This window comes from Phaenicophaeus curvirostris, chromosome 5 (genome assembly GCF_032191515.1).
Source record: "Phaenicophaeus curvirostris isolate KB17595 chromosome 5, BPBGC_Pcur_1.0, whole genome shotgun sequence".
Lineage (NCBI taxonomy): Eukaryota > Metazoa > Chordata > Aves > Cuculiformes > Cuculidae > Phaenicophaeus > Phaenicophaeus curvirostris.
In genome coordinates this window covers 58,310,282-58,380,548 of record NC_091396.1, presented here as the reverse complement: position 1 = coordinate 58,380,548, position 70,267 = coordinate 58,310,282, and the positions used below count along the sequence as shown (strand labels likewise).

The 70,267-nt window shown below is 46.0% G+C and overlaps 2 protein-coding genes across 7 annotated transcripts in view; one reads left to right on the top strand and one right to left on the bottom strand.

Annotated features, from left to right (window-relative positions):
* EIF5 (eukaryotic translation initiation factor 5) overlaps nt 1-3,991 on the bottom strand; it is a 7,861-nt gene extending 3,870 nt beyond the window's left edge. Inside the window, exons 1-6 of the mRNA XM_069858871.1 lie at nt 3,861-3,991; nt 3,554-3,740; nt 1,096-1,375; nt 745-826; nt 345-517; nt 1-19 (exon numbers count right to left, since the gene is read on the bottom strand). The exon at nt 1-19 is cut by the window's left edge and continues 93 nt beyond it. Coding sequence (XP_069714972.1) covers nt 1-19; nt 345-517; nt 745-826; nt 1,096-1,167 — 346 coding nt within the window. The 5' untranslated portion in view covers nt 1,168-1,375; nt 3,554-3,740; nt 3,861-3,991. The remainder of the gene's footprint in view (nt 20-344; nt 518-744; nt 827-1,095; nt 1,376-3,553; nt 3,741-3,860) is intronic.
* A 21,154-nt stretch (nt 3,992-25,145) lies between these two features.
* LOC138721589 (exocyst complex component 3-like) lies at nt 25,146-56,723 on the top strand. Of its 6 annotated transcripts, XM_069858865.1 has the most exons (13): nt 32,868-32,927; nt 33,669-33,995; nt 35,692-36,286; nt 37,941-38,058; nt 41,963-42,037; nt 44,213-44,313; nt 45,340-45,432; nt 46,667-46,799; nt 48,030-48,140; nt 49,647-49,802; nt 52,801-52,922; nt 53,024-53,617; nt 54,448-54,518. In XM_069858865.1, the coding sequence occupies exons 2-12, from the start codon at nt 33,710-33,712 to the stop codon at nt 53,205-53,207; spliced, it is 1,974 nt and encodes a 657-aa protein (XP_069714966.1). In that variant the 5' UTR covers nt 32,868-32,927; nt 33,669-33,709; the 3' UTR covers nt 53,208-53,617; nt 54,448-54,518. The 6 variants fall into 6 exon arrangements, with proteins under 6 accessions (XP_069714970.1, XP_069714971.1, XP_069714966.1 ...); XM_069858869.1 differs by lacking the exons at nt 32,868-32,927; nt 33,669-33,995 and adding an exon at nt 25,146-25,251; XM_069858870.1 differs by lacking the exon at nt 33,669-33,995 and having other exon boundaries at nt 32,817-32,927.
* The last annotated feature ends 13,544 nt before the right edge of the window (nt 56,724-70,267 follow it).

Sequence of the window (70,267 nt, the reverse complement as noted above, 5' to 3'; positions counted from 1 at the left end):
GTTTCTTAGGATTGACATGCTGCAAAGAAGAACAAACCCCAGTTAGCAAACCACTTAGAACAATTATGCATTAAAGCCTAAACCTGATGTTTACACTACCACCTCCACATGATTAAGCCAGAGACTGAAATGCTTCGCATCTCTCCCAACATAGAGCAAATGTAGAAGAAGCATTTTAGCTCAGGAGTTTTGAGATGTTACCAACGTAAAACCTCCCCAAAGGGTGTGCATGTACTGGATTTCCTCTCCACAGATAGTCAAACAGCTATTAACTTCACTCTGCTTCCACAAACAGAATGAAATGTTTCTGTAGTGCTACCATGAATACAGAAGAGAGCACTTACCAGATCAGTTTCAGGATTCTCACACTCAGGACAGAGAACAAATTTTTTAATGAATCCATCCAACATGTCTTGCAGCTTATTCGCCTCATGAGATCCATTGACAATGTAACGGTCATTCTTAACATCAAACTGGGTCTGTGCTCCCAGCTCACAACCAAAAAATTTGGTAGGATCTGCAAAGAAAGCGTAGTAACTACCACTGCACTTGTATCTTCACTGTGATTTTTAACGGCAATTAAATATGCTACTGCTTCTTTCTGTTCGTTATTTCATCCTGAGATAATCACATTTCTTTCTTACAGATCTTGAAAGAATGACTATAATGCTTTATCAGCTACTTAACACTCCCACTTCAAACATAAAAGCATAAAAAAATGCTGTATCACTCCAGACTACTTACACGTTGGAGGCCGATTAAGCGCCTTTGCAACGTCAACCATGTTGACTATAACCGTCTTTATTCCATTTCCTTTGCCCTCCACCTAAAGAAAAAGTGTTTTAAGATTAAGTGACTGCAACAGCCAAACCCAGGGTGTATTCCCCATTTCACTACATCAAAGTCTGCTTTGAAGCGTATCTTCTTAGATGAGCTAATGTGCACTTAGCCTGGACAGAAAGGAGAAGACATCCTCCCTGCCTTGCCCTCAGACTGCCTAAAAATTATTATTATTTCACATCTCTCTACCTCCCCTATCAAGAGAACGAGTGGTGTGAAACACTACCTACTTACCACTAATGTCTAGTAAGTTACCTTGGCAATCAGACGGGGCATTTTGTAGCGATAGAACTGATCTGAAACACTGCGGTTGACGTTGACAGACATTTTGCCTTATTAGTAGCTTTATCAATAAGATGAAGAGATCTTTGATTGCAGTTTTTTGGTATCTTCTGTCTGGAGAAGACGGGATGACATAAACGACTGCAAGAGTTCTCGGTCTCTGACATGAAAATATTTTCGCCACTGAGGCTGTAAGGTTCTTGCTTGTACGCTATGTTTCCCCAATACAGGTACCAGTGGCTGCGCAACAGCTCTGCAGGTGTTAATAAACAGAAAAAAAAATTATTTTAATGTGCACTTATCAGATTTTGCTACAGAGCTATACAAGGGACTATATTTAATGTCAGAAGAAGAAAATACGTTCTTTATGCTATGGCTTTCTTCAACTTGTGAACTGAAAACAAAACCTTGAACTATACTGCTAAGTATAAGTACCTTCTTCTCTACTACACCACAGAGCTTTCCACCCTCTTCTTTCTTACTATCCAAAAAAGCACTGAAAAGCTTAAGACTATTTTCTGTACAATTAGCTCCTGAAGGAGTGCTGTGACCAGTAGGGAAGGGAAAGGAACACTACTTGATTTATTATGGAGACCAATGCTCTTGCACAGAGGGTCATGTGATAAGTTTCAAGCTGCAGGAAACAGGAGAAAGATCTGGAAAACTGTTTCAAATTCCACATCATAGCATGAACCTATCACATAAAGCACTGTTCAGAATGCTGAGAAATATCAGTAAGGTTAAGCAGCAGCAATCTGTAGCCCAACATAACTTTTACATGGCTTACCAGGTTTTTGGACCGGAGTGGAAAAGAGCTGAAAATTAGGTAATTCTCCCTCTCACTTATGGATTCTCACAGCAGCTTCTGTTGAGTTCTGACTTAACAATAAGCCTGATAAAAGTCTGACACAAGTTGCTTCACTGAAGAAAGCCTAGCAATGCAGAGGTACAGAGCAATGCAGCAGCTTTTCCAGTTGTTTTTTTTTCTTAGGCAAAGGGGGGAAGGAGAGGAAGGGGAAGGAGGATGAATCCTATTATTAAAGTTGCCTTAAGCAGTATTTACTTATTTAAATTAACATGCGTCTCTATAATCAGATCTAAGAGTATTTAAGCCACAACCGGCTGACTATACCGGCAACCCTGACTATTCTACGAAACTATTCTGACACGTCATCACATTGTCATCATTAATGACAGAAGCACTGACCCATTAAAATAGCTTTCTTAGTATTTACACATAAGAGCACATCTACTGGTGCCACACCATTTGAGACCCTCCAATCAGGTTTACAGAGTCTTTACACAAGAAGCAAGCAGATCTGTATGCGCCTTGTGTTGCACGTTAACCCAGATGCAGTTTCGCCTTTTCTCAGTGTACTTTTTTGGGATGAGGTTGCGTAATTTACTGACTTTACCAGCACACTCAGCAAAAACTGCACCGTGGAATTTCTTCTAAGAACGGGGCTTCCTTCCTCAAGATGCCTAAAAAGAGCCACCATGTGACCTGACCACATGCTTGCAGAAGCACGGAGAAAAGCAGGTATTTTGCTGACCAAACGTGCGGTTTCCCCACCTTCCAGATTACAGCTTTTGTCTGCTGCAGACTGAAGCTCCCTCTCCTGGTCCCTAGGACACCTCATCCCAAGCACAACCCCCTCGATATGCTACGCACACACGCGGGGGGCGGGTGTGAAAAAGAAAAGAAAAAAAAGCGAGAAGGCAGATTGCCGTCTCCGCCTCAAGGCCCCCATTTCCCCGCCCCGCTCAGGCCGGCGATGAGTCATAAATGCAGCAATTAAGCGCTGCGTCAGCCCTGGAAGAGCCGAGGAAAAGCCACCCCTCTCCCTCCCACCCCTCACGCATGCGCACTGCAGCCGCGGGAGAGTTGGGGGGGGGGGGGGGAAGGGGGGGCGCGCGCGCTCCTCCGCTCCACCCCCGCGGCGGGCTGGTAACTGCGCCACAGCGCGCGCCACAGCCGCCTCCCCCACCTCCCCCCCACCCCCCTCCGCGCGCGCGCGCTCTCCGCACGGGGAGGCGCGGCCCCCGCCGCCGCCATCTTGTCTCGTCGCATGGCGGTGCCCGGGAAAGGGGGTGAAACACCACCCCAGGAGCACAACAACAAAAAAAAGAAAACCCCAAAAAGCCACAAACGGCTGCAAATAAAGCGCTGGGGTGGGGAGGGTGGGCGCTTTCTGATCTAGGGTTGTTTTTACCCCTTGTTTCTCTTCCCACTCCCGTCAAAGCACGGACACGAAACCCGCTCGCCACCATCACAACCCGACGCCGCCCGCCCGCTCCCCTCTCTTTCCAAGAATCGCGTTTTGCGTTGTAAAAGACCTTAAAGATCATCCAGTTCCAACCCTCCGTGCCACAGGCACCGGACCCGAACCCTTCCCCGCCGCCCCCACCCGCCCCAGCCCAGCGCCAATACCGTTTTCGTCCAATAAAGACATAAACCCAACACTGCTCGCCCCGGGCTGCGACGAAGCCGAGTGTGCGACGAGAACAGGGCCGTGGGGGCGCGGGTATCCGGGCGGAGGAGGCGGGGGACGCCGCAGCCTCCGGGTCCCGGCGTCCTGGCTCGGACGGTGTCAGCAGGCACGGCGGTGCCGGGGAACCTGCGGGCGAGAGGCGGCCGAAGGCATCGTTAGAAGAGGAGGGAGAGGCGGCTGACGGCGAGCGGCCCGGGGCAGAAGGGGCGGCTGACGGGACCCCGGCAACAGCCACCCCGTACTCACCTCTAGAATGTTCTCGCGCTGACTGAACAACGCCAGAGCCGGGATCAATCAGCCAGCGGCGAGCCCCGCCCCCCCGGCGCCGCCATTGGCTCGCAGCTCGCCTCACCGACACACGATTGGCTAAAGCCGGGAGGCGCCCTCTTCCATTGGTCGCTGCCTCTGTCAATCAAAACTAATCCCCGCCCCTTCCCCCGCCTCCACTCGCCCCCCCCGGCCAGCGCTTGCAAAGGACATCGCGTCTACAGCCCCGAGTCTCGCGAGAGCTCGTGGGGCCGCGGGGAGGGGGCTCGGCGTTTCCCCTCCCCCCAGCCCCGCTCCGGCCTGGGTAGGGAGGGTCGGGGTCGGTACCTGGCCCAGCGCTTGACACAGAACCGTAGGATGGGGTGCAGGGCACCGTAACCCCCATCCAGTTTCCCCCCTGCCACGGGCAGGGGCACCTCCCGCTGGATCAGGGTGCTCAAAGCCGCATCCGACGAGTCCTTCAGCTCCTCCAGGGATGGGGCAGACACAGCTTCCCTGGGCAACCTGTGCCAGTGCCTCGCCGTCCTCGTAGTGAGGAATTTCTTCCTGATGTCTAGTCCATATCTTCCCTTTGCAATTTAAAGCCATTCTTCCACCTCCTCTCACTCCATGACTTTGTACAAAGTCCCTTCCCAGCTTTCCTGTAGCCCCTTCAGGTTGTGGAAGGTCGCTATAAAATCTCGGAGCTTTCTCCAGGCTGAACAACCCTGGTTCGCTCAGCCTGTCCTCGTATGGGAGGTGCTCCAGCCCTCTGATCATCTTTGTAGCCTCCTCTGGACCCGTTCCAACAGCTCCATATCCTTATGCTGGGGATTCCAGAACTGGACACAGGACTCCAGGTCTCACAAGAGCGGAGCAGAGGGGCAGAATCCCCTCCCTCGACCTGCTGGCCACGCTGCTTTTGATGCAGCCCAGGACACGATTGGCCTTCTGGGCTGCGAGCACACACTGCCGACTCATGTTCAGCTTCTCATCGACCAGAAACCCCAAGTCCTTCTCTGCAGGGCAGCTCTCAATCACGTCACCCCCCATCCTGTGCTGAGAACGGGGATTGCCCTGACCCAGGTGACCTTGCACTTGGCCTTGTTGAACCTCATGAGGTTCTCACAGCCCCACTTCTCCAGCCTGTCCAGGTCCCTCAGGATGACATCCCATCCTTCCGGTGTGGCAACTGCACCACTCAGCTGGGTGTCATCTGCAAACTTGATGAGGGTACACTCGATCTCACGGTCTATATAGTTGATGAAAATATTAAACAGCACTGGTCCCAGTATGGACATCACAGCAACTATAATCTAAATAATTTAAAGCAATTATATTGCTGAATAAGTTGTGTTTTTCCTGTACAGCCTGCTTTCATGGTGCAGGAAAGAGCCTATTATTTAACGTAGGTGTCAGACTTCACTTTGCATAGCTCTGAGTGCTTCATCCTTACAAAGGCTGATGCAATTGTCACGTGCATATACTCTCTATTCTTAATGAAAAATGTTACCAGACTTCCTTAGCTGAACTGGGACCCTGGATAAAGTACATGAGTTGGGGTTGTTCAGGCTGGAGAAGAGAAGGCTCTGGGAAGACCTTAGAGCAGACTTCTAGTACTTAAGTAGGGGCTATAGGAAAGCTGGGGACGCGCTCTTTATCAGGGAGTGTAAGTACAGGACAAGGGGTAATGATTGTAGCCTGAAGGTGGGTAGATTTAGATTAGATATTAGGAAGAATTTTTTTCCTGTGAGGGTGGTGAGGCACTGGCCCAGGTTGCCCAGAGAAGTGGTGGCAGCCCCATTCCAGGTGTTCAACACCAGGTTGGATGAAACTTTGGGCAACCTGATCCAGTGGAAGGTGTCCCTGCCCATGGCAGGTGGGTTGGAAATGGAAAGGATTTAAGGTGCCTTCCAACCCAAGCCATTGCATGATTCTATGATTTACATTCACTGAAAAAACATAAAGCTTTGGTCTTTACTTCCCTGTGATCTGCTCTTTCCCATCTTCTTCCATCTTTGCTCTTTCAGTATCACAGGAATTGCATGCTTTTGACATTTTAGAATGTGAATAACATTCAAGTGGGAAAGAACTTTTTCGACTTTATCAACTGAGTGATGAACCAACTCTCTTACCCTTATAAATAGTCCCCAGCAGAACAGTTTCTGTCACTGTGTCTTTCTGAATAACGTAGATCGTCTTGATGGCTCTGTGGGTGTACAGAGGAAAAGACGAAATAAGGTAAAACTAGTGGTGACATTAAATGTCTTCTACTCTAAATCTCTTCCTGCCTGAAGTTTGTTTTGAAATGTAGGTTTCCCAGCTGACTTTGATAACATGTTGTTGTGGTCAAAGGGAACACTCCACTCCTGTTGAACCTTCCAGTACATCTTGAACTCTTTTTTGTGTGATATGCAAAAGAACTGCATTAAAATATGAAGGTGACTGATATATGAGCTTTTAGAAATCATAAAAGCTGGGCTATCATTACAAACACTTCCAGTGGCACACATTAATAAAAATCTTGTTCCCTTAGCTGGAGAGATAAATGTGCATATCTCAGTGCTGTCTAACAAGACCCTTTTACGTGATGCCTACTGCCCTAGTTATACTTCTTTTTTTGGGCCATGGAATAGCAAGCCATTGTAGCCAGGACACCATCCTGTAACTCATCATGTGAGTCTATCTTGGACTTCACTATCTGTATTTGAAAAAATCAAATTTTTTTCAGGACATGTTAAGTATCTCCTTGATAAATACATAGGAATGCTTTTTAAAAGAGGAGAAAGTTTAGGGCAAAATAAGGAAGCATCTCCAAAATATGTGAGGCTTGGCAGTTACCATGAGGGGAAAAAATCATAAAAATGTGGGAGGCAAGAAAAGCACAGCAGGAATTCCTTTGCTGTGAACATACACAGCATGTATAACTTGCTAAATGCCTCCTGTCTGTGGCTTTAGTTCCATGCTACAACACCTATGAGGTTAATAAATTATGAGTGTTAACTCATACTATTGCCAACACCAATTTATTGAGCAACAAAAGGGAAATGAGTCACTGGATTTGGTGCTTTTTGACATAAAGAATAACTCTGAACAGTTATGGTTAGTAGCACAAAGAAGGATTTTCAATAAATTTTATAGTATATAAATTGACATAATGAAGTTAAAGAGTTACACTTCAAGATAGCATTCCTTCTGCAAAAAGCAAGTCCCATTCTGATGAAGTCGTATGATATTCTCCTGTGTCATACAAAACAGACTAAAATTGTGGTTTGTTGTCATCTTGGTGCCTAGTTGTTAATTTATTCTTTTTTTTTCTCACCAGAACAGTTCATTAATATTAAATGTTAGATCCCAAATATTTTTACTGAACTTTAATATATATATTTTGTTCATTTTAGTATTTTGTGGCTTGGGCAAGACAGAAAAATATTTTCTCTCCTCGTTCTTTAAAATGTTGTGGTTTCATGAATCCTGAAGTTCATAGTTCACATTGCCTGTGTGACCTTCAAAATACAGACTACTCGTGTGCTTTACATTTCACTGGTAGAAACTAAACAGGTTTTATATATACTTTTGTAGTTAAGACATTTTGAATGGCATTAGTAAGTCAGGTTTTGGAAGTGGTTTTATGTCTGAGAACAAGAAATTTTCCACAGTGGACCTTAGGGTGCATTTCTTTATCACAGGAATGCTGTATTATCACTGAGTTCAGCCTTGAACAATTCAAGTTTGTTCTATGCTGCCTTAGTCAGTTTTTATTAAAAATAACAAAGCCAATGTCTGTGATAAGGCAGCAAAATCAGAAGTCTATTGAAAATCTTAATATAGGTCTATATTTAAAATGTAAATAGTCAAAAATGGGTGTTGTAGTCATGTATGTTTATATTCTCTGATGGACAACCTTGTATTCTGTCTGTGATTTATTCTTCACCACGTTTGTTGTCTGCCAGTGATGTGGTTGGCTATAAACATAACCCTGTTTCAATACCCTGTTGGTAACCTTGGCCTTGAATAATGTTTTTTTTCTGTAAGCTATACGTGTTATCTCCCAGTGGCTGGTTCAGAGCTGTTTTTTTGTCCAGGCAGGAACCCTTAGCAGCTGAGTAAGTGATTCCTTGTCATGCCATCTTTGTGGCTTTGCTGTAATTTCAGAAGATGGAAAGAGGGCCAAGATTATGTATAGTTGCACTGAACCCTGAACAGCAATAGCCTTTCTTCTTTTTATCTTGGAAATGTGTAGAGGAAGTTTAATTATTTACATGCCAGGTTTGAATATGCAGCCTTTGGGGAAGCCTGAGTCCAAAATCCATCGAGATTGACACTAGATAATAATCAGTAGCGAGGGCAGAGGTTAATTCTGGTTTTACTGTTCAGGAGCTTCACATTCATTGCTGTCCAGTGAAATGCCTTCCTCTGCATGCTCTGTAACATCATAATTCCTGTTAGCTGTTATTAGTAGTACAGAAATTAGTAAACAGAGCAAAAAGGAGAGCAAGTGTATGATCTTGGATACACAGATAACCGTTGTTTATGGTAGTTATTTTTGTTGCTTCTATTACTATGCAGAAACATTAAAATCTCCCAGGTAGTGCTTGGGTCTGAGTGCCCTGAAAGGGTTCAGTGTTCAGCTGACAGCATGAGGCAGGCTCTGGCCCAAACCTGTTATAGTCTCAATAGACACCTCGAGGCTCTCTCCTGCCCCATGGGAAAAAGATGCTTTTTCTCTGTCTCGGGTTTTTTTTTTAATCAGGATGCAATGTAGAGGGTGAATACAGGCTGGCTGGGTAGGGGAGCAATGCTAATAGGATGCTGGGTCTGACTCTGCAGCTAGCGCAGCTCAATAGGAGACCCACACGCTAGGTTTTCTGCTGAGATGGGTCACTGCCCTCTTGTACCAACACTGTATCCAGCACCAAGTACATTCACCATGTTGCATTAAACAGAGTAGGGGGTGGCTTCCCAGAGCATCGTCAAATCTGGTGGGTCTGTTGTCACTTTGGCTCCCATGAATAAAGCTAAGGTGGGCAGAAAGTATCCTGCCTCTGTTTGGATATATGTTTGCTGGAAGACCCATTCCAAAACAATAGTAGTAATGTAGATTTTCTTAGACCAACTGGTATATCTGGAAGAACTAGCAAGCTTCCTGAACATCCGAGTAGTGGATGTGGGCTGAGAGAAGGCCTAAAGGCTGTCATGCCTCTCTGAATTTTAAGCAGTGTCTACCGAGTGTGGACTCGATGATCCTGTGGGTCTTTTCCGACCTAGTGATTCTGTGATTCAGCAATGGATTAGAAAAGTGGGTAGTTGGGCTATCAGGTTGCACATACTCAATAGCCATTTAAGTAGTCCCACTGTGGTAGCCCCATGGATTTTCATTGTGGTATTTCTTTATTTTTTAACATGAACACATTGATTTGCTTCACATGTGTTTTTCTGTGCTGGTGATTTTTCAATAGTGTACCCTTGCCTTTGGCATTCCACTAGGCTGGTTCTTTGTCTGTGGGGGGGTGTCTGTTGGGAATTTTACAGACAGCAGTTGTTTGGTTGAAAGGACAAAATAAAACATCCTTTTGAGCAAATAAAACCAGGCTGTCTGTGTTTGAAGAGGCAAATAAACAAAGGCAAAGTCACAGAAGCAAATGAAGTGTGCAAATTGGGTGGAAATTCAATCAGGAGGTGAATTCAGCCCAGCACAGCTCAGAGGTCTATGAAAGAGGGGTGCCTCCAGCTTGGAGAGCTCTCTGTACTCTGTGTGTCTCAGCAATATATGAAAGTGTTGGTGATAGGAATCGGAAAAGCCAGGTTTCCTTGGTTTGTCCAGGTAGCAGCTTTGGCTAGGGGCCTAACTGGCAAGCACTAGCATTATCCAGCAGTTACTTGCTTGTGGTTAGCAAATCTGCCTGCTACATTTACATGGTTGCTGAAAGAAGTGGATGTGGAAGATAAGGAGTCCTTGAGGAATATAGCTTCCAGCTGAGAACATGCTGTCAAAGCTGCCTGCCTGTGCATTATGCCCATTAGCAACCACTGCATTTACATTTCCCTGCTGCCTGTTATAGCCACATTTCAGACATCAAAATCTGTCTGCTTGTGCATTAAGTTAAATGTCTCTTCCAGTATCGTTTTAGTGATTTATGCTTTCATTTCCATTTCATTAAAGAAATTGCTCAGGTCCTGCGCAGCTGTTGTGCTTTGCCAACACCTCCACATGCACATCCTTTCTCATCCTTTTTCTTTGGCCTCTGACGGTCTGGCAGCCAGTGCTGTGATTATCAGTATTGATTTCCCAGCAGATGTTAAATCTAAGTAGTAAAAAAACCTGTAATGAGTGCTTAGAGTTAGCTATTAGCTTTCTACTTTTCCTAAGAGGAAGGCATGGTAGCCCCTTCTTTTGAGAACCTCTCTTCAGAACCTCCTTCCAGTCTGAGGAGACGTTGGAGATCTTAAGTTCTGTCAAAGTCCTTCTCCCCTTGGCAGAAACATGGTGCTCCTGAGCTAGTTTCCAGGGGTCTGTACTGCTGGTTACAGCATGTTTCGCTCTTCTGCTCTGCTCATTTGAGCATGGAGGAGTTTCTTTGCTTTAAAATAATGTGAGGGCGTTGCTGGGGGAGCTGGGGTTTAGAGGCAGTGCTGAGAACCAGCTGGAGATAATGTTTGTGCTTCTGCTGGCAGATCTAGTAGGGGAGAAGGTATCCCTGATGTTTGTGCTGAAAGCAAAGGAGGAGTCTGTTCTGAAGGCAAAGAAAATCTTCGTATGCTACAGAACTAAACCTTCAAAGGTGCTGCTTGGCTGGGAGGGCAGGACTGTGCATTTGGAAACAGACAGCTAGATATATAGCAGCAAAAGTTTTGACTCCGAAGTCTGATTTTTAATCCCTTGTAGAGTTGCCTTTCTTGCACTTGGAAAGTATTTTGAAGGGCACTACAGGTTTTGTAGTGGAAAATGTTGAATTTGTAGATTGTAATTCAGAATTTGCTGCTTGCTTGATACGTTTTGCTTTGAGCTTGAGAACAGCTGGTGTGGACTTCTTAAAAAAATACAGGGATTACTTATTGTAATGAAGCAAATAATACATGACTGCGATGCAGTGCCAAAGTCTTTGAATGCTCTGGTGGTTTGTGGCTCAAATATTTATATTAGTGAAGTAAATTATTTGCCAAACTGAAAAAAAAAAAAAGGAGTGGTGCTTAAGAAAAGAAAGGCAGGAACTTTGTTCTATGGGTTGCACATGCCAAGTGTTATGTATGCTTTGGATATTACATACACTAATCACAATATTAAAATAGCTGATAGCACACATGGTTTCCAAGACTAGCGTAATGAATTAAGCCTGGTTTTGACTTGTGAGGATTCTGTGATGGCTACTAAAAGCTGACTTGGAGCACTAATAATGTCTCATTACACCCATCTCCCCTTGCCTCACATACCTGAATGTTAGTGTATTTGGAACTATCCAGAGGGTAGAGGAGCAGGTAGATGGGGCTGAAGAAACAGGCAGGGAGGTGCATACACACATACAGATACACACACCACAATTGTAGAAATTGTGCTTTTTTAAGAAATAAGTCTAAAAATACCCTTGAATGTGAATCTAGGTCAAACATGGTGCTGGCTGTAAAGTCTAGCATGATTTTATTGACCTAATATAGAATTTGCTTTTTGAGAACGACCAGGAGACACACTGAGGGTAGAACTTTCTTACCAAGTATATTACTGCCTTGAAATGTTTTCAAAATCAGTTTTTGAAAGGTCTTAAGGCGCACAGTTGGTACAGGGAATGCTCAGATGCATAATGGAGACTAAACTTTGTCTTGAGGCTCAAGGGTGTTAAGACTCTTTAAGAAAAAAGAACTTGTCTGCTTTGATTGTTTTTAAACTTTTTGTTCAACATACTTTTAGGAAACAAGCTTTCCTGAACAGATACATTTTCACAGATTTGAAGAGGTCTGAAATAAATGCTAATAATCACACACATGATTTGTGTCTACCAAACTCATCTGGGAAACTGTGGTGCCAACAGCTGTATTAGATTAGGTGGTAACTGTGAACATTTGGCACTGTATCTCTTTCAGAACATAATTTTAGGATCCCAAAATGATTGCGTGCATGTAAGTGAGATCACTGGTGTAAAGCATTTTTCAGCCCTCATGAGGCTAATTCATCCTTATTTCACTACATGCCTTTTGTTAAGTTAAGCCATACTTGCACAAGTAATTTTAAGCACAGTAGCATTTTTGTTTCAGTGCCTGATGTAGTCATAGGGCATCTGAAAAAGCTCTAGCTTGTGGTTGTGGAATTCTCCATGGATTTTGTACCTGGTACATCTTCTCTGCACTAAAGGATGTGAAGTAGGACTTCTTAAAGTTGCTCATAAACACTCTGCACTCTAAAAGATGTGATACTCAAGAAGAATATAGTCTGTTTTCACTGTTGTTTTACTGCACCTCGCCCACAGTTTGGTTTTAATTATTATCATGAATGATTTACTGTTCCCTTTCTATCATATTACTTTTTCATTGTTGTCTCCAGCAGGCAAAAAGCATTCAAAGGGTTCTTTAGGGTTTAATGTATTGTTTGTCCTAGATACTGGGCATGACTTATTCAGAAATGTGTAATAAATACACAACTCCTCTCGTTTCTGATTGTTTGTACAGCTGACAGATTAACGGATGACTAGGTGATGGATTTCTCTGTTCTAAATGAAGTTAGGGAAGGTGTGTGGGTGCAGGTGGGATCTCAAAGGTCATATGCAAATAATTGTGAGCTCATTCAAGTCCATGGAGATGCATAATTTTATACCAGTGGATAATGCCCCAGTTTAACTTGGAGAATTTACTTCTGAGACTCTTTCCTAGTAGTGGCTGTATGCCATATAGATATAATACCTCTGTCTTCAAAGATATATGCTTGTAAATGGTTATTTTTAGTTTGTAGATAGCTGGTTCTTTTGGCTAGTATCACCTACTGTGTCTGAATGAAGGAAAGACCTTATTTTCCCTGCTTATTTTCCTTATTTTCACCTTTTTTTTCCTGGTGGTCTGACACAAGGGGTTTTGAGAGTTTGGTCTAACTGCTGCAAGGGTGAGTCTGTGAGTCTGTGTGCTCTGGAGGATGTTTACTAGTACACATTTGATAAAACTTCTTTTCATTTTATGGATAACAAATTGTGAACCTCAGTGCCACTGCTGCTCTCACAGAAACTTGCAGTAAACAGCTGAGTCATATAGATGAAGCCCGAAAATTCTCCCCTTGCAGATGTGAGGGAGACCTATGGCTTGCTCTGCAGAGAGTCCTGAACCACTGCATTCTGCACCCTGCAAAACATTTGGATGGGCAGGAGGGTGAGCAAGTTGGCCCCTGCACTTTGTCTGGCAATGTGCTAATTCTGGTGCGCGGGGAGGCTTGCGTATGCCGTGACATGCGCAGGCAGATCAGTCACAGCTTACTCAGTTCCAGGAGCAGCAGGGAAGCAGGCAAAGTAGCGGTGGGCTGCCAGGTCACAGCCTGCTAGCTGGGTTGCTTGAGAGTCAGCACAAACCTCTTTATCCCCAGCTCTGGGCTAAATTGCTCAGTAATGTCTGCTCTTACCCTAGCAAAGGTCTTAAAGAGGCAGCTCTGTAGCTTAATTTGGTTTGTGGTAGATTTGTCCGATTTTTGCCGGTTTACTTACTGTGCTCCAGGTCTGCGAACAGAGTTGTGTTTGCCATAGTGATTCCAACCTGCATATTTCTGCTGACTGTGTCTTTGGAAGACACGATCAGTATTGGGGAGGTTTGTGGACTGTGCACAGGCTATTGCACAAGAGGCTGTGCAATATATCTTCAAAAAAACCTGCTTACAAGATCAAGTAAATCAAAGGAAAGTTATTAATCATGGGTTTCCCATAGCAGTCTCTTTCATGTAGCTCTGACTAATGGCTACTTCTTAACAAATAAAAAAAAAATCAGATAATAGGAAGTAAAATACTTAAGCTTTTACTCAGGACCAGCTAAGCTTCAGCCATTTACTGTGACCAGTTTTGAAAGCTTGGTGTACATCACTTGCATGGGAGAACTGTTCTAGAGCTGTGGAAAGCCCTATATGTCTTAACTCTGGTCCTGTGTCTTGTGTCTTACCCATTTCCCATTTATACTATCTGTGTTTAAAGCTTTTTACAAGGTCTGTCATTGTGCACAGTCCATGCTAAGGCATTAAAGACAGACAGGATTCTGTTCTTAAATCCTTTTTTTAAAATCTCCTCATAATATGTCCCTAGAAGAAACTCCTGGTTTGTTTATTTTGATTTGTCCTTTGTTTGTGGCTGGACACTGGTCATGGGCCAGGATCTCACTGGCTGAGTACCAACACAGAGCAATTTGAAGCTCCATGTGAGCGACTTCAGTTCATCTTGGCCATATCTCTGCAGCATTTCCTAGAGCTGCACTTCAGTTGGTTGGGGTGCAAACTGAATTCTGGCTCGCCTGGCTGAGCCTGCCAAGAAGAGCATTAGCTAAGCAGAAACAGCTTGTAGCTGAGGGCAAAGGTGAGGATGCATGAAGTATCCGCATCTTGATACAGAAAGGATGCAGCTGCAATCAAAACAGGGAAAGGGGACTGGGCAGACAGACAGCCGCCTGAGGTGACCTGGAGTGCATGCTGCACTGCTTGCTGAGAAAGGCTTCTTTGTCTCCCTGCTTTATGCCTGCCTGTTTTGACTGAGGTGCAGAAACACACCTATGCGGCCTTGATGACTTTTTCTGTGACTTGGTGTTGTTTTGTTGTGCTAAGAAAGGCCTTGAATGTGTTGGACCATTGTGTATATCTCAGCCACAGCCAAGCAGAGGTATTTCTACAGCTGGCTTTGCCGTTCCCTAATGTTCAGGCTAGGGGCTAGCGAGGCTGTCTGAATGCAGGGGCACCTTTCTGACAAGAGAATTCACTGCTGGATTACATCTAGGAGACAGGAGAAAGAGACTAAAGTTCTTCGTCTGTGTTTAGGAAGAAGGAAGGAGCAGAAGTGGGGAGGAGACTGTTAACCATCACCTAGCCCTTTAGCACTGGCTGGTGTGTCTGCCTGATCCCATGTCACACAGCATAGCACTATTTGTATTGCTCTCCTTTTCCATTTAGAGCTTAACCAGTATGACCTACATTTCCAGACCTTATTTTGAACATAGCTAGTGCAAGCCCTGCTCTGGTAACAGCCCTGCTGTATCCATGAGTATCCCTCAAAGAGACAGGACAACATTTCTAATCAGTTTTATGAGGAATGGTCTTATTGGAGTTTTCAGACTTCACCTGGATATGTAAAATCCCTTCTTGTTCTGACAAGGCTTTACCCTGTTGATAAATTCTGTCTATAACATCCTCCCCCCAGCCTGTGGACTACAGGTGACTTGAAAATGAACTTGACTTCCACTTACAACTGATTTTCTTTTCATACTATCTTTGGTATCTGTTTCTGCACTAGCAAAATGGATAGAGTGTGGGTTTTGATCCATAAGATTAAACATTAGAGATACCAGTTCTATGTTTTCCTGAACCTTGGCAGCAATGAAAAGACTGTAACTTGACCTCCATATCTACCAAATGCCTGTTTGGCAAGATAGTTCTTGAGTGGCACACCTTGATACTGGGTTCAGCTCAGTGCTGTTTGATGGGTCTATTTTGTGGAAAGAGGTAGCGTCCTCTTCCTGCAGGGAGTTCAGGTCCAGCCAGGAGACATCCTGGGTGTTAGCATGAGGTAGCACAGTCCTTGAGCAGTCCTGGCTGCTGTTGGTGAGAGGCAATTCTAGCAACAGGGAATGCCTGGAGTGCAATGCTTATTTCTTTCAGTTGTCCCTTACTTTGGTGTCCAGCAGCGACAGCCTCTGAGCCCTTTGGCATGATGATAACTTTGGTCACTTTTGGAAATGTGGGACTATGTGGGCTCAAAACCTCTTCCCTTTCTTGGCAGGGATGAGATAAGCCCTATGTCTGAGCTCCAGTTGTGTGTCTTAATTGAATTGTTCTCATTTCCAATTAACTGTGGAGCTTTAAAAGTTAAACAGAAAGCCTCTTCTCTTCAGACTCTCTCCTTTCTTTGTTGTTCTCACATTCATTCTCATTCCAACTCCCTAAGGGGAAAACCAGCTGCCGTTTGCAGTTCACTGCTGTCTATTCCATTTATTTCTTCAGTCTTGCTCTCGCTCAGAGCATGAACCCAGCCAACTAACTTCTTATCAGTGTGACAGGCTGTGACTGTTGTCCTGGTGACCAGCATAGTTCCACTATCATCACATACAGAAGGCAGTGAAAGAGATGCCTTGACCTGTGGGAGTAGCTGTGCGTGTGCATGATATGCCAGTAAGTCCCTGAGCTACATGAAGAGAAGATTCAAGTCTTGGTGTGTGTATGCGAGAGATGAAACAAAAACAAGATGGAGAAGTATGCAAAGTTAATAACTAGAAAAGTAATGAGAGTGTGTGTGGGAGTTGCAAATGCTCAGTTCTTCTCAGCATCTGATCTGTGTACCAGTCATCTAGTGCATTTGTATTTGAGACATGCTTGCCCGCCAGCCTGCTGTCTCCCTGCCTTGCTGTCTTTTTCTACCCACTCCTTTGTTTCTTCCTTTTCTTAGGTTTATGAACATGGGAAAGAATAGTGTTAGTAACACTTCTGAGTCGTGTTTTCCATCCAGACACAGCATGTTTAGCATTTAGATGTACAACATGTAATAAAGACATTTCTGTACAATATTGACTCCCAAACTGATTTTGTGGTGCCCTGCCATAGATTCTCTTCTAGGTGATAACAGAAAGCCCTACTCTGAACAGTGTACGATCCAAGTGGAAGATAGAGAACAACAGATGGAAAAACATGAGTAAAGAGGCACAAAGAAACAGTGAGATGTCATTACTCAGCACATAAGCATAGCAGCATACCAGCTGCCTAGTGCTTGGGACAGCTTTTGCAGGCTATGCAGTGTGTTCTTGTTCTAGCATTGGCTGGTTCACTTAGATTTTGTCAGCTTTCAGCCACTGAAGACAACGTGGGGTTGGGCAACCTAGATAAAACCAAATCCTGGCTACTACAGGCCAGGCTAGTACATGCCGGGTCCTGCACTTGGGGCATAACAACCCTAAGCAGTGCTATAGACTGGGAGAAGCCTGGCTGAAAGCTGCCAGGAGGAGAAGGACCTGGGAGTGTTGGTCGACAGCCGACTGAACATGAGCCAGCAGTGTGCCCAGGTGGCCAAGAAGGCCAATGGCATCTTGGCTTGTATCAGAAACAGCTTGACCAGCAGGTCCAGGAAGGTTATTCTCCCTCTGTACTCGGCACTGGTGAGACCGCTTCTTGAATCCTGTGTTCAGTTCTGGGCCCCTCACCACAAGAAGGATGTTGAGGCTCTGGAGCGAGTCCAGAGAAGAGCGACAAAGCTGGTGAAGGGGCTGGAGAACAAGTCTCGAGGAGCGACTGAGAGAGCTGGGGTTGTTTAGCCTGGAGAAGAGGAGGCTGAGGGGAGACCTCATTGCTCTCTATAACTACCTGAAGGGAGGTTGTGGAGAGGAGGGAGCTGGCCTCTTCTCCCAAGTGACAGCGGACAGGACAAGATGAATGGCCTCAAGCTCCGCCAGGGGAGGTTCAGGCTGGACATTAGGAAAAAATTCTTCACAGAAAGGGTCATTAGGCAATGGAACGGTCTGCCCAGGGAGGTGGTTGAATCACCTTCCCTGGAGGTGTTTAAGGTACGGGTGGACGAGGTGCTGAGGGACATGGTTTAGTGATTGATAGGAATGGTTGGACTCAATGATCCGGTGGGTCTCTTCCAACCTAGTGATTCTATGATTCTATGTTAGTTATGGGGGTAGAAACATATTTAGGTCTTTCACCAGTGAAATGCTCGTAACAAGCTTGCCTGTTTTTGTGCTGAGTAGGGAGAGCTTTAACCTGCTGGGGTCCAAGTAGGGCACGATCCCTGGGCTGTTACTTATGCAGTAGCATGATGATGTAGCCATGGTTGCTATGGGGAGGAAGGTTCTGGTTAATCTCCAATGCAGTTAAACTTCCATGGCTGATTCAGAGTTGAATATGGTTGGTTTACTGTAAAAGCTGGCCTTTCTGAACACTTAGAATCATAGAATCATAGAATCATAGAATCACCAGGTTGGAAAAGACCCACTGGATCATCGAGTCCAACCATTCCTATCAAATACTAAACCATGTCCCTCAGCACCTCGTCCACCTGTCCCTTAAACCCCTCCAGGGAAGGTGACTCGCATAGCTCATAGACATAACAGAGTCTTGCACTGGACACAAAATTGTGGGAACTTTTGTCTGACCTTAGATCTGTTTTGTTTTGCTTATGTATCTGTGTCCTCAGCATTGCCCTTGCCTTCACTTCCTTATCTGTGACCTCCAGAGGCATTGCAGCAGATAGGATGCTCCACTAGACCTGCCCAGCCTCTGCTCCATCTCTGTATCTCCAATCAGCCTGTGAGGTGGTGAGGGTATTCTGTGGGAAGCATTGGGAAGGGGAGATGATGCAGCATGTCCATCTCCTGGGTAGATCTCTAAGGCGATGCTTTAGGGCAGGCTGTGTTTCAGTGGTGGGCAGCAGGGAGAAGGGATGTGCTTGTGAACAACATGACACAGGCCTGATGCCAGGGCTCCTGGTGGAAGGTGCTGCACCACTCGGCTGAAGGATCAGAGCTCTGCTGACTAGCGAGGACAGGTTTAAGGATGTTGTGGGATGGAGCTCCTGTCATGTAAAATTCAGGGTGCTAGCAGGCCATTTTAAATAAAACATTACCCTCCCTGAAAAAGACACAAAGTCTTCATTTCATGATTGTGGGAAAAAAAAAAGAAAAAAAACCAAAACCAAATGCAAACAAAAGATGTTTAAAGACTAAGGGAATTCAGGATTGTCTTGTGTGAGCCAGTCTGGTGTGATCCCAAATCTGCTCTCACAGTGGCTTTGCACTGGAATGACTCCTGCATGTTGCCCATGAGGAAATGTAGCATTGAGAAGAACATCACTTTGATTAGAGAAAAGGACTTATGCTTTCTGAAGAGCAGAAACAGAGCTGTTGTGTTACCCCTGCAATAGCTTCAGCTTCTGGGGTGGCTCCATGAACCTCAGTGATGCAATGCATGGTGCCTGTGGGTGACAGAGTAGACCTGGACCTCTTATTGCAGGACAGCTGATAACTTGGCTCCCATTACAGTTCTCCTGCTTTTTCTTTGCCTGCCCATCTGTGCGCATTGTCCTTAGTACTTCTGTTTTCGGAAGAGAGTTTCTAGATCAGACTGTTTCCTTGGGCTGCTCATAACTCTCTTTGGTGTTGTGTATATTGAAATTAGTAAGAGATCTGTGAAAGTCCCGTGTACCTTGAGGTAGTAAGGCACAATTATGTGGCCCTTCCTTTGTAATATGAATTCTTCCTCTTATGGGAAGCCTGATAAATGAAGAAGAAGCTATTGTTTGTTGTTGTTACAGAAGGCTCTTGAGATAAATGGGAATCTGGCACCAACAACTGAGTTATTTCAGGGCTAACTGAAATGGCTGGAAAGCAGTTTTTTGCTACTAATGACTGCAGTGAATAATTGCTGCCTTCAGTTCTTTCGAGAGGCAGTATTAGTTTGCTGGTTTTAACAATAGGATTGAGGGCGCATGTGTCAGTGACTGATAAAGTATGTTTTATTTTTATATGAATTGATCAAAAAAAAAGTATAGTTAGAGAAAATTCAGTACAACATCACATATGTTGAAGGTGATAGGTAGCAGGGGTGACCCATGTACAAGTCTTAAGTGGGGGAGGGAAAAAAGGTGGAAAGTTTGAGGTATAAGAAGCTGTCTTCATGACTTTTATCCAAAACCACTGGTTTTCCTGGGAGTAATATTAGAATCATGTGGCATAGTAGTGTCAGATGATGATGCAGCCATGCACGGGTAATCCCCAGCCAGCCGGTATCATCTAGGCCATTCTAGCAAGTTTGCAGGACATGTCCCATCTTCTTAAAACAACCCTGAGCATCTCTGCATGTGATTCTCAGTCATCATGCCTGAAACACAGAGCTGAGATTCCATGCTGTAAGATGACCTAGCCAGATGCCTGCCTTTTCCACCATTCATTTGTGGCATTTCTGTTTGCAGGAAGATCTACAGTTGCCTGCCCTGCATTGGAGGACATGGTTTCTATAGCTTTATCTGCAGTGTATACCTAATAGTCTGTGTGGTCTTTGCTGGAGGAAGAAATGTTATTTGTGGTTTGGGAGCTGGGTTGGATCTGATCCCGTTGTCTTTGTCTCTGTATTGTTTCTTTTGAAGTTCTTGATTTTCCGGAGAGTCACCTAGATGGTATCAGCAGTTAGCTCAGGGAGGCAGGCTGCTTGGGATGGGAGCTCCAGGGCTTGAGTTAAATTAGAAAGGACAGAGGAAAAGAGATCTTCTGAATTTGAGCATATGTGGCATGTTGGTGGATTGCCAAGGAGGCAACTGGGACCCCAAGGGGGCCCCAGTTCCTGGGGCAGCTGTTCCTATGCAGAGGCAGAAAAGGTGTCAGTGAGCAGGAGACCCTTCCAGTCATCTCAACCCCTTCCCTTTCCCCCGTGGCAGGAGCAGCCCATCCCTATGCTTTCAGCCTTTCAGTAGCAGAATCTGATGTTGCTTGCACAGTTCAGAAGCCAAGTACCAGCAGTGTTTCCCGGCTGAGCAGAAGCCCTGGCTGGTGATGGTATCCTAAGGAAGTGGACAAGCATCACTCCCATTCAGGTCCTCACCTCCTGCTGAGGTGACTCGCCCCAGTGTGCAACTTTTGTTGTAGCCATTGCCAGATACACAACTCAACAAGGTATGTGACTCGTCAGCCGTACAATTGACCCTGTGCTCTCACAGACTCTGTACATCTGATCTTTTTCAAGTGAGTGGAAAGTCAGAAGACCCATGGGCCTGGAAACTAGTTTCTGACACTTTCTTGTGGTGGTTAATTTCTGGTAATTTAGGATGTGGCTCATCTGCTCTGAAACACATACATTGACATCCGAGCTGCTCATTCTGAATTTCTTCTATTCCTGATGGGGGGAATTAGGCAGTGCTCGTATGCCGCTTGACTGACCTGTTTTAGGTGTCTGCATTCACTTGAGAGGAAGGGCAGTGCCTATGCCTGTGCCTTTTTTTCTGATTATAAAAGCAGTCTGGATTATCAGCAGAGATGCAGACTTCTTCACACTGGCCATGTAAGGTTGGTAAAAGGATTCACATCCCCAGAAATTCAATTGCCTGTTTACTCATGCAGAGGGCAAAGACTCTGGGTTCCCAGGACAGGCAAGATGAAAACCAAGTAGGTAGAGACCTGGACACAGGAGGTCCTTTCTGTATCCGGGCTCTCTCCCTCTCAACAGGGTCCAGACAGGCTTGGTTGTCTTTTGGATATTGTTTGGGGTTGTGACCACTACTAACCTGATGAATGAAAAGCTGGTATAGGATTTTGTTGCGTCAGGTTGTTTTGTTTGTGCCAGGGAGGTAAGAAAAGGTCTCAAAAATTAAACATGAGCCTCTTCACAAGTTTTCTGTTGCTGAACTTGGCGCTCCTGCTAACTTTTGTCTAGCTGCTGAGATCTTGGGTCTAGCCTTGCAAGAGTTGTTAAGATCTAAGCGCAGTGTTTTCTATTATCTTTCAAAATCTACCTGATTTTTACGTTCCGTAATCCCGTGGCATCTTTTCTGCTCCATATCCTTGTCCCTTGTTACCTGCATCATTGTCCTACCTTTTCATAGCCTCTCTGTGCTCGTCTGGTTTGGTTTGCTCACCGCTTCACGTACTTTGTTCTGTTGACTGCCAAGGCATGTGACCTGCTAGATCTCATCATTTAGTCTGACTTTGCCTTTTAAAAGGAGACCCTGAGATCTCAGTAACCCGCTCAAAGAACTGAAAAAACAAACCAGCCCAAACAAGACAGACAGGAAAATATACAGTGGATCTTTCTGTGCTCTCATAAATAAAAGTCAGACATTCACATGGTTTTCTAAAAATAAGTGTTTTGGTAGGAATAATGCTGACCTAGTTTGCATGTTGCCCACATGCAAAAAATAAGCTGGTGAGGAAAACCCAATTGCCTAACACAGTGTTTGCATTTGCTGAACCAGATCTGAATTAAGAAGTGGTTAATTAGATCTTATGTTCTTCTCTTGGTGGCCTCTCTGGAAGTTTCAGGGAAGAGGAGAAGGCGGAGTGCTCACTGGCAGCAGCCAGTTGCCTTCTGCGTGGGCTGGACATGTGGTTTATGCCTGTGTGCTGCAGTCATGAGGTTCTACATGAGAAGTCCTCTTCTGTAGACTCAGTCTAGCATGTTCGTGTCTGGAGAAAGGGCAGAATGTCTGTGTGATCAGAGCACATGAATTATGTGAATTTGTGTATGTGCATTTAGCTTTCTGCCTTCATCTGTGACACAGAGCCATATCAAAATGTTTTCCTATTGAAAGAGACCTCCCTTGGCTCCCCAGCTCCTGCCTGCCCTGAGGACTCCGTCTGGGTTCTTGTCCTTGTTTCTGCAGTCAGTGCTGAACTACAGCCCTGGGGTGGGAACTGTGTCTTGGAGGGCCTGTGTCCTTCGCCAGCTCCTGCCTGCCTGCTCCTTCTCATCTCTCCCAAGGGGATGCTTCTCAGGTGCTGTCCTGGACCTGGAGCTGCTCCCTGTGGGCAGCTCAGCATCGGTGACAGCAGGGGCAGCAGCCATAAAGGCATCAAGCTGGCATCCCTTGCTGTGATGGACACCCTCAAGGGACCCTGAACCTGGTCTGGTGACTATCATTGGTTAATATGAAAGGTTACTGGGTCCGGCTTATGGAGGAGGCTGCTAGGATCTCACGGAAATGAGGAATGTGTTTGTAGACAAAATGGATTGGTAGCAGAGGCAGGAAGAAAAGGTCTCAGAGGTCTTTACTCCAGGGCTGACCAGCCTTCCTGTCCCTCTGAGCCATAAACCACCATCATTATGTGACTGAGTGCTCAAAGAAGCACTTCCCATATCTTGAAGAACTTGGCAGATGGAGAAGTGTCTTACGTGGTTCACCAGTAGGATATATGACATCTCCTCATCGAGACCTCCCTAGCTTCCCAGAGGTGATGGATGTGTGATGTGTCTGGAGCTGGATCTAATCATGACCTGGCAGTGTAGAGCTCAGTGGACCTCACTGGCTTCATCTCTCTTGGTGTGATGTGGACCAGCAGTCCTTGATCCCTCACAGCCTCGCTGCCAGCAGCTCGGGGGCAAGACCTGCCTCTGAGCTGCTGGAAAGCCACTGGGTGCCTCAGGAGTGGGAAGCTGGGCACCCCGCTGCGCAGTCATGTCCTCCATGGCTTTGGCATATTTCATCCTCTCCATGGAGCTGTGCCTGCCTGGCCTGCCTTGTGTGCTCAAGTGAGCCCTGTGGTCCTTTCCAGACTCTGCAATGAGAGCAGAAGCATGTCAGGGAGTATTTTGTGTGGCTATGGATAAAGCTTTTTAAGACTAATGGATGACATCAATTTCCCTTAAGATTATATCCTCTTTCCGCCCCCCCTCATGGTGATACATGAATTTCTGTTCTCTGAGCAGCCTCGATGCTGGGAAGTGCTCTCATTCAGGCAGAGAATCTAGGTCAGCTCTTCGTAAGAACAGATCAAGACTTCACTGAATGCAGGGGATGGGCCTTCAGCAGGATGGGATGTTTTCCTGGCTTGTTCTGTTCATAATGAGCTCCAAAAGTTTTCAGGCTTTTTGTGGATGGCAGCTGTATCTTCCTGCCAGCAGGATAGATGCAGGCATTACTGACTCAGTGCATCACAGGGGAAAATCAATAATATGAAATATTAATTGTGCTTTTTATTGTTTTGGGTTTTTTTTTTTAAACCTAAGGTGGAGCACTCGGTGATGAAGATCTGTACGGATGTTCAAGAGGATCTGATTCATGAGATAATACATTATGAGGGGGCTTAAATTTTGTCTCTGATTCTGCACCTATAAATAACTGCTCTTACATATGGCACCTAATTATTTAATTGTATATGCAGATTAGGTAGTCATTTACGTGCTGTCATCAATGACAGCAGCTAATAGCACTGGCAGTTATTTCCAGGCACATATGGTAATGTCAAAGGTTTTAAATACCAGTCAGTACCTGCCATACATATCAATATCTCTGTCCATCTCTTCCCTTCAGAAAATGTTAGAATAAATTAATATCACAAGGTACATCTACTGCCTCTCGGAACTGGTTGTACCATGACAGATCTGTTGTGTTGTATATTTTGTGTAAGACTACAGTCCAGGTTGGAATTCCTGATTTCTCTGTGTGTGATGGCCTCCTGAGACTGGGAAGCAAGAGGAAAGAAAATGTTAATATGCTTTTTCTTGGTTGTATTTACACATGCAAGGAGTGAGGTAAGGCAATTGCAGACATTAAGGACTCAAATCCCACTTGTACAGATTGGGATCTGTAGCCATTTTAATACAGAAGATATTTTTCAGTTCTTTGACTCTCCCTTTGCATGTTCCTAAGTGGTTACTCAGGGTCAGGTTAGTAGGAATCAGGGCTAGGAAGTGCCTAGTTCACTTTCTTATCCTCATCAACAAAATTAGTGCAGTCATCTTTTTTCCTTGATGTAAAAAATGAGTATGAAAGCTTATATTTTGCTGCCATTTTGCCCATTTTGCCCATCTAAGGTATATTTAACTGTGAGAAGCCTGGAAACAGCCAAGGAGACATTGGTGAGCATTTCATTTATTGGGCTTGGAAGCTCCCCATTAAAACCTTGTGCATAAAATACCATTAAAAACCCATTCATTCAAACAAATAAGCTCCAAAGCAACCACCTCAAAATCCAACAATTTTGTGCCATGTCAAGATCAGTTATATTAAACTGGTTTGCAGTTTGTGAGATTTTCAGACGTTATTGATTCCAAGGCATTTGTTGTCCTGTAGCCATGGAGCAGACAAGCACCACTCCACACAACAGTTTCCTGCTCACTAAACAGATGTGTATTGCTAAGAAGCTGACTATTCTCCTTGAAACTAAAGGAAGTAGTCATGTGCTTAAACCCTTTGTTGCAATGTGCCCCTAATGCTTTTATTAATTGATTTTCAAGAGTCTAGCCTCTTGACAGCCAGTAAATAACATGTACTGGAGGCTTAAGGTCACAACAGTACAGGTAACACACTTATTCGGAATAGAAAAGAAAATACTTGTTCCTTTTTAACTTGCTTGTTAATTTAGAAACATCCATACAAATTGCCTAGTTCTTGTTCCCTGAGGACCACTTCTTTCTCCTTTTGCAGGGGAAAGCTTGCTGAGAGTGATGAATGCCTGCAGAGTGGTTGCGATGAGGGCGGCAGAGGAACACTGCCAATGTGCTGGCAGTTGGTGCTGTGCAGCTCTCGGGAGTTCGGTTAGTGTCCCTGAATCTTTATATAGTGCTCCCTCTGCTTTGCTGAGAAGTGGGAAGCAACAGAAAGATGAGATACATCCTGATACTGTCAGCAGATGAGTTCGTTACAAACACTCTTGTCTTTCCTTTACCTTTCCTGGATCTGATGCCTCCCCCGCAAGTCTTGCTTTGTCGGTATTTCTTTCATTCCTGTAAGAGAAGAACAGGTCAGAAAACACTGAAGACTCTCAGGAAGCTTCCACGTTGTGTAGCAGTGGTGAATTTTCTACTGCCACTTCTCTGAATGCTTTTCTGGTTTTGGAAGAAAACACAGTGGTGCGGTATAAATGTTTTATCACCCTGTATTTGAAAGGCCTTCTTTATTCACCTTGAACTGATGCTGGTAACAATGTACTGCTTCTCTTTGTGCTCATGCAGAGTTCCTCCCCAGGGTATTTTTCTGTAACAGTTCGAGAGGATGATCATCTCACTCCTCAGACCCTTTTGGGTTGCTCTTGCCGTAGCAAACCCCTCACTTTAACCAGCAAGCTCCAGTGTTCAGAGATTTAAACCATTTAAAGCTTGACCTTTTAACAGTCTGACATGGCATCGTTTGATACCCTGAGCTTTGCCAGGGCTGGTGGCTAAACCGGCTCCCTGCTCGGTGTGGCGTGGGAGTGGAGTTCTTACTCAGACTGATCGGAAGTGACAATGGGAGATGGTAGGTGCATTTCTGCTAGGCAGGTATTTCTGAAAATGTGATTTATTTAGGTGTCTATATGAAAACCGGTCTCTTTTCTCTCACCTCCTCTCCTAAATAACCTGTCTGCAGTGTCAGTGTTCGGCAATGTGGATAACAGCCCTGAGCTGTGTTGTTGATGTACCCCATCCCATATAACAACTTGTTTGGCAATGCAGGTGCATGGGGCATTCCTGCCTTTGTAATCAGAGTTACATGGTTGAGTTTTGGTCTTGTGTTAATATTTAAACATGCCCAGCTCCTATCTGAGAGATCTTGGGATATCCTGGAAGTCAGTATGTAGATGTGATTTTTAGCCTCCAGATGGTGTCTGGCGGATGTGCTTGTGAAGCCATGTCAGTATGGTGGGGGTGAAACACAGAACAGAAATTACACAATCACTGGCCTCTTGTGGCAGCAGGAAAAACACGCAAATGATGCAATGCAGATTTTTGGTCCCAAATATTTGCATATGCTGCGCAGTATAGGGTTGTGGGTACAGATGTGTGTAGGAAGTTTCCTGCAAAGCTGAACCTAAAGTTTTTACTGCTGGAAAGATTCTATGTAGAAATGCACAGAGATATCCTGTCAGTCTAAGCCAAAAGAAAAGACTTGAATAAAAACATTTTAGGCTTGTCTCTGTCCAAATAGAGATGGAATATTCATAATGTAAGCTTTCTGAAAAAAATCCTCCCTCTGGATAAAATCATGGATCAAGTTGAAAAGAAGCATGGTGCTGGTTGAGGTAGCGCATTCTTTACCGCAGTAGCAAATGACATCCATAATTTAATTTTTTTAGAGCTCTTTCCATCCCAAGGATAGCAACCAGCACTTAAGTTGTAGTATTCCTCTGCAGACCTGCCCCTGGAGCCTTCCTTGGATAACTCTTCAGATAATTCTTAGGATTAGAAGCCAGGGATGTGATCAGACTAACAGCCCATAGCACTGCGCTGATTTCTAAGCAGAATCACTTCCCTGAGTTGCCGTGAGGAGACTGTTCAGGACGTGGGCTTTCCAAGCACTGAAGCGACAAGGGTGGACCCTGAGTAATGGGAGATAAGATGTGAAAAACTACTTCTGGGATATTTTTCCTTTGTGTTTTCTTGATCCCTTCTGAGGCAGAGAGACCAGGTCACTTGTCCTTCAAACACCTCCTTGGCACAGTACACTTTGCAGTTTGGCATGGGGTATATGCTGCCTGTATGGTTTGTATAGAGGGGTATATGATGGGAGGACACAGTCAGACAGTATCCCTTCTTCACCTGCTGCTCAGGTGAGACTCCAGAGGCCCTGGGCAAACACAGATTTGGTCAGCCTCCCTAACTTTGTGGCACTGCTCTTTTCTATGCCTGCTGCTTTCCCTGATGGCTTTCCCCTGAAGAAATTGGCAAATAGCCTTCAAACCTTCACAGAAAGTTTACATCCTGCCCAGCTCATTCAGTAGCAAGCAGGTGGGGGCTGTTACCAACACAAGGTGCGTGGGGCAAGGGGATGGGACCTGTCAGCTGCGTTCATGGGTTCCCTCTTCTTGGTGCCAGTGCCACATTGAGGACTGCAGCCCTTGTTCCTCCACACCAGTAATGCCAAACCAGCCACTGGCTCTGTACAGGGCTGGGGAGTGGCACAGAAACTGCCTCCCACTGCTCCTGGTAGCTGCTGTTCCTGCAACTCCCCCCAGCTAAATATAGTCTAACTCCAAACAGGGCCTCAGGGTTGATTAATTATGTGAAAATCATCAATTTTGCTTTGAAATATTTATTATCTCATTTGAGCGACCTGGAGAAACTCTTTTTTAATCAGTCTGTATTGTGTGCTATGTACTCTGGTAGGTAAATTTTCCTCCCTCTTCCACTGATGCTGAAGGAAAACAGAAAGAAGTTGCAGTATCCTCAGTCCTTGCTGGAGGCCCACAGGGTAAAACCAGGGAGCAAAAATTCCCAGCTTGGACCCAGTTTCTTTACTGAAGACTAAGGTGCTACTTCAGGAGCATCGCTTTATTCTTTTCTTACTGCATGGACAGGATGTTTTGAATGCAGAGATTTTTAGGGTCACTTTGGACATCCCTATTTTAAAGTTCATCTTCAAAATTTTGGGGTTATGCGATTTATTTATTTATTACTACTATTCTTGTTGTTGTTGTAAGGGGAAACATCCTCCTTAAAGCAGCGCTTGTTTCATTCTGAGAAAAAAAGCACAGAATGAGGCAAAATCCCTAGGAATTACCTAAAAATATTCCAAAGGAATGGTGAAGTAGGTTACTAATTAAGTGAAAATTGAGGTCAGTTTGGAATGGGGTCCTAACAGTCAGGAGGAAAACAGAGGCAGTGCAAATTGTACATCAAGTTCAAACGTCTTTTGTTTCACTGTTCATGGCAGGGCAAGGAGCAGCATTCAGTTCTTTGGGGAACTTATTCTTAGGACACTAGTGTGGTTTCTGGAACTACTGGGACAATGCTGCCTGTGTGTCTGCCAATCCATCTGTCTGTCCCCTCCTCATACACTAAATTCCTCCTGTTTCAGGCAAATCCAGAGCACAAGAGGAGTTTCAGATTAACTTTTGCAAAATGTGATGAAAGTCAGTGGTTGAATGAAGAAGAGCTAATCAAGTGAATGCACTCGTAAGAGAAAGGCAGAAGGTTCATTCTTTAGCTTTTGCTTCAGCCATGGCCATCAGGCAAGAGCAGTAGCTCCAAATTAACTCCAAACTTACAGCTTTCTTGCCTGTTTGGGGTTACACCGATGTCGGAGAGCCAAGGGGTTGCAGCCTGGGGCAAGGAGGCACTGTAGGGAAGCAGTTTCATTTCATCTGTTGCTACAGCAAAGTTTGCTTGTATTCAATATTTGTGCTGCTCTGTTTACTCTCAGACACACACGGGTTAGCTAGAGACTAAACAGGGGATTTGATGAGCAAGAGAGGCAAGGAAACCACATCTGTGTATCTTCAGCTTGAGCTGCCGGGTGGAGTCTCTGATGCCTGAGCTCATGACGTGTTTTCTTCCTCAGCAGGAGCAGTGAGGGTCTCTCTTCTCTCCTCAGCCATCTATTTTCATGAAATGTGTAAAGGTGTACTATTTTGTGTCAGCCATCCTCTGTCAGTTTGGTTAAAACTGGCTTTAAAATTGGTTAAAACTGACTTAAAACCACTCAAGTGCATTAGGACAGGAGATCAGATGAACAGAGATGCACAAAACCTGTGGCAGTGCTGCCTCATTCCTTTAGGACATAGGTTATCCTTAGGAAATAAGAATAAATACATGCTTTCCACAGAATGATAACTAATTTTGCACAAATAATAAAGTCACCTCTTTCATATGACTATTATGACAATGCTAGCTGCAATATCAAACTGGAGGAGGATATTTTTTGTTTTGTTTTGTTTGTTAGTTTGTTTTTTCTTTTTCTCAAAAATGCCTACCTTGCTTAACAGAGGCTGGCTGTTCTTTGCTGATGAAGTCAAAGGTGGGTGGAGGAACATGTTGTCTGAGTACAGCATAACTTCAGAAAGTGCTTTTCCATGGTTTTATACTTCAGGGAGCCACCAAGTTTCTGTGCTGTGCTCTGCATGTTTAATCATTGTAATTAATATGCCTTTCCATCATCTTTCATGCCTTTGGTTCAAAGTGGTGGAGACTAACAGCATGTTCTGGAAACAAAGAAGTAGGTGAAAAAAACTACAGATCTCTCTCCAGATACTGCAGATCCAGCCTGCCTGTTAGGATTCAAGTGTATTTCATATAACAGATGCTACTGAGCACAAAGTTTCCATTGTATATGTTTGACTGTATTCATGTGGAGTCCCTGCAAAGCAAGCTGGGGCATCACTGCATTGCTGGAATTAGAATATTAATGTAATTGGACTCTTGCAAAGTCATTTCATTTGAAGTGCTAATAGTCTGACTTCATCCGATTAGCATTCCGACCAAACAGCTATTGTTCCAGTCAGGCGCACAATCCACTTATTATGAAGAGATTTTATCTATTTAGGCAAAAGAAATGGGAAGCAGCAAGATAAAAAGTTAAGTCAACAGAGAAACAATATAAAAATTTATCTGAAATATCCGCTTGTTTAGTGAAAGATCCCAAAGACAAAGGGGTTACAGTTTTTCTGAGACAGAAAGACAGTGGTGTCTCAGTGATGTGGGGAGGCTGTGGGCTTTTCCAGGAGCTCCAGGCAACAGGGGAAACTCCTGAACGCTGGGGATATTCCCAGAAGACAAATTGCTCCTCTTTCGCAGTGAGCATAGCAAGGGCCAGGGCAGAAAAGAGAATGACCTCCCCTGGAGAACTCACACTGTAGATAAATAGAGGCATTTAAACACCAGGAAGAAGGAGAGGGCAGGGACGGGCTTCCAAATAGTGGCTTTTGAGGAGGAAGAAGGTCATTTGGTACACCTGACAAAGGAGATTGTTCAGAAGCAGAACTATGCTTGGTGCTGTGTCCTTGTAGTTTCCTACTGCCCTTCTTTCTGCTTGGAAGGATTTCCCTTGTGTCTGCAGCTTGAGAGCACATGCAAGGGGCAAGTGAAATGTTGCATTGTCACAATTCCCCTGCCCAAAATGATGGTTTTGGACAGCAAGCAGTCCGTCTGCATTGTGCTAACACTTGGTGAAAGACCTTTGTTCTAGTTTGATCCTGTCACCTTTCAGCTCCTCTGCTGTAAACGTGTAGTTCCCTTAGGGACTTTGCTTGTCTATTCATAAAACCATTCATGGAAGCACTGCGTTAGAAAATGTTTCTGGAGAGTCAAATCCTGCCAATATTTTAGCTGCAGAACCTTAAGCTGAGCAGTAAAGTAGCATTATAGACAGAGAGGAGAGACCTGTGGACCCTACATGTGCTGTTAACACACACAGACCCAGAAAAGCAAGTGGCTGGTGGTCTCTTGGCAGTTCCTTTGTGGCTGAGAGAGCTGGGGTTGTTTAGCCTGGAGAAGAGGAGGCTGAGGGGAGACCTCATTGCTCTCTACAACTACCTGAAAGGAGGTTGTAGAGAGGAGGGTGCTGGCCTCTTCTCCCAAGTGACAGGAGACAGGACAAGGGGTAATGGCCTCAAGCTCCGCCAGGGGAGGTTCAGGCTGAACATTAGGAAAAAAATTTCACAGAAAGGGTCATTGGGCACTGGCAGAAGCTGCCCAGGGAGGTGGTTGAGTCACCTTCCCTGGAGGTGTTTAAGGGACGCATGGATGAGGCACTGAGGGGCATGGTTTAGTGATTGATAGGAGTGGTTGGACTCGATGATCCTGTGGGTCTCTTCCAACCTGGTGATTCTATGATACTGTCTCCCAGTATGGTACGTTCCCCTTCTGTAACGCCATCCCTCAACCCTTGCCTTTGGAAAGTAGTTGTGGGCAGAGGCATGTGGAGTGAGTGGAGTTGGATGGCTGCTCCTGCTGCAACCAGGAGGCTCAGCATCCACAGTCAGAAAGGCCACCCCCAACTTGCTGTCCCTTTGTAGGGTGCTCACAGCTGCCTGCTCCCCTAGGCAACTGCCTGCTTTGCCTATACACACACATTGCCCCCGATTTGTGAACCAATTACAGGGTGAACAGATGAGATCTGGGTTGTTGGTGCTGCAGGTCTCAGATGGGTTGTTGCCTGAGGGCACTCTTGTCTTGGGAAGCATCTGCCATGGCTTTGATTGAGTAGACTGTGTGGACCATGGAGCAAGAGACGGTCCTAACCTCAGGAAGTCTATCCATCTCTGCTCAGTCATTCCCTGCTTTCCACAGGCTTGTATTGTATTCCCTTGAAAGAAGCTTTCTGGGAAAATACAGCAATTCCCATACATCATGTTGCCCTAGTTTAGGGCACGATCTGCAATTGTACTGTCTTCAAAATCTCTATACTGCAGAGAATCTTGCCTGCAGGACTGGCACTTTGACATCCAATTTCCTTGCACACAGAAGTCTGGGGAAATTATTTTTGTTAGAGCTGGGCTTGTTGGAAGAATGCTGATGAAGTGAAACATAAACACATTGTGCTGGAATTTTCATGGGAAAATGTTGCTGAAGGGTTTTGGCACGCCCGGAATGTGCCTCTTCAGTACTAACCCTCTCACTCCATCTTGTATTCATATATAGTGCAGTTATAATACTCCAAAGGAAACATTTTAACTTTAGCTAATTAAAAATTAAGGCCAAAAGGGAAAGTACAGAAAGCTTCTCCATTTTCAACTTTTTTCCCCAACCTGGGAAAACACTGTATTTTGCAACCTCAGTGTTTCCTACTGGCAACAGCTCAAATGCATGACCACTGCTGGAATTTCTGTTTGCACTTCAAATTTAAATGTATTCATTTCCTCCTCCCTATCATTACTAATGAATCAAATGGCTCTGTGATAACATGCTGGTGGAATTAAGCACTGAGTGAAAGAGCCAGAGCAACATGACAATTACTTGGTTTCCAAGTAGGAAACTAGTGGAATTTCACTGTCACGAAAATGTAAAAAATCTTGGAAGAAACTGCAGACATTAACACAGAAAGAGGAATGCATATATTCTGATTAATCCAGATGCTGTGTGGAAAAATTGCCCCTTAAATTCATATCCCCCCCTCCCCCCAAATAATTCTTGAATAGTAGATGGTTTGGAATAAATATATCTTGTAATGGCTAATACAAGGCACTTTCTACAGCTGATGAGAATCCTCAACTTCTTGATTTCATTTTTATAGTAATGGAAAGTAGAAGTAAAAGCTGGTTTGTAACTATCTAGCAAAGAGAGCATGGTAAGAACAGCATTTCAGCTTATGTCCAAGTGTGGTGCCTTTCTCACAGCAATGCAGGGACTTGTAAAAAACCCATTTTAAACACGAGTTCTTGGAGTTAAATGATATTTTCTGTGTAGGAATTTGTTCTGAGAATTATGGATCAGATCCTTTAGCAGCCTCAGACTTGCCAATACAGTCCTTGCACTGAGTGGACATATATCTTCTTTCCCTTCACTGGGGAGGGTGGCTGGTGAGTAGACCTGTAGGAGTCTATAGACAGACATGCACACATTTATGGTGTTTTGCTGTAACGTTGCACTGCTTATATATGTGTGTGTATAAATATAAAACAATGCATAATAGAGTATATAGTTTCTGGAAAATTGCACAGTCCAGAAGGCCGAGATCACTCTTATCTCCTCTGAATGATGCTGCTAAAACATGAAAACCAACGCCTGTTCTCTGGGGCTTTATTTCCCTCTTGGCTTACACTAGGCTTGCTGGGAGGTGAGGAAAAATTTGGCTCCAAAGCCAGGTGCAATCTCCTTGCCAAAGGAGATCTCAGGGGCAGCCAGGGCACGCGGGATGGGTGGAGAGTGATGATGTGTGCTTCATGAAAACTATTAATGATCAACTTTCTTAAATGGGTAGGATTGTCATCGAAATAATTGGCAGCATACAGGGATGTTTTAGTCATTTAGAAAAAGCTGAAAACCCCACTGGCTTTCCCCCAGTTCTTGTGGTTAGATTGTGTATGAGGTTTTTGACATTATTTTCCTAGAAGAGAGAGAGAAGTTACATAAGAGGGCTGATAGCCTATAAAAATGTCCTCACTCGGCACATGCAGGAGCCAGGTTCATCTTCTTAGAAGGCAGGTGAAGGCTATAGCTGCACAGAAAAAGGAATAAATCTGGGAAGAAATGTCGGCTGTGGGAAACAACCACTAAGATCACCTGGCATAGAAGTGTTTCTAATGCTTTTTTTCTAATAGTATTCCAAGTTGGACAGAAAGCATTGGAATCTACGAGGACCATGAGGAAGACAAAGTATTCCTGGAGAGCCTTTGTGGGAAGAGGCAGCAAGTGGGACAACATGAGCACAGAAAATGCAAGGATGCTGCCCAAGGCCATGCATGAGGAAAGAAAGAAGCAGGAAGCGAAGAGGAGAGGGAAACTGAAAACTGTGGCAGGCAAATTGCTGAAAGCCATGGCTAGTGGGAAAGAAGCAGCAGAAGGGAAGGCTGGCAGTGAGGATGTGGCAGGGAATGTGTTGAAGATGGCAACCAGTAGGAAGGAAGTAAAGGGCGAGACTCCTGCAGGTAACCTTGAAGTTATCTCTGGGTCCAGTCCTGGACCTTCTTTGTCTCTCCCAGCCCCTTCAGGCTCTTGTTTTCATTAACTTCTGGAGTAGGTGCTTTAATTTTTCTTCCTCCTCATTCTTCAGCTGAGTTCTTGTCCTTTCTGAACTGTACACTTGCTCCTCTGGAAACTTCTGTATTTCACTTTCCCTTTGCTTCACAAGGATTTCTCCTTGCTGTTCTTATTTTTACCCCTGCAAAAAATCCTGATGTGTCTTGTGAGAAGCATGATGTGCGTATGACTGGCACCCTGTTGAGTATGAGTGTGCTGTTCCTCCACAGATGGAGAGGGACAGGTAGGCTATGCATGAGCCAATTGTACTAAGTAAACCTTTCCTATGTGCTGCATGTATTGGGGCCAGATGAGCAGAGCTTGCTAGATCCCTCCTGAGCAGCCTGCCAGTTGCTTTCTTGAAGATCCTTGCATCAACTGTTCTCCATTTTGTGTCATGTTCCTCCCTCCAGTCCAGTTTGATTTAATTCCTACTGCACAGATGCGGTGATTTCATAGAGGAAAGTTAGTATATAGGTGAATGAGAAGCTTGTACTCCTTTGTTCTTCACTCGATGCCCAAAGCCGTACCCTGAATTGATTTCAGAGCCCCACTGCTTCTGTACTTGCTTAACTTTCCTTGGTTTCTCATCAAGCTTGATTTTTCCTCTGGGCTCTTCTCCAGCTACGTTTGGGCAAATCTTGTTAACCATTTGTTGCTCAACTTTTTAATCCATAACATGCACAGGGAAAAAGAAAACCCAGCTCTGCGGAGCTTTTGTCAGATTATTTAACTCTTAGTGCTGGGTTGAGTGTGATGGGTAAGATACTTCGAAAGCAAGCAGTGCTGAAAAACTTCTCCCTCCAGATTTTGAAGTTTAATGATTTCATAATTGTCTTTACATGGTATCTGGTGATTAGGGCAATGGCTCACTCACTACAGCTTCTTGCAGACATGGAAATCATGGGGTGTTACGTGAATTCCCTTAGCTGACACACTGCAGATAAGAATCCCATCTTCTGATTTTCACCTTTGGGCAAAGTAGCATAGGTAGCTGTTTGGCCTAATTAAAAAAAAACAACAAAGAGAGGACCCTGGACTGCACTGCACAGCCTCAGTTTAAGACAGGAGCTGTCTGGCAGGAGTGAGACCCTCTGCGTAGCTGTGCCAGACTGTGAATGGGTGGGAGACACCTTACAAGAGAGTTTGCAGCACTTTGGTCCTGCTACGGTTTCTGTAGAGAAGACAGAGGATTCCTTCTAGGCTTGGTTTTCAGCTGTTGACTGTTTCAGATGATGTGCTTTCTCTAATGCTTTTCTTCTGGACAAAAGGTACGTTCCTTGAGGAAAGATTGTCATTAATGAATCTGCATTGCCTGCATGAGGACTTCTACTGGAATGATGACCAAAAGCTGCAGAAGACTAGTTGGCAGGCTTAGTTAGCCTTGAGGAGAAAGAATGAGAGATAGAAAGAGGAAAGAAAGTGGTTGCTCTAAGGAAACTGAAACATGCGTGTGCTAGACCTTAAGTGAGATGATCTTGAATAGATCATGAGGAATTTTAGGATACATATAAACTACTTACTTCAGTATTTTGATATTAAAGTGATGGATCCTGTAGGGGAGTGAATAAACATCAAGTTGTCTTGTTACTCTCTCTGTTGCAGAAGAAATCATCTGCAGATGCATTGAGGAAGGAAAATTTTTTGAAGCTTGTGATCGTATCTATGATCTGGAGCACTCTGGAAGTAGTGGTGTGGGAAAGTCTGAATCACTTTACACGCTACTGGCTGAACGAATGTGGACTGTGGTGGAAGAAGCATTCAGTGGAACTGGTATGATATCCCTGGAGGCATTACAGTCAGTGGGGGAATCACTGAAGTGGGAGAAGCAGAAGGAAGCAGAGTGGCTCAGCAGTGGCCAAGAAATGGAGTCTGTTTCCACCTGGAGTCCAAACTTCTGGAGGAAAGATCTGGAAGAAAAACTAACACACCATATGACAAACCAGATTCCCTTGCTTGGTTCCTCTAGTAACACAGATGAGACTGCACTAAAACAGCATCTGAGTCAACTGGAAACTGTGTTTCTCCCAGACCTGGAGCACAGAAGTGGTGTCTTCAAGGAGGCAGGGCTACTCGTCACTTATGCCCGCTGCTGTCACACTTCTTTGTCTTCTCACCTTTCCACGCTTACTGACAATAACCATTTCAGCTTCAGCCAATGCCTTTTGGTTTATGAATGGGTCCTTAAGATGTACAAAAGGTATGTTTGAAGGAATTCTTTGTTTCTACATTTTTTCTGTCTCTGCTCTTCAGTTCTGAGGACACTCCCTGCTTCCTGTTAACGTAGTGATGCTCAGGACTCTTGCTGAGTTTAGCCTTTCCCGCTGCATCTTTTATCTTCTGTGCTTTCAGAATCAGAGCCTTTTTTTCATGCAGTACTATGCCTCTTTCTAAATCCTTAGTATTGGGCTCAGGGGCTCACCTGAGGTAGACAGATGTTTCTCCACTGGCCTCCTGTGGGCATGCACAGTGTCCTGCTTTCTTAAACAATTTTGTTTCTCACATTAAACCTTTTTTATCAAGGACCATAATACTCTGATTACTTCAGAGTAATTTCCTCTGGCCTTTATGTTAGGATGGTGCTCTGTGGACTTCTGTTGTCTCCTTGGTTCTCTTGCTGCTTTATCTGGCTTGTAGTTTGACCAGCTGTTTCCATATTTCCTGCATCAGTGTTCAGATCACAGGAAAAATATAGCTGATCATTGAATTCCTTCCCACATCTGGGAAAAGGGATGTGGCTTTCCCCATGATCTGAAGAGCAGCACATCTGGGACCTTTTGGCTCAATGTGAATTCAAAGCTTGTGGGTATCATCAAAGCCTGAAGCTTTCTTGTGATTTGTTTTTGTATGACAATGGCAGATGAGGTGTTTGATTCTCCATGTCCATGGTTACTTTGCTACTTGACAGCTCCAATCTACTTGTGTCCTAATAGTTTTCATCCCTTTTGGGTTATTTAATTGCTTCCATCCAAGCTTACTGCTTCTCTGTTCCTTATATTAATTGAACTTATGAACCCTTGATTAGCTCATAACCATTTCATCAGGTGGGCTCTTCCCAGGCAGGGTAGTGGGGACACGCTGTTGCGTGTTGTCCTCAGACACATGGGAAGCACGTGGCCAGGATGCATCCCTTCTATTGCTACTTTTCTAGGTTCTAAATGGTGAAACTTGAGTTTTAGTTAAGACTAATGGATTGATGAAATGTTGAAAACTTGCATGAAATTGGAGGTGAATATGTAATGTAAATATACAATGAAAAGCTCAAAGATAGGAAAATCTCGTTATACAAATACTGAATTCCTTCAAGGAAAAAAAAAAAAGCCAGAACAGTCCATGACTACATCAGTGTCAGAAGGTAGTGAAAAAAGTGGAAATGAGAAGAGATGCCAGTCTTAAGCATTTGGATTTTCTTTTCTGGAAACAGTTACAACTTTAATGAAAGCTCCTGTATTGATGCAGTTGTCCTAGTATATAAGTGCTTTTTATTGTATTCAGAGAGAATATATGACATTTGTAAAATTGTGCATCCCTGGAAGTGTATTTGGGTGACTCTGCTCAAGCCCACGAAGGAATTCAGCAGCAGGACTGAGGGGAGAGTGAAGTGGTGGGCAAAAAGTGTAAATTGGGCAGCAAATACAGGAAGAAGAAAAAGAAACAGCACAAATGAATAGCTGGCAATAGGGCAGGATAAAGATGATCTACCACTTTGTGGCTGCCCTGATGCTGCAAACACTGCTGAGTCCGTGCAGGGCACCCTGTTTGCTTAGTGGCTCTGCAGGGGGTGCCAGGTGGGAGATGGGCTGTGGATCAGCGGGAAGCTGCCCCTCTGGCTGAGCTCTTGTTTCTGTACGCAGTGGCAGCGAGACATGTCTGAGATCCAGCCAGACCCCCCAGCACAACCTTTCCCTTGGTGTACAGTGTCTCGTGTGGATTATTTTGAAGACTGAGGAAAAGTTACTTGCAGTTGCCCGGGTAAGAACTCAGGAGTTTTACCGCAATCTGCCTCTTTTATTCCCATGGTTTTAAAATAAGGAATGCCCTTGTTAACTTAGCCGAGCCAGCTAAGTTAACAGCTGCGTGTGAGCCCCAAGGTCTCTGTCTTGGCTGGGTTTCTTTGCTGAGCCCAAGTGTGAAGATCCATGACTGTCTGCTGCCAAAGGGATGCTGCCCTGTCCTTGCTCCTTAGCAAAGAAATGCTGGGACATTTGCAATTCCCTCTTCATCTGGTTGATCCACCTTCATAGTGCTGCAGTCTACTCTGCTCAGAAGCCAACGTGCCTAGAGGAAAGGAAAAATGTGTGAAATCCACTTCCTTATAGAGGGCTATTTCAAGATTCTGTTCATCTTCTCTCCAGCTGTTAATGAGCCCATGGTGTGCAGTGGTTGGGTTTCTTTATAGTCCCTTTGCCTCAGCTGTGCAGGATATTGAGGCTACAGGATTTGTCGGTATGGGGACCCCTCACAGCCCTCTCCAGCTTGCTGAATTGGTACTGGTGAGGTTATAGCAAAGATTATTTCCAGAGCCCAGCACAAGAAATGGTGCAGCTGGTGCACACCCAGCACTGCTGTCCCGCAGGGACAGAGCAGAGCATCCAGCCTTGCAACCCCACAGGGGCCTCAGCTCCAGGGCTGCAGGTTCTCCTTGTCTCAGCAAAGCTCCCCCTTTGAAGAGTGCTGTCTCGGTGAGTGGGATACAGACGAGGCAGGGAAGATCCATTGCAGAATGGGGAACTCCAAAGGAAACCATGCTATTTGCAAAACTCAGTGGGGCCTTTTAGATTCAGCTAAAGCTGAAATGCAGCAGCAGGAGTTACCTCACTCATCTCTTACGCCTTCCCTTTCCATCAGTCCCTGGGAAGCAGAAGTGGGGAAATGCCATGGCAAACTGCTGAATCACTCCAGGGGAAGTACTCTAAATTGCCCAAGTTTTCCTCAAGATGTAGTCCGTGAAGGAGAACAAGAAGGTTGTCACAAACATGGGAGTAGAGGTGCCAGCTGGTGACAATATGCTTAAAACCTACTGATTTCAGCGTTTAACATTAAGCATCTTTATGGGCTGTTTGTAATCATGACTCTGTGGAAGGCCACATGTTCTTAAGGTCTGGTTTTAGCACATATTTCAGTGAAGGAAATGACTTTACTCAGGGTAGTGCTGGTGAGGTTATCTTAGAGCATGTCACTGAGTCATTGACAAACCCTCACAGATGCTGACTAACGGTGACACAGTGGCAGAGAATTTAACTCTCCTAATTTTTTTTTTTTTTATTCCTTCTAATGTAATGTCTGGAGAAAGCTCTTGTTTATTGATGAACTTTCTGCTTTCCTTATACACCATGCACTGAGCAGGCTGACATAGATCTGGCAGGGGTTATGAGCTCTTGTGCCCCACTGCCCTGAGTTGGCTGCATTTTTTTTGTGCTACCTTGACTCTGGAAGCATCACAGCTGTACATGGTGCTGCACTGTACGCAGTGGGCAGAGCTGGAATTACTGGAGAGGGTGGTACAGCAATGACCAAGCTCACTTCAGACTTGGCCAGCTCAGGACTAGCTCCGGGTTCAAGCTAGGGAGCTTAAGTGGACCTGAGCTGACTCCATATGGAAAAATTATGGACATATCTTTTCTCAGCTCAGAGGAAGAGCTTATAAAACCCGCTTTAACCCTATTACTTTTTCTAGGATACTCCAGGCCTTCATTATTCCAGATATTCAGAAGCTGCTCTTGAACAAATATCCTGTTAGTTATCTACGAGTGATTTTAATACAGAATTGTGACTGTGAATCCCATGGTGTGGGTTTTGCCACTTCAGTAGATGACTAAATTTTTCTAAATGAAAAAATACTGCCAAGAATAAGCCATGGGCTATTTCGCTTGTGAATACCTGGCTTGTCACTGGGAGTGCTGTCCTGCTATCTGTGCAAACTATAAGCTGTGAGAACCGTGACCATACCTGAAGGTGCTGGGAGCACAGATGCCACCTGGGGTTCAAAACCACTTCCAAACACCTCTGTGGGCAACTCAGCCAGCTCTGCACACAGGCAGTGTTCCCTCAGCCCAGGCATGTTCAGGGCAAGGGGGCTTTGCGCCTTTGAGGTTGCAAGGTTGGAAAACTCGAAATGATAATGCCATTGATTGGATTGTTGATTCATCCCCCTTGCCCTTGCTGTACTGGAGAATTTGATATGAGTGCAAGGCAAACCTTCCAGCACGATGCTAGGGTTCATTCTGATACTGAGAGGTAGAAAATGAATTTTCTATCCTCCACTTTTGCAGCCTTAGCTCAAAACAGGCTCTTTGTCCAAAAATGGAGGTGGCAGGACTGGACATGCACAGATGGACAGAAGCTTGAGAATGGTTTAGACTGACCTGCAAAGGATCACTTGAACCTGTGTCTTCTTCCCTCCCTCTATGTTTTCAAGTAGATAAAAATAGAACTGCCAAGTTCATGTGCTTTGGAGAATTTGGGCAGAGGACCTGCTGCTACCCAAAGGAATAAAGCTGTGCAGTTGTTCTGCCCGCCTGCCTGTCAGTGTCAGTGATGCCCTCCTACCCATGTTGAGCCTCTTAGCCAATTTTGACTGTACTCGATAACTATGTAGAGATCTCAAGGGTGTTAAATTCTTGCGTGTTTTGAAACAGCAGTCGGACAGACAAGGGACCCAAGTTATAACTCAGCCCCTTGTATTTTCTGAGAGGAAGTGATTGGATGGGCAGTCAGCACTGTCGGGCTGCCCACCCATGGATATGAAGCTTGTGCTGGTTCAGACACATCATCTGATCTAGAGCAACTAAGACCATGGTTCAACAAGTTATTGCCTTGCAGTTACTAACTAAATGCATGCTTTGTTCCATTGGGCAGCAAGACCTTTGTGTTGGCTTAAGATGACACATTTTACTGTGCAGGCTAGAAGTGTTTCTGCAGCTCGGCTGGGATGTATTATCTCAGCACATCATGTTCACGCAATTGCACACAGTCAGGTGATGGCACTCAGGAGGAAAGGAATTTTTTCTTCGGTTGTTTACAACTTCTTATTTGTATTTGATTAACACTTTTCAATGAGTATAGCCGAGCAGTTGTTTTGAATATACTTTTGATGAAATTCTTCAGTGACAGCCACAAATTTCCAAATTCATCAGCCAGAAAAGGACAAAGATGAAAATGGAACATCAGACTTTACATTCTTTCTGTTTCCTTGGAGGAAGATGCAGAAATGAAAGAATAAATAAGCAAGCCAAGCTTTTTAGTTTAAAGCTTCTATAAAGGTCAGATCATGTTTTAAGCAATGAGCCCTTTCTCTTCAGTGTTTTGCTTTTACAGTCTATTCAAAATAACACAAGTCAGCCAAGTCTTGGGAAACTTCCCATCGTGCAGCCTTGTGGGGTTCATCTCTCCGTGACAGTAGCTCTAAACACTGACCCAGCTCCTCTTTGCACTCACAAGTCCCTGGCTCAAGTGAGGGAATGCTTTTAATTAGCACTGGCTGGTTTATGTGGGTGCCGGCTAGAGCTAGGAACAGTGGAAAATCTCAGATACAGTAGTTGGCAGCACAATGTTGTGCCTAAATGTTGTTTTGCTGTGTAGACACCTTCATTTGAGCCAAGCTAACTAGGGAAGACTGTAGATAACCCGAGCTGACACTGTGATGAAAGGAAGCTGCAAATCATTTAAACTCATGCAAACACTGTAGAACAAAACAGAACAATGTTATTAGGTCAGCTGGAAAATAGCCAGGCTTTGGGTTAAATGAGTGGCCAAAAAATAGAGGCAAAAATTTGTCTAGCCCAAATGCATAAAGAGAGGTTGGGAAACCTGACTCGTTACAAATGCTGCTCATGTATCTCAACTGTTCTTTTTCTCCTTTTCTTTTCGTATTTAGAAGGAAGTAGGGAAAGCTCTGAGAGAAGCCTTTGATATTGGGAAACCCCCTTGTGCAGATACTGCAGTCATTCAGGTAAACCAGAAGGAACTGGAAAATTCTCATATTTTGCAGCAGTTATGTTTTTTTCCATACAAATATGTAGGCATTTGGCAAGACCAAATTTTGAATGTCTTTGGGCTAAGGTCAGTGTGTTACAAGCTTGCAAGTTAGCTGCAATACTTAAACTGCATCTCTTTGCTCCCAAACCTGTTTTACTCTTGTGCGTATGTAAAGAAAACTAAACTAACTAAAGATGAGCCTGAGATTAGCCGATTTGAGCAGAAATTATATTTTCATGTATGCATGCAGATTTTCATGCAATATTTTGGTAAGTCTTGGTGTGTGTTAACTGGTCTTCTCTGTACAAGTTCTGCAGACACTTTTATGAAAGCAGCAAGAGTTGCCAAGCCATGGCAGGTCCATGTACCTGGCAGTGCAAACACAGGCAGCTTGTTCCCTGCTTATGTGCAGGTTGTAGCCGTGACTGCTGCCCTGATGGGTTAGGCAGCACAAGAAATTACGTCAAAGCACAGTCAAGTGCTTGAAGGGCATTGCAGAACCACACTGCCAATTTACGAGCAGTACATACCATGGCCAGAGGGTGCAGGAGGCTTAAAATAAATCCTCGAGTGTTCATGTGGACTCAAGTGATGCTGCAGGTCAGGAGCAGGCTGTGGGCTGATGCAACTGTATCGTGCTTCTCCAGGGCCACCACCCCAGCAGCAGTCCTGTTTCAGGTCATGAGAGAGGGAAGCATCCCCATGGTTCTTTGGGATGGCAGACAACCTCAGGCACCCTGTTGGAGGCTGGCAGAGGGCATTGTGAGTCAGCAACAACTGGCCCTCCCTCTGAGGATACAACTTTATCTGGAAAAACCTGTCTTTTCTCACCCATCTCAGACCCAGGGACCAAGTGCAGAGTCCACAGACAGGAGAGCTCCCTCCTTGCATTGCCCTGTGCCTGTTAGAGCAGTGGAACAATGATGTACTCGGTGATGTACCAGTGCTAGGGTGGCTTTTAGCTACCAAACTGGCTTTCCCCCAGCCCTGCATCTGTCTGAGAGAACAAAGGTTTTATTACAGGGTCCAGGCCAAAGACTGCTTTGAATTTTGTGGTCCACATATCTTGCCATGCTTCAGCATGAGTGGTTTTGCTCTGTTGTGCATGTAACTGACAGTTTTGAGTGCCCTGGGGTAGGTAATGGAAAAGCCTGGAGAAACAGAAAAGCCTTATCAAATTACCACCTCCTCGATTTTCTGATTTTCTCAGGCTGATACTTAAAGACAAGATAGAAAATGAACAAGGTGTCATGGAAACTCATCAGCCATGGTTTCCTGGCACTTTGGGGTAGCATATTTTATCCTTTCCCTTTGGGTGAACTTTTACATCTGTTGTGAGCAGTGGAAAAACCCATTCATGATGTGAGTCAGCCTTTGTCTCTGGCTCATGCTTCCCAGAGCACCAGGAGATCACAGCGGTATGAGTCCATCTGTCTCCTTTTATCCATCTGGCTATCCTCCCCTTCAAGCTTTTGTTTCCACAGAGTAACTAATGGGCAGCAGTAAGTTGCCACTTGCTCAAACCTGCCCAATATGGGATGGATTTTGAGCTATCTGGCACAGCCGACCTCCTGCAGGCTCCCGGGCCACCCAGCTAGGGTCAGTGGGGCAAGACAGGTGCTATGGGGTCTAACACACATTGCCATGTTAGGCATGAGCAGTGGTGGCTTGGAAGAAGACACCTGACTTCTTCAGACATCTCTAGTAGAAACCCTAGCAGAGGCACAGGGCACACAGAGCTGCCTAAACCTTTCTTTAGCATTTGCTCCTAAATTAATCTGTGAGGGTAAATCATGCAGAAATGCAGGTGCTCCCTCAGATGGCAGGTCTTTGCATGAGCTGAGCTGCCAGGCTGGATATGTATCGCTAGCAGAGAGTATCTGTAAGGGCAGGATTTATTCCAAGCATAAGACTTGACTCCAGCCTGTTGACCACAATGAAAGCAGAGGTAGCACAGGTGTAGGATCAGGCATTAAAATCAGGCTCCTAGAAAATACTTTTATTTCCACAAAGTCTCTCAAAACCCAAACTGAAGTTGTTGCCTAGGAGGCAGAGGGATTTGCAGTGGAGTGAGGGATGGTATGTATTCCTGTTCACTACACAGTGAAAAATAGCTTTGGCCCATTTTCTCACACCTTGAAATCCACAGATACTAACAGAGAAGACAGAAGCTGCCTGTCGTGTCAGCGAGAGCTTGAGCGAGAAGGTGGAAGCTGTGTGCCTGGAGGAGTGTCTGAGCTTCTTGGAGAGGTAGGAGGGATGCTGTTTTCCTTTTTGGCACGTCCTCAGTGCTCAGAAGAAAGAAATCCTGATGCAGGGACTGCTGATGCTATGTCAACCTGGATCTGCCATTGCTCCTCTTTTGTTTGATGGTTGTTTCCCATTAAGCTGTTACTGGAGGGACAGGCTTTGCTGCTGTTTATGTGCTCAGCAGTGGTTGTTGGACAAAAGCGGAGGGAACAAAGAGCACTAGACTTGCCTGGACAGGTTAAAGCCTTGGGGTATGTTTGTTCTGGAGAGTCTCAGACCTTAAAAACAACCAGAAAGAGGGGCAACCATGTGGCCGGTGTGTCCGGGCTTGGTGCTCCCTGCTGGTTCCCTGGGAGGGTGAGGAGCTCTGCTTTGTCCTGCTTCTCAGAGGAGGACAAATATCTTCTTCTCATCTTCTGCCCTCTTACCACTTCTTCTGGCTCCCTTTATCTGCTTTTTGTTCTTGGGCATCCACTTCCCTGTGTATCCCCTGCAGCAGAAAATGTGAGTGCTACTGGTTGTAGAGTAACATTTGAGATGAAGTTTGATTTAAGATCCTTGGCCCTTCACATTATAAGAGGAAGGAAATTCCTATAAAACAGAGTTGTCGAGGAGGCATTTGTGGACTGAAGCTGCGATGAAGTGGTTGATAGTCTTTGTGGGTTATTCACACATGCTGAGGCTTTGTTCTGCAGCTTTATTAACAGAGCCCAGTTTCTTTCCAGAAGGAAGCATTGCAGCAACTGCAATGGTAAAGTGAACATCCTGCCTCTTGATCCCTAGCAGTGGCACTCAGGCAACTCGAAGGCTCTCCCTGTGCCATTCCTATGCTCTCCTTCCTCACCAGCTGGGCAGGACAGAGATTGTCTTTGTTCTGCTTTAGATCCCCCCTTGGGGAGTGAAACTCTGCATGATGAAAATACAAATAATCAGAGGATATTTCCCCCATTTGCTGCTGGGCTAACACTGTCAGATGCATTATGGAGCACACCAGCTTAAAAAAAAAGTCTTTCTGTTTTAATCTAGCTATGAAAATGAAGTAAGAAGCTTCTTCCAACTTGATGGCTGCCTGGGGATCTGCAGTGGCTTACGAATCCTGGAGAACTGCTGCATTCTCAGGTTAGAAACAAGACTCTAGAGGCAGGGGAAGTGGAATTAATTTTCTTCTATCTGATCTTCTCACTCAAAAGACTCATGTGGGGGCCCTGCCTGTGACCAGGGCCAGGACTGCTGTGTTGGCAGCCTGGCAATTCTGTTTCTCACCTGCTCCCAGACTCTGTAGGTACAGGGACTGTAGCCTGTGGTCCACCATCTCATTCTTCCTGGTGTCCACTCCCCTGAGCAGGAGGCAGGCAGCAATGCTGTGTTGCATGTGGGGACATTACCCTGGCCAATTCTGCTATGTGTTGTGATGTGGTTCCTCTCCTTGGTCTGATTCACCCTCAGCGGGAAAGCTTCATAACCATTGCACTAAGATGGGTGTGCTAGTGAACTTCAATTTAAACCTAATCTTAATTACTTTGCTGAATGAAACTCAGTCGAACATGCCAAGCTTTCCCTGGTGTTGCTAGGAAGGAGGGAAGCAACAAATTACAGAAGGGTGGGGGAGGCTGTTTGCACCTACAAGCTAATTTCAGAAGTGCTTGCAGCAGTACAGAGAACAAGGTTGCTTCCTTTCTTCCTGCATAACATTATCTGGGGATCTCTGGAGTCAGCAAAATGCCCAGATCCAGCATACGGACAGTGCTTACTTGACATTGCAGCCTTCATTGAGCCTAGGTAGCTGTTTTGTTTGTTGTATTTGCATGTTGCTGATGTTGGATCTTGGACTGAATAGTTACGAGACTCTCTGATGTAATTCTTTACAGTGACACTGAGAATGAAATTATACACTGAGCTTTCACAGAAAGTAAAATGTCCGCTTTCAAGCTGGTTATCATTTCAACTAGGATTTACTGACTTGAAGTCTGTTCTGGTGGAAGATGATTGTTGTTCTTGTATTTGTAGGGTGTCAGAGGCACACAGGATGCTCATCCAGCCTCCACTCATCAAGGCCACTTCACGCCTCCTTATTTTTGAAAATACTAGAATTTTTACTTTTCCAGTGGTGGCTACAAGTGGCATTTGTATGCATTGAGCTTTCATGTCCTTGTGGCAGCGTCTTGAAGGGAGCTAGCCAAAGAAGGGTGCACATATATTGGTCACCGTTCCAGCCCTGGACCTGAGCATATGTCCATTCAATTGCTCAGGCAGTCATGTTGGTTACTGTTGGAAGAGTTTTGATCTGAGAGAATCACCAGGTTTGACCTGATTAATACTTTCCATATCACCTTCTTTTTTTTGTTTTTAACAGAACTGTATGGCATAAGCTAACATACATTTGCAGTGCCAGCACTAGTCAGGACGTTAAGGTAAATGGATTTCTAGACAGGATGGAAGATGAGATTACGGAGCATTTTCTGCAAACAATCACTTCTAAAGTCAAGGTATGGGACACTCACATTAACACTAAATATTTTAAAACTGTAGGGCAGGCACACACTTCACTCTTACATCCTGATTTGAAATGGGTGAAACCATAGTTTAATCTTCAGGCCCAGCACCCTCCTCTGCTTCGTCTGAAGCTGCATACTGACAACTTCATCTTTTCCAGTTTCTGAGATCCCCATTCTACTGTTTGTAGTATTTGCTGTTGTGCTACCAAGGGTTACACCATGCTGCCCCTGGGCACCCAAACTGCAGGGGCTGAACATCACCTGGTACCTACTCATTCTTAGCAGCTGAGCATCTTCCCAGGGCAGAGATAACTCACAGAGCCCCAGGCTATGATGGGTAGTCAGGATGTAGAGAAGGATGACCAGAAATGCATCCCTCCCTTGGGTAAGTTCCCCTTCCCTCACACTTTTTAACATTAAACTGTTATACCAGCCACCCACCTTCATATCCTGAGTTCAATATCCAGATAACGCACGACTGCAGGATCCTAATAGTAGCTGGTGGTGTGTGCTCCATTGTGAAGCTCCCCTGAGCATCTTCGCAGTCATTGCACAGGCTCTCTTGAGTATGCTGAAGGCAGCAGAAGGAAAATGACAAAAGAAACCCTGGCCACAATGTGCAGTTTTGGTCTCCAGAGCTCAGTGCCAGCCTGTCCCATAGGCCCACAAGTCAAGACAGGATTTAGGGTTGGTTCTGACAGGGACTGTGGACACTGCTGGGGAGGAACAGGAGACCTGGGGCTCTGATTTTCAGACCTCCTCTGGCTATGTTGCCACAGGATTTGAATCATGAAATAAACACAATTTATCCCCTGTTGGCCTGCTAATAGATTCTTACACCTTCCCATTGAATAAGAGGCGATGGCCATGCTGAGAGCAGGACACTGGAGCAGAAAAGCACAGAACAGCTGGCTCTTCCTGCACTCACCATCCATAGGGGCAAGTTTTACACAGACCCTGGATAAGAGCTATTGCCACCCATTTTTCATAGTTTTTGGTCTTCCAGATTGGGGCTTAAGAACTTAATACATCTTTCCTGAGTTTCAATTGTTTCTTCTTTCATGTTTTGCTTTTCTTTGAAATGAAGGCACAGGATGATACAGCTCATGAAGGAGACTGTTTCTGACAGCAGAAAGAGCAAAAGTACAATAATTCCTCTCTGTTGTCTGTGCGGGGTCTCTACATGTGCACCCTTTGACTCTGTCTGTCCCTTTTCCTCAGGGATCACTGAAGGAGCACTTCAAAAAGTTTGACAGTGGCTTTGACCACATCCTTGAATCTTTAAAGCAAAGCTTTCTGGCATTTGGGAAGAAAAAATCAGAGACATATAAGGTAAGAAATAAGAAAGAAAGAACAAGATATTACTCAGAAAATCACTAAAACTAGCCCTCTAAACTTCTGGATGGCACAGTATTTGAATGTTAATCCAAACTACTATTTTGTCTGTTGTTAAAAGGGCTTTTAAAGATCTAGTGATCCCACTCCAGTTCCTCTATACAACACAGCTGGATATCTTCTTTACTCTGATAGCAAGTCCCTTTCTGTAATCTCAGCAGAGAAACCAACAAGGGAAGAAATGTGGAAACTGAATGTTTCTCCCAAATACAGAGCAGGAACATTAGGTGATCTCTGATACTAGCATTACCCCAATACCATTATCTTGTAAACCTCAGCTTCTAATGTGCCTCAGCCTTAGCTGTGAGGAATACATCATCCCTTTGATGAAAAGTGGACACGTGGGAAGGTGAAAGCTCCAGATCCTCAAAGAACGCAGTTTCTCAGGCAGAGTTAAAGAGACTAGGGTTAATGAAGAACAACCTTACAAAGTACCTAAGCTTTTCCACCTTTACAGTTGCCTAGACAACTTGTCCAGAGTCTTATGAGAGCTTTGAATCTGGCTCTTAAGCACTGAGGTTGGTACCTGAGGTCTTTTGCACACAGGTTGGATTTGCTGCTGCTACCTGTGCTGCACATGTACCCCTAAGCACTGGACTCTATTTCTCTTACCCTCCCAGGTCTGCAAGTGCTTTGTCAGTGCCGGTTTTAATTAACATTTTGAAATGTGTAAAAACGTAACGGAACAGAAAAAATTAGGAGTTATTCTGCTGTTGCTTAGAGCCTGTCACTGGACATTATGTCACATTAGTGCTGGGGCAAGCAGCAGCTCAGTGGTGGAGTGCTGTGCCAGAGCTGTCTGTGTCTTGCTTTGTCTCTTCTGCACAGGACTGGGGATTTCCTGTACCTTTGGACTGCAGCCTAAACCGGCTCTGATTTCAAATGCTAATGAAAATGTGGTTTCTGTGCAGCAGCCCATTTCCCCTCAGAAATACTCCTTCTCCCTCCCCTTTCAGACACTGTGTGTTTCTCAGCAGGTAGTGGGTGGCTCAGAGCTGCCAGACGACTTCTCTGTGCCCAGCCACGACTGTGTGCCCAAAGGTCTGCCCGGGGATGTGTCTAGTGGTGATGCTCCAGAGAGGCTGGGTCTGGCTTAGTCTGTAAATTCATGCTTTCCCCAACCGATGTGTTTGTTAGCTTGGGGCTAAGCCCAGTGTCGCTGCTGCTCTGAAGTGCAAGCGACCTTTGGCTCCCCTAACTGGTCCCATTGCTTTTGGTTAGATGTTTCCACACTTATCATCAATCTTTTTGTCATCCACATACAGCTTGGAGGATCTCCATGTGTTAGACCAGGCATATGGAAGGGATACTTAAGCAAAGAAATGGGAGAGCCATCTGCATGGAGCCTATATCCAATGTTTACATTGATAAGAGCCCTATAGATATGGTCTGGTCCTTGCTCAGCACAGGGAAGTTAATATGGGTGTCTTTGCTCTGGAACAGGCCCTTGTCAAGGCTGTCAACACCATCGTTGTTACAGAATATCTGCAGGCCCTTCTGACCGCTTCCAGGAAACCATCTTCTGTGCGGAGAAGGAGGATCATCAGTAAGATAGAAGAAGACCATAGGATGCTGCAAACAGTCTTTGAAGTGTGCTTAGTAAGTCTTTCATATGGTTACAGTTTTGCTCTCCATCATCAAGAACAGCACCAGTACAGGAAAAGGCTCTGAAAGCAACAGAAAAGCTTAAGAGGTCTCACCACAGTGGTATCCAGCTTCACAGAAATGACAATCAGATGTGCTGACAGCCCTTCTGATCTGCCAGAAGCTGTTAGTTCGTAGTTTTGAAATGTGTGACTAGAGGAGGCAAGTTTTACATTCCTGCCACTGAAATAAGAATGAGGTATGCTCCTCTGAGCTGGTGAGACAGCTCCAAAGCTGTCAGCTCCCCCAGGCAAGCCTTTGGTACATGGCATGGAGGTGCAGATGATGAAGAGCTGTGTTCCACTCAGTACTTTCCCTTGAGCCTCTAGAGTGATGAACCGAATCAACTGCTCCACATGTTCACCTTCTCTGTGGGTTGCCCTGTATGTCTTCTCCTCCCAGGACATGGGGAATGTGTTGTTACCCCTGTGATCAGCCTCCTCCCTCCCTGGAGGCCCTTCTTCTCCCCTCAGAGCTGGGCTGGTGGCTGCGTGAGCCATTTCCCTGTGCTGCAGCGTCACGGGTGGAAACATGCTCATGCTGTTGTGGTTGGTGACAGTTGCAGGAAGGAATGAGTCTTCCTGCAGGGGTAAACACCTCACAGCATTAGGAGGTTAAGATGCCTTACGAAATGGATAGATTGGGTATAAAAGCAGAGTCACACCTTTGAAGAAAACTTATGGAAAAATGTTAGGTCTGATTTGCAGAAGCAACCTTGGAAGCTTAAAAAAGCTTCTTTGTTCAATTAGCTATCTTGTGTAATTCGCAATGCTGCACACGGAATCTGTGAATGCCACCAGGCTGTCACATGGGTTGCTTGATTACCCAAGGGCAGGAACTTCAATGCCTGCAGCATCCCCTTCTGTGGCTGCTCCAGCTGGAGAATTGCTGCCTTGCAACGTCCCTTGCCACAGCTCATTTGGAAATGTAAGCTGAGAGTGCCCAGGCGTAGTACTTCGCAAGAGGCTGGATGATTACAAAGGTAGTTTGGTAACAGGACTCAGATGTGACAGAGCACATAAAGTCACAGCTTTATTGATTTTAATAATTTCATTAATTTGGAGTTGTTCTCGTGACTTCCAAATTTAAGTGCTAGGGACTAGATATGTATTTTCTCCTATATAAATCCCCCTGCAAGCCATTTGTCAGCAATTCTTGCTTTGTCTAAAGAATCAAATGATATCAAAAGGGTCACCTGGAAGCTCTTCTAAAGACCTTTCAGACCCATTGCATTTGTTAGTTTCATGGTGTAAAATTGGAAGCTGGCAGTGCTTTTAGCTGAAGACCCACATCTCCTGGAGGGATCAGTCACAGCCAAATCAATGCCTTGAGCAACTGAATCATTGGGAATAGCAGGAGGATTCCCTAATCTCAACTCGGAAGCTTACCAGCAATGCTGCACTCAGCATCAGCTTTGGATGTAATGTGCAAGGAAAGCTGGTTTTATAGCGTAAAGGGGACACAGGAAATCTAATTACCTAATAAAACCCTGCACTTAGCTTGGGTGAAAAAATTCTGCTTTTGGTTAGCACTGTTTCCCTTGTGTCCCCAGTCTGTTCACTTATTGATGTGGGAGAACCGAAAACCTCGGGGAAGACATGCGTAAGTGATTTGCAGGGGACGCCAGTCGAATGAGGCACACGGTTATGCATGCAAAATATGTACTCTGCTGCAGACTGAATTTATTATGCAGTTGCTGCACAGGCTGCACCTGCTCCCTACCCTGCTCTGCCCTCTCTCCAGGCTCTTCCTTCCTCTCCATCCTCAAAACACATTAGGATATACCTTGCTTCTCTCCCAAGAGTAGTACGTGTCAAAGGAACTTAAGCACTGCTGACAAGACACCTCTTCTTTTGTCCTTTTGGGTTGCAGACTGTTTACCTCCGACCTTGCCTGTCGATATAGTGCTTAACTAAATCCGACACCTTCAAATCAATTAGCATTTTGTAATAGTGAGCTTGCCAAGTACGAAGCCTTGCAGTATCGGTGTGCTAGGAGCTGAGTACACGCTGTGCACTGTGCAGAGCTAGACATGCTGTGTCTGCAGTGCGGAGGAAGAGAGAGAAGGCTGCTTCAAGTATTACTATTATTTTTAATTTATGTTCAGTGTGGAGGTGAGCTACACAGAGAATGCAGCCTGATGTTTCTAATACCCTGTGGAGATCAGGGGAGCCTGGGCTTCTCCTACCCCAGTTTGGCAGCCTGTTCTCCGGGTTTGCTTTGTCACAGTCTCTGCTGACGTGATGGCATCAATAATTCAGGGAAGCAATTTAATTTCATTACTGCACCGATGAAAAATGTGAGCAAGACCTGAAGCTCTCTTTCGGCAGTTCATCCGCATTCTGCTTCCTCCAGCTTTGCTAAAAATGCTGCGTGTTTCTTAATGGTGTTTTATGCTGTGTGTTCTACCTCAGAGGGAGCTGATGATATGCAGCATCCACCAGCCATGTCATATCCTTTATAGTGTCCAACCCTGCTTCCCATTTTTTTTCTAGAGAATCTGTGTCCCCTCATGCTCTTCCCAAGGTCACTTTGCTGTCCCTGGGCTTGCTCCAGGGCAGCAAAAATGCTGTCACGTTCTGGCCAACAGAGCTTGTTTTCACATACATGCAAAGCTGTGCTTACCTGTGGAAGAAAACGACTTCCCAAAGGGCAAAACAATTTCAAGAGACAGGTGATGTCAGGAAAAATGAGGTACTTTTGCCTGTTTTGCAAAAAGAAATACAGAAGGGTATTCTATGCTGCTGAAAGCAGCCACCCTGGAAGCAGTCTGTGCCACACCCTGGTTTTTTTTCTCCTACCCCAGAGGAAAAACACTCTTCCATGTACACGCACAGACAGTATTGCAAAGACCCTAATGCATGCAGTGAGCTCCCCAGTCTGATATCAGTCCAGCTTTTAATGTTGTATGCAGCTTCCCTTGCCCTGAACACAGTCTTGCTTTTCTCCCCAGGGTCCTGCAGCTGGTCCCCTCAAGGATCCTATAAAAGCAATTTTAGAACTTATTCAAACTTCCAATGCTGAGGGGATGAAAATAGCCCTTCTACCCATTCTCAAAGAGTTTCCTACTCTAAGGTGAGGTCTTTTATTTGTTTTACTTACACAGTTTCTTACATGATTTTTCATCGCCAGAAGACCTATAGCAATATTAATACTGTGATATTTGCTCTTTGCAGCACCCTGGGCCAGGTACAATGCTTGCCTTTGAATGCACTCAGTGCTGCCTGTTCAGAGATGCTGATTAACTTGATCTGTAACTTTGTCAGGTATCAGGCAGTGGAATTGAGATGTCATCCTGTAGAGGTGAAGGGTGAAATGTCTGTCAACAAACCAGAAATGCTGTGGAAAAATACTACCTGAATGGACAATTGATGGGCATGTGTGCCAAGTGTATGTTTCAAGAACATCCTTAACTCAGGCATTTCATAACTTCTAAGTGCTTGGCTTTCGTCTTTAACACTTCACCAGTCCTTTTCTAGGTATAACTATTTCCACAAATCCTAGGTATGTTCAGCAAGAATATACACTTCCATTTCTCACAGGAAGCTGTTAACAGGAATGAAATCCAGCTTTTATTAGGAACATGAGATCTTAGCTAACTGCATTTGTTCCAAAGTCTGTGGTTTATAACATCCATCTTTTATTCTGATGTCTTGTGCTGGTGACTGTATTTTCTAGGCTAACGTGATTACAGTGTAGGATGCTCTGTCACAGGGTGCTATGAGGGCCAAAGGTGTGAAGATCTTCAAATTTGGAGCAGACAATTTGTGGTAGATGATTATTCAGTGCCTATTCAACATGACAGTCATGATATAACTCCCAGCAGAGGAAGCTGCTAAACTGCAGTCTGCCAGGAGCAAAAAAATAACAGGCAAAGAGAGATGATGTTATGCTTCATTTGGTTTCCATATTCTTTTCCTAAGCATTTACTACTTTTGAAGATGCTATTGAGCTAAACCACTGCTTATCTGATATGGTATAGTGATTCTTATTTTCTTACTATATCTATATATATACACACACATACATAACTAGTAATATATATATATAACTATATATTTCTGTAGAGATACATATAGTATAGGAAGTTGGCATAGGAAGTACCCAGAAGAATATTATTTTGATCCAAATCTCAGAGGAGGTCATCCTGGTGTGAGTAGATGCACTGTTCTTGATTTCAGCAGATTCCTGTATGTTTAAAACTGTTCGGCTTGAATACATTTGTCCTGTTTGCTAATCAGACTCGTATCATGTGGCCCTGCTCAGAGAAGCAATGCTATAAGGAGAAAAGATGTCAAAAATGCCTCCAAATGGTCGAATGCAGAGTTTCCCAAAGCCTATTATGATGGATTCAGATATTTTTCTAGAACCCTGAGGTGAAGATTTCCATAGTTTCAGAAGGATGCTGTGTGCACTGAGCTCAGTCATATTTCACACAGCTCTTGTGATACAGCCTCCTCCTTGTTAGGTGGCCAGAGGTTATAAAAAAAAGCAGCCTGGCAGCTTCCAGTGTTTGGTCTGGTCCAGCAAACTGAGTGATAGGAAGCAGGCATTTTTTCTTGACTTGTTCACTGACTTGCCCTCTTATCCTTTTGGAAAGGAAGGAACATCTGAATGCAGTGTTGGACATAAAAGACTCACTCAGCCGAGAAGACAGAGCTGCTCTCTTGAAGGCATTTCACGATAATTGCAGGGAATCAGAAACAGAAGCAAACTTGCTTTTTGCAGATATAGAAGTAAAACCTAGAAAATGTGGGCTCTGTGGCTGCCTCTGTTGTTAGCAAAGGTAGGTGTGTGTGTGTGAGCATGCTTGTGTGTCACACGTGTACCTGCACAGGTGTGGGCAGTCCAGCTTACAGGGAGGCAGACTGACCTCCCAAAGGTCCTCATTGCTGTATATGCCAGTTCTATTTCCCTCACACCACCTGCACGTTTCCATGTCATGAAGCACCGTGTTGTAGGCATTACAGGGCATCAAATGCTTAGATGCACGATTAGGGCTGCAGGAGGAACAAAGGAGAAGACAAGGTCCTTTTCCTCCATCCTTTGCTCCTATCTGTGCGCTCCCACACCAATTTCTCTTTGCAGCATCCCCCCCCTCCCGGTTCTTCCTATGTGAACAGGCAGGGTCTCCAAGGCAAGTGCTGCTGCCTCCTGGCCGGGCATGCTGAGGGATTTCCTCCTTGGTGAGTGTCCTGCTTCCCTGGTGCCAAAGAGAGGGATATGTGAGCCCTATTGCTGCCCTCTCCATGACAGTTGTGTTAATTAAACTGGGCTTGGTCCTTTTCAGGTGACTGAGAGCACCAGAGGCAAGCGTGCCCACTCCATGCTGGCAGCAGCAGCGTGGCAGAAGGGAGGAGGGATAAAAGGCAGAGGGATGATTGTCACTGTAAAGCCTTAAATCCCCTGGGGTGAATTGCCAGGGCTCATTTGGAACACCTGCAATCTTCTTTCTGTTTCCTAAGGGATTCCTTTGCAGTCACAGATTGGGTATTTTTTTAGGGGTAGGTAAGTTGCAGCAGATCTTGAAACTAAGCAGGTCCTCGTGGTTTAAAAATACATCTTCGTGCAGAACATGTAGCTGTTTGCTTCACTTTAAAAAAATCTGCAACTTCTTTTTAGTCCAAATCTGCCCAGCTCCAGCTCAGAGCCAGATATTTTGGTTTTATCTTTTCCAGGCTGGAATTCTCAGCTATCAGAAACAGCCTCCCTCAGCTAATATTTACAGATTGTCACCAGTCACCTTTTGTTTGACGGGCTCACTTGACTGAGTATCTCAGGTCGAGAAGCACAGTCCCTTTCCACCTCCTCCCCTGCTCTCTGGTGTCACTATTTATTTATAGCTCCCCATGTTAGCAGATCAGGTATGAATTACGCAGGGCTCGGACCTGGGGCCTCCAGGCACAAGCAGACAGCGGGCTACCCTGGCAGCAGGGAGTGAAGGCAATTAAAGAAACAATTAATAAGCACACAAGCTTTCCCTTCCTAATGTAAACTGATTCTGATATAATGAACTGGCTATCAGCCACCCTCTTTTATACCCTCCTTTAAAGAAATTACCCATAGTATCACCTTTGCTTTAGAAAAGATATTCAGGAACATGTTTTTAAAACACTGTAAGTCACTTAATCTCCTACTTTCTGAAATCCCCCAGGTAAACAGGATCCCAAATCCCAGAAGACCTAGCTGAGTCCGCAGTACGGTGGAATCATGTGTAGCACAGGTTAGGAGCCTCACCTAAGCTCAGGGCCAGCAGTAACAGTGAAATCAGTTACAAAGTGTGCTCAGAGGAAGGTCACCTTCCTCCTTTCATCCCAGCCCTGCACTTTTGCTGCCATGGTCCAGGATGTGACCTGCAGGTACATTGGGAATTATCCGCTTTCTCCCAGCCAGGAACACAATAGTTGCATGTATTTGTCCCTTCTGTATATGGAAGTGGGATGACTTCGGAAAAGTGTTATCTTTGGTTGTTTCATATTAACGTGAAATAACCTCCCAGAAGAGGATGAGCACATTTGGCTAGAGTGGGCAGGGAGCAGCAGGGATGCTGCCCACGACTCCGGGCCTCTCTATTGTGTTAGCCAGAGTAACCCAGGAACTGGAGATTTTAGGCGGGTAAATGTTGATACAGCTTCATGCAAGAGTCTGTGCATAGGGAGGATGTTTTTGGTATTTGACTTTTGCACGTGTTCTGACAAGTGCTATTTAATTACCCAGCATTTTTCTTGCCTTCCCTCAGGCCTCCTGTGAGAAACATGAGGTCTCACTCCCACGCAGCAGCAACTGCAATCACAGCTCCTTGGAAGCTTCAGGAACCCATGCAGTCAAATGCACAGAGAAGCCTGACAGCTATGGAAGACATAGTTCCTGCACTTTTGGCCCAAATCCTAATCTTCTATGTAATGTCCAGGCAGAAGATGAATGGGATATGGCAGAAAGACATTCATTCAAAATTTCCGAGAGATTGCTGCTTAGCCGAGTCCTGGTAGTTATTCCTGGGATGTAGCATGGTGGTGTGTGGAGGAGGAAGGTTCTCCTTTGCCAAATTTCCATCCCTTGTTTCATGCAATCTCATGAAACCAGGGAGTGCTGCACCACAGTGCAGAGGATGACATGGCATCGCAGCCTCCCCCAGGGATCCAGGACCCTCCGTTAGCGAATCCTATCTAGCCCGCAGTGCCAGCAGTGCCTGTGGGTTTTCTGGCACCTGGATCCGCCCCTCGAAGCCTGACCTGCACCAGGAGGACATGCAGACAAAGCTGCTTCTTCCCTCACTCCCCATACACAAAGACTGGTCTGGTTTGGGGGCAGCCCGCCGTGGTGCTGGCTGTGGGATGGGGAGCTCTTCCCGTAAGAGTTTTACAGCTGGCTCTTGTGTTCATTTTTATACCTTAGTTACTGGAAATTTCCTCTTGGAGAGGGAAAGGAAAACCTCCTGGGAAGCAGGCAGTGAAAGGAGCTGTTTGTCCCAACCTCTGGGAAAGGTCTGTGCCGTTTTCAGATGTAAATAGGCAGTTCCGTCAGGAAAACACTAACTTTTCTTCCCAGTTATCTATGGACTGGTTACAACCTCCAAGCTGGATTTGGTTCAAGGTCCTCCTTTGCTACTGTGTTAATATAGGCCATTACTGCTCCTCTCTGGCTGTGTAAACAAGCAAAAAAGCTCTGCTACCTCAGACACGCTGGTGCTTTTCTGGCTGCCCATTCCCCCTCAACTCTGCTTCCCATACAAGGCAAGGGGCAAATTTATGCACCTAGTTGGTTGCTGCCACGCTGTACAGTGCCGTGCTGCCCCCGGGGATGTGGTTGTCCCAGTTCAGGGCAACTTGTCCACCCAGAGCCCTTCATATGAGCTTGACAGGAGCTGGAGCAGGTTTATAATAGTCATGAGCTTTGCTCCTGGCACAGCTCTGAGTGTGGGGTGAGTGGCAGAGAAGCAGGAAGGAACAGGCTGCTCCATCTCCAAGAAGTTCTCTGTGGGCTCTCAGGGCACCATGAGACCTCGGCATCATTCTGTTTGGTCCCTCACGTCATTAAAGAGCAGCATGAGCATCCCATGCCCTGCCTGCCCTTCCTGACTACACGGCTGCTTCAAAGTACTAGCTCCTGCATACTTTGCACTTTATATCTGTCCATTACAGCTTCGGCTAGACCCTACCTGGAATGTGGGGAGATGGCAGAGCTGCAGCTTGGCCAGGTGGGCATGGGTCAGGCTGTGGGACTGGGTGGGCACCTGCTCCAAAGGGTGCCAGCCCTGCCAGGTGCGCTGGACCACTCCACCTCCCCTCCTGCCTAATTGCATGGTTTTTTCAAGGGCGAGAATGGATGACAGACCCAACTGCGACTGCAGGGTCAGAGTCAGCCTCTGCCAATGGGGATTTCAAGCAGCAAGCCTTCCAGAGAAAATAAATAAAAAGCCCTCTGACATTTCGATCACGGCCAGGCTAAAAATAGTCCCACAACATGTGGACTGCTCCTGCCACATACATCTCGATGTCAATGTACGTCTGCCATTTGACATTCGCAGGCAGACGAGGATCTATTCTGCTTGTAAGCAGCAGCTGGGAGCCGTGGGGGATGCTGAGCTTGCTGCTTCCAATCCTATGGATGAGATGGTTGAGGACAAGCCTTGTGCCATCACGGCTGCCGCTGTGCCTGTCCTCACTGGGCAAGGGAGGGATGGGCAGCACCTTCTGCTCTATGTGTGTGGAGAAACATCACTTTCAGTAAGATTGCTCAACAGCAAGTTTATGCATCCTGTGTGTAGCACCCAGTTGTGGAGAGGGCAAATAAAGACTTGAATTTGTGCATGAGATTTAGCACTGGTGGCACATATGAAGTTTTATGGAGCTGGAGGGCTGAGGGATGTTGGCCGGGGTGGGCATGGGGGTGATGGGAAGATGCAGGTTGGCGTGGAGGCAGGCAGTGTGGGAGGGATGTCCTCAGCCACCTGCAAGCCTCCTGGAGAGAGCAGATGGTGTGTGAGGAGGCTCCCGGTGGCTTCCTAGAAGGGGAGGCAACTGCAGAGGGGATGCTGGGTCACTCACTAGGGCTATCTAGGGTGGTCAGGGAGGTGAGGTGAGGCTGTGGGGAAAGGGGATGATGGATTTCCCTTGTTTGGGGGGATTTTAACCCACCCTGACCTTCCCAAGTGACAGAGCCACCTCCGTTGTAGCCTTTACCCTAGGCTGGGGTTAAAGCGCTCAGGTGGGATTTGTGCTGCTCTTTGTGGAGGGCAAGGAAGCAGTGTCACACTCAGGCTGGGCTGTGCAGGATTGTCTTGTGGCCTTGGGATGTGGGCAGGGGCAGTGGTGCCATTGCCATCAGCCTGCCAGGACCACCACAGAGCTGTACTGAGCATCTCTCACTTGCCCTTGTGTCTAGCAGCTCCACTGCCGTCAGCAGGATAGGATCACTTGGAGCTCAGCACCCAGAGACTCCCTGCACAAAGACACCTTGGCACCAGGATCCTACGGTTGCCACGCTCACCTATCACCCAAAAAATACAGGCAGCAAGGAGTGGTTTGATACTCTGTCTCTTTTGGGAGCAGCTCTCTGTCCAGCTTGTGTCTGGATCTCCACTGGGCTGTTGGGTTGTGTGTTGAGCAATGATTTGTCACCAGTGTCCCCCACTCTGCTTGGGGCTGGGGTTTGTCTGGCTGCTTTGAAGCGCTGTGTGTAGCAGAGCCTCACCAACCACCTCTGTCACTTGAGCTCCTGTCTCTGGGGGGTCACCTTCACTGCTTGATTCTGAAGAGAATGGAAAACAGACACTCCTTAATTATGCTGCAAGGTCTGAGGAAAGACCTGACATTTGCTGAATTGCCACCTGCGCTTCACCAGTTTACTTAGTGGCTTTACCAAGGATGCGTGACAGTGAATGGAAAGCTTGATGGTAAAAACATAGGTCACACTGAGGATTTGGGACATACTGGGCTCTGTTGTATTGCAAATGTGCACAAAGAGAGTCAATCCCTAAACCCAGGAGACCTCAGAGAGGGCTAGCTACTTTCTCGTTGCAAATGATGTAGTAAATTGTGTTTTATTCCCTTTTCTCCCCACTCACAAGAGGAGCCTGTCAATGCTGGAAATGTCATACACTGATCACAAGAATAACTGGAATAACTTGCAGCTGCCTTTGAAGCATTCCTGTCCAGCCTCAGGCTCTGCCAGCACCCATCTGGGGAGCGCTGCCTGACCCATGGCTGGGAATGCGTGTGTGTGTGTGATCGGCAGCACGAGAAAAGCCACCACAGGCAATTCCCCTAGAGGGAAACACCCCATCACATCGCCGAAGGTTTGGTTTTAAGGCTTAAATGTTTGCCTTTACCCCAGCACCCCGTGGTCTGCGCGAGAAGGAGAAGCCACCAGCATCTGCTGAGGTTTCTTTCTCTGCACCAGTGTCTGGGCTGGGTCCTCCCAGTGCCTCCCGGTGGTCCTGGGGACAGCCCAGGCTGGGAAAGGTACAGCCCTGGTGCCATCTAGTGGCACTGGGACACGGGAAGAGCCGAGTCTCTTTCCTATTTATTATTCGTAGTATTATTCTGGGGTATTATAGGAGTATGTGCCTGCGTGGCATGTCATTTGTGTGAGCGGTACATGTGAGACTTGCAGGAAAACAGAGTTGGGAATCCGGGCGTAAATTAGGATGCACAGAGCATGTAGATATATCTTCCAGCCAAATAACTGCCAGTTTGGGGGGCAGACTGCGAAAGACACCCATGAGCAGGATTGTCAGGATGTCTCTTGTGCTTTATAAAAACAGTTGGAGTGCGTGAGTGCATAAAGAAGAGGTCAAGAGATAGTGCTGCAGAACTAGGACCCAAGGAACTGGTTTCTTCCCTCTCAGCAACAGTTTGGGTTCCTGTGGCAGGTCAAAGGCTTTAGGATAAGGTTTTACTTGGTTTTAGGCCGGTGGTTTTCAGCCTATTTCCAGCTGCACCCACCCCAGCCCTCACCCTGCATCAGGGCTGATGCCTATTGACCAGATGGGCTGTTGTAAAAGAGGTGCCAGTCTGCAAGCAGTTAAAATGAAAGAGCTGGATTTGAAACAGCTGCTGGGAAAATCCCTGTGCTTCAAGGCTGGCACAAAGTATTTGCAAGGGCTTTTGCAAGAGCAGACTGTCTGGAGTGGTTTGTTATATCACACATCCTTGCTGGGGTTTGGAAAAAATGTAAAGCGAATCTTGGTTCACTCCTTCTCTGGATTACATCCTCCAAAATTCTCCACACTGATCTTTTGTGTCCAACAAAACAGGCTTGTGCTTTATCAAATGATGTCATTTAATTCCTTTCCAGACTGCCCAGTGCTGGGGAAGATCTGAATCTCCATTCCCATACAGTAGCTGCTGCCATGTAGTCCATGGCCCATTTTGTTTGTGTCTGCTGGGGTCTCATCCAGCATGAACCAAGCCTGGGAGGGAAAGCTAGATCTGGCAAGGGGAACGAGCCCACGCTGAGGTGTTGCAGCCCAGGAAGGAGCTGGCGCAGCCATTGAACACAAGCTCTTCATGAAAAGCTCTCCCAAAGATGGGGAGCTTTTCTGTGCGCAGGCGAAGGGCTGTGCTTTGCCTGGTGTGGAGCACTCCTGTAAGGATCAGCACAGACGAAGACTTGTCATTGCACAAGACTGCATTTTGCAATCCTGCCGCATATGTCGGTGGCCTCGCCCTTACTGCACAGGTGACATCTTACCACGAGTGTCCTGGTGTGGGTGGCAGCACCCGCCTGTCCCTGCAGATACAGCCTGCAGCCATCCCAGGGCACTCTTCTCCCTCTGGGTCAGGGCTGCTCGTTGCACCGATGGCTCGCCCTGCTGCAGCTCCAGACAAAGCTGTTTGGATGGAGCAGCCAGGGGCTGGTTTGGTTTGTCAATGGAGACAGGGCGTGTGGGAGGTGCTGCCTGCCCCAGATGCTGCTGTGGACAGGTGGCAGTGATGGTAAAGCATGCAGAGCAACAGAGAGGACCAATCCCCCACTGCAACGATCACGAACACTCTCCTCTGTACCGTGATGTGCCCGTTTAGAGAGATGGCTCAGGCAGCTGCTGCTGGGGTAGCTGGACATCTCCTGACCTTGCTGCCAGTTTGTACTCCCCAGACATTCACGGGTGATGCAGGGGCCCTGCCAGGGCCAGCTCAGCCAATAACCCGTGCGTGAATGGCCTTGGGGGCCTTGTTGTAAACTGTTTCATGACCCTTTAATGATGAACTGTCTTTTGCATGCTGTTTGGTTGCCTGGGATGTGGTCCTGGGCCAGCTGCCAGGACATGCGGGTGACAGGCTCTGCTGGTTCGCTTCAAGAGCAGCAGCACAAAGGGAATTGCAAAGACAGAGACCACCCCTGTCATAGAATCATAGAATCATCAGGTTGGAAAAGACCCACCGGATCATCGAGTCCAACCATTCCTATCAAACACTAAACCATGTCCTTCAGTGCCTCATCCACCCGTGCCTTAAACACCTCCAGGGAAGGTGAATCAACCACCTCCCTGGGCAGCCTCTGCCAGTGCCCAATGACCCTTTCTGTGAAAAATTTTTTCCTAATGTCCAGCCTAAACCTCCCCTGGCGGAGCTTGAGGCCATTCCCTCTTGTCCTGTCCCCTGTCACTTGGGAGAAGAGGCCAGCACCTTCCTCCAAGGCGTGACCCTTCCCTTTAATGCATTTCTGCTGTTAATAAGAGCCATTTATTGCCTTATCCCTGCGTCATCCTGAAGCAAAGCTGCAGGCCCTTTCGTACGGCTTTTCTCTGCTGGGGGGTATCCCTGCGAAGTCGGGATTTGGCCACCAGATGGGGGTAAAACCCGCAGGAACCCCCGGGCCACGCGTGGGGCTGAGGATGCCGCAGGGCTGGGGATGCTTCTCATCCCCGAGGGATGCTGGGGCTGCCCCCACCTGTGGCCCCTTTCCTCCCTGCCCACCGCTGCTGAAGATAATCATAGAATCACAGAAGGGTTTGGGTTGGAAGGGAGGGACACCTCCCAGGGGATCAGGCTGCTCAAAGCTTCATCCAGCCTGGCCTCGAATTTCTCCAGGGATGGGGCAGCCATTGCTTCTCTGGGCAGCCTGCTCTAAGGCCTCACCACCCTCACAAGAAGAAATTTCTTCTTATTTCTTTATTCCCATCATCCTGTCCCTCCACTGCCTGGTAAAGAGCCCTTCCCCAGCTTTTCTGTAGCCTCCTTGAAGTGGGTACCAAACGTCCTGCCCCACGGCAGTACCTAAGATGGTCACCTGTGCACAGGGGCCACCAGGCACGGTCAGCGGTGTCAGACAAGGAGGGTTTCTCCTTCCAAACACGTGCCCAGTGCCAGACCAACTCTCACCCCACTGCTAACTGTTATCTGGTATTCTTGAGCCCAGTCCCACCATCTTTCATAGAACCGTAGAATCACCAGGTTGGAAGAGACCTACCAGATCGAGTCCAACCATTCCTATCAAACACTAAACCATGTTCCTCAGCGCCTCATCCACCCATCCCTTAAACACCTCCAAGGAAGGTGACTCAACCACCTCCCTGGGCAGCCTCTGTCAGTGCCCAATGACCCTTTCTGTGAAAATTTTTTTCCTAATGTCCAGCCTAAACCTCCCCTGGCAGAGCTTGAGGCCATTCCCTCTTGTCCTGTCCCCTGTCACTTGGGAGAAGAGGCTTCAAACCACAGGACAGCAGAGCTGGAGTCACTTGCAGAGGCAAGTCTGCCTCCTGTTTGGAGCACTATGAGACTGAGACGTGCTTGTGTCCTTGCCAAATACCCATTGCATGCTCTGGCATGGGCTCTCCTGTCCTCCAGCTCTCAGGGAGCTGTGGAGCCTCTCGCTGGCAGGCTTAACTCTCTCCCTCCTGCCAGAGGGGCCACCTTGGATGTTCTTCCTTTTCCCATTGTGCTTACACTTATGCCTCCTGTAAAATCCCCACCAGCTCACTCCTCGCTGGTGAATAAACCACAACAAAACTGCTGCAGCAGGTCCATCCCCATCCTAGCCCTGCTTTGTGGTCAAATCCCATCTGATCCCAGAGGTGCCTGGCTGGAGCCTGTTCCTGGCTGTCCCTTGGCCCTGGCTCAGCCCTGTGCCTGGTACATGGCACTTATTCCTGGTTCTTCAGTCCTGCAGGAGTGTGTACTGCGAGGGCAGAAAAGCTGTAAGAAACAGGGTGCATGAAGTCGAGACCCAGGCCTGTGGTGGCTTCTTTCTAGAGGCTGTCACTGGCTGGTGGGGAGCTGATGGGGAGTTTTCTGCTGTTTTATATCCCACATGTCATTGATAACCAGCCCTATCTACAGGTCCTTCTTGGCTCCCTCTTAAAAAAAAACAAGCCCAGGCACATGGAGCTGAGGCTACAAGATCATAATTAAAAATAGTCACAACAGAGGTGTTTTCCCAAGAATACCTGATAGCTGCCTGGGCTGGGCTTACTGTGTGGGCACAGTGGGAAATATCTCTGTGTATCCCATGGGGAGGGAGGAGAGGTGGCAGTGACTGCAGGAGCCAAGTGCCCATGTCCTGTGGGACAGACTGGGCCTTGAGGGGCAGAGCTTCGGCACAGATTTCCCTGTTGCCTGCTCAAAAACCAGGGCCCTGGATGAATGCAGAGCTGCTGGCAAACCTTGTACCTTCACAATATATGAGGAAGCCTGAAGCGAGTTGTTTCCTGACAGTGGCTGCGGAAAAGCTTCCGTTTTGTGACCAGGACTTGGGATCAAATCTATCACAGAGTTGAATTTCTCCAAAGACAGGATTGCCTTGCCTTGCCTTTCCCCTATTGCATTTCTTTCTAGAAGTACATTTTACATGTTTGAAAGCCAACATCTTGACTAGCCCTGCATTATTTCCTAAATTAAACTATGTTGGTTCCTTCAGTGCTTTCTCAGATGTCAAGTTTCAGAATCATCAGTCAATCTCTCTCTTGTCTTTAGGATTCTGGTGTGCCAAGAGTGGACACTGCAGAGTAGCTGAGCTCTGACGATGACAGCTGGAGCAGGAGAGTTTCTTTCCGTGTTGTCCAGGTGTCACTCTTTTTTGTGAGTACCAGATAGAGGTTCCCTTTCACAGCTACGTGTTGACACAACCCATTAGTGACCCATCATTACTTCAGAGTGTTTGGGCTTTTGCAGAGTTATTACTGTGTGGGTAATTCCCTCCCTGTATTTGTGCAGTTGTTTACTTCTGTGTCATTGCCATATACTGTTCTTATTCTAGTTGAATTGCACCCTACTGATTTATTTTTTTTCTACATAGCTGCAAAATCAGGTGCTGTCCCCTATCCTTGGCCATCGTGCTTGCAGTCCCTGAAGCTCTCATGGGCATCCTCTACATCTCTGTATCCAAATCATTAATGAGCCTGGCTCAGATTAGACTCCCGTGGACACATTGAACACCCTGTGCAGTTTTGCCCTGATCATTAATCCAGTTTCGTGTCTACTTCCCAGCAGCTTTGCAAGAGCAGACCCCAGCTGCTCTGCACTCAGGGTGGAGAAACTCCTGCCATGGAAGGAACGCAAACAGATTTGTGCAGAAGAAATTTGATTAAAACAGTCTTGGTGTATTGTCTCGGTATCATTCTCATGCTTAAAACTGTAATTGTACTAATATTTTTCCAGGAAATAATCCCAGGGCTTATTCCTTCCCTCCTTTAAGGATCAATGCTGTTTGCCCTTGCCCAGGGAGCCGCCTGGCTCTCGGCCATGGTGGTAGATGGCTGCCAGATGGCTTTGACTGATTTTCCAAACACTCTGTGATGGGAAAAGGTAGGTGGATAAAATTTGCCTCTGGAAGCCTCCAGTTTATTTAGGCTCTGCAGCTGAATGCACAGTTTGTTAGCATTATCTCGTTTCATTTATTTTTTTGGCAGCATCATTGGTGTAAGCAGCCCACCCTGCCTGTTCCCCCCCTCCCTTTGCTAGAGCAGCTTTTAGGGGCTGGGAAGGGGGCTGCAGTGATGGTGGTGACAGAGATTTCTTGAGCCAAAGCTGCATCTGGAGCAGATGCACCTCCCAGCACTTACAGTTGTGTTTGCGTGGTGATTCTCCTCTTCGGTACCAGCATCTGTGCTTTGGTTTTCCAGTTGGGTCCCAGATGCTTGTGCCACAGTTTCACATGAATCTCCTGGACTTTGAATAACTTGTTTCTTTCTGTAATTCCTTCTTAAATTTCAGGGGATCAAGGAATTTATGATTCAGCTGAATTCCCATCATGCTGCATGTCCTCCTCCTGCACTAGGAGATGTCTTCATGCCATAAATATTATTGTCTGAGGAGCTGCCTGCTCCTCTAAATTCTAGTTCACCTTAGATGGACCTGCCCTAGGGTTTCTCCTGTCTCATCTGTGTCTGTTGCAAACTGCCCCCACTGACTTAATTCTTCCTGCTCCTCCTGTCCTGAGAACCAGCATGTCTCTGGTCTCCCCATCCCTGGTGCCCACCTTCCTCTGCCCAAGGCCAGATCCCTTCTCCCACCCCATGAAGAACAGGGACAGGAAAACGGTGCTGAGCTCTGCTTAATGGTGCAGGGGTGAGGAGCACTTTCCAAAGCACCTATGGCGATTTAGGCTCATGAGAGGCATCTCTGGGGTTCGAATCTGAGCAGCCCACCTTTACAGCTAAATTGAGCCTCTGGAAGAGTGGGAGCAGCAGAGCCAGGAGCCCCAGAGGGAAAAGGGAGTATCTCCAAAATAACCAGCTAGGGTCATAAGAGGTCTGAGAAGGAGGACAGCCCAGAGATTGAGGATGCTTCATGCACATGAGGGCCTCTAGCACTGCCAGTCACTGACACACAGCCCTGGGAAGAGATGTCAGATGGCAGCACTGTGCCTCAGTTCCCATTTCAAATCTGCCAATGGAATGAGCTTGCATCACTGCTGCTACGTGCCCTGCCACATTTTGTCATGAATGTCCAAGCTGTAGGAAGGTGCAGGGGGTTTGTCTGTCCTGTCTTGTTGCAAGGCCACGCAGACAAACCCAAGCTGGTGTCTGGCTCACATGTGTACTGGTCTTCATGGGAGATGGAGATGCCAAGCCCAGTGGGGTTAAGGATTGTCTTTAGGACTTTCCTCCTCCTACCTCAGCAGAATGCTAGGGTGATATTTATGGGCTGGCATGGCTGGAGGAATGCGGGAAAAGAAGCGATTCTGGGAAATCACAAGCCTCCCCAGGCCTTTGGAAACAGTTACAGCTGCCAGGCATGACGCAAGCTCCCGTTTCTGCATGCCTTAAGGACTGTATCAAAGCAACGCTGTAGCTTCCAACAAAGGCAGACTGTGGCTTGAGTAATTTGGTTGGAAAAACCATACTGTTCCCAGAGGAGCAGCTCCTCTACCCGTGGAGAAATGGCAGAGCATTGCCCTGAAGGAACAGCACTCTGCATTCAGTTAGACACCATCTGAATTCCATTTTCATAATTGCAGAAATGTTTATGTCAGCCTCAAATGTTTTGCACAATGCTAGACTCCTACAGTTTCAGCATTGATGAAATTCCCCTTTTGCCTCAGAGAGGATGCAGCTGGGTACCTCCCTCTTGGCCATCTGTGAGGGCTGGGGACAAGTTCCTCTGCTGGCCAGGTTCTCCTGAGAATGCCGGGCTCTGTCAGCATAGGCAGGGCAGTATTCCTGCACCACTGAGGTGCTGGCTCTGTAAAGATGCTGAGAGCAAAGGCTGTCCTCCAGCCTGGAATGATACCTCCAGCATCCTCCTAGGGCTGAGCTAGGAATCAGTGTTGGGGGGCTTGGAGACAGGGACAACAGCTTTACTCTGAACAGCCACTGGTTTTGGAAAGCCACAGTTGTTGGCCAGAAGGATCTCTGCTGAAGTCCTCCACATCCAAAAACATGTGCAAAAGAGAGTTGCCCCAATAATGGACGTTTGGTCAGTGAGAGGGTCCAGCAGAGGGACCCTCTGTGTGGAAGATGAACAGACGTTGCAGGAGCTGGGCTTGCTTAACGTGACAAAGAGGGAGATAAAGGACAATTTGATAGCAACCTACATGGAGGGTGATTACAATGGTGACAAAAGTCAAACTTGTCTCAGTAGCAGTAGGTGATACACCAAGGGGAAGTGGGAACAGGTTGTGGTTTGGAGAGTTCAGATTCAACACGAGGGAAAAAGTTGTTCCATGTGAGGTGATGCAGCCCAGAAAGACAGTGGACTCCATGTAGAGGTTTTCAAGACTTTTCTAGGTAAACACATGGGCTGACTTGAGCTAGTATTGGGGATGATCTGGCTTTGAATGGAAAGGTGTACAGGAGGCCCACAGAGCACCCTTCCAGCAGTGTTGTCATCTGTGAGCTCATTTATACCCTGTCTGAGTGCTTATATGTAAGAGGTCATCACTTCTCCTCTGCCTGAAAAGAAGTAGGAGGTGAAGGCCCTGTGAACTTTCTCTGAAGAGTTGTTTTCCCAAGCAGGGAGGTTGGTGCCGTGGAGACCTGAGGTGAAGAATACTCTTATCCTTCTGTAATTTTGAAACATTCATATATTGTACTAAAAGAAGGGGCAAAAAGAGAGAGTGAAAGCATAATTAAGAGCAGACTAGAGAGTTCTGCATCTCTTCAAAGTCAAGAGTGTGTTTCCTTCACCACACTCCACACTGGGTAGGAAAGCCAAAATTCCTCCAGGGACTAGATAAGAGCAAAACGGAAGGACAGGAATTTCCTTGTGGCACTTATGGTCCTTCCCCATGTGAAGGTTGTTGGCATTGAGGACCTACATTTTTGTATCACTTCCTGGGAAGTCAGGCCTCTCAAGAGTCTGTGGCAAGGGTGGAATTTCCCACAAGGCCCTACTTTCTCAAGGCATCGAATCAAGAAGTGATTCTTGCTCTGGATGTTTATTCTTGTTGACATGACTGGAGCATAAACACATGTCCTAGCTGTACACAGTGGTGGGAAGCAGGGCTCTGGGCTCTTCTGAAACCAGAACTCCATGGTGAAAAGATCTGGGAGTGAGGTGACTTGCATTTTTAAGTGCAGTTCTTCCCTTGTAAAGATTTTTTCTATATTGCAAGTAGTACTAGCTTTGTTTTGGTTTTCTTCTGGATGACAAGAAGAAAGAGCACAGAAGAAATTTTTGGAGAACTATGAGAAGACTGATTTACCAATCTGACTTCCCAGACTGCTTTTCAGCTTGAAAATGAGTGCAATTGGAGTTTGGCAGAGTCAGAGAGTGACCTTTCATAGAGCCACTCTCTGCTCCTACTGAATCTCTGGGCACTACATCAAAATTATTACAATAAACATAACAATCAGATAGTATGGAGCCAAATGACACAATCCACAAGCCTCAGGCATCTGGGGAGCCAAGGAGGGGGGTGTGGGATAGTTGCATGGGTCAAGCCAGCTCAGTGTCCTCTCCACGACAGTGACCAGAATAAGTGCCCAGGGAAAGCATGATCCATCCCCAAATACTCTCCCAGACACTAGCAATTTGCTACTTACACATTTTCTGAGCCAGAGCTCTGTCTATATTTAAGACTCTTCCATGTTGTTTTGAACCTTTTGACCCCTCTCTGTCCCTGTCTGGCTGCTTTCTGCGTACAGCTTAGCTTTTAGTGACCACAACATCCTGCAGCAGAGCATGGTGCAGTCTATTTACACACTGCCTGAAGAAAAGTTTTCTTCTTTCCAGCCTTTTTAGTCCTCAGCTATTCTGTAGACCTGCAACTTCAGTTGCCCCATTTCCAGCCTGGAGAGCCCTGTCCTCGCTGTGTCTTTGCTAACCCCATGGTCTGGACCTTCTGCTCTTCTGCTATAAACTCTTTGAGATGGAGGGACCCTAACTGCGCACACTTCTCAAGCTGGGACTGCCATGAGTTTTTGTTATGGCATAATATTTTGTTCTTCATCTGTTCACTTCTTTCTCCCTTATAATTGTGATTTCTTCTCTCTTCCTTGCATAAGGTAACATTTCTGCGGAGCTATCTGCCCTGAGTCTCATGTGGCTTCCCAGTTTTGTATGTACCACAAGGATTTTGCATAGATCCTCTCTGCCACTTGAACACCTGCTTGCTTAAGGTCACCTTTACTGCCATGAATCATTTGGTTTCTTCTGCAAACACTGTCACCAGCCTTTCCACCCCTGCAGAGACCCCAGTGCATGGAAGGGCACACCTCCCGTATGAAAATGACTCCTTATTTCCCATATTTGCTCTGTTGCTTATCCCTGTGAGACCTTCTTTTTCATCCTCTTGTTTTCCAGTTTCTCTCAGAGTCATTGGCAACAACTTGTCAATTGCCTCTTGGAAACCTCAGTAGACTACAGCAACTGCATCTCTTCTCCTCCAAATCAATCAGCCCACGATGATGGCTTTTCTCCTTCCTTCTGATAACCTTTGAGACTGTTCACTCAATTTCAAGCAAACAGAATTTGAAGCAAAAGCTGGAAGCATAAAGAGGGCCCCCTGGCTGTGTACCCTGCTGGGAGATTCTTTTT

Bases quoted from the DNA above. Each gene is read 5' to 3' on its own strand.
- LOC138721589 (XM_069858865.1), top strand. From the start codon at position 33,710: ATGAGGAAGACAAAGTATTCCTGGAGAGCCTTTGTGGGAAGAGGCAGC. The intron at 36,287-37,940 runs GTATGTTTGAAG...TTCTGTACGCAG, and splicing joins GTCCTTAAGATGTACAAAAG to TGGCAGCGAGACATGTCTGA. The intron at 46,800-48,029 runs GTATGGGACACT...CCTTTTCCTCAG, and splicing joins CAATCACTTCTAAAGTCAAG to GGATCACTGAAGGAGCACTT.